General features: G+C 36.0%; 3 protein-coding genes and 1 non-coding gene across 14 annotated transcripts in view; all 4 read left to right on the forward strand.

The window, feature by feature from the left end:
• LOC130973947 (plasma membrane ATPase 4) overlaps positions 1 to 6,972 on the forward strand; it is an 8,616-nt gene extending 1,644 nt beyond the window's left edge. The window contains exons 2-16 of the mRNA XM_057898643.1: positions 1,952 to 2,071; positions 2,173 to 2,409; positions 2,805 to 3,566; positions 3,670 to 3,792; positions 3,881 to 3,985; positions 4,099 to 4,243; positions 4,331 to 4,495; positions 4,606 to 4,844; positions 4,951 to 4,983; positions 5,076 to 5,157; positions 5,258 to 5,418; positions 5,515 to 5,688; positions 5,796 to 5,978; positions 6,151 to 6,332; positions 6,436 to 6,972. Coding sequence (XP_057754626.1) covers positions 1,952 to 2,071; positions 2,173 to 2,409; positions 2,805 to 3,566; positions 3,670 to 3,792; positions 3,881 to 3,985; positions 4,099 to 4,243; positions 4,331 to 4,495; positions 4,606 to 4,844; positions 4,951 to 4,983; positions 5,076 to 5,157; positions 5,258 to 5,418; positions 5,515 to 5,688; positions 5,796 to 5,978; positions 6,151 to 6,332; positions 6,436 to 6,532 — 2,808 coding nt within the window. The 3' untranslated portion in view covers positions 6,533 to 6,972. The remainder of the gene's footprint in view (positions 1 to 1,951; positions 2,072 to 2,172; positions 2,410 to 2,804; positions 3,567 to 3,669; positions 3,793 to 3,880; positions 3,986 to 4,098; positions 4,244 to 4,330; positions 4,496 to 4,605; positions 4,845 to 4,950; positions 4,984 to 5,075; positions 5,158 to 5,257; positions 5,419 to 5,514; positions 5,689 to 5,795; positions 5,979 to 6,150; positions 6,333 to 6,435) is intronic.
• Positions 6,973 to 19,713: 12,741 nt separating this feature from the next.
• Positions 19,714 to 19,817, forward strand: LOC130977200 (small nucleolar RNA R71). The gene has a single exon (XR_009084903.1). It is a non-coding gene; the product is annotated as a small nucleolar RNA R71 (small nucleolar RNA).
• A 9,107-nt stretch (positions 19,818 to 28,924) lies between these two features.
• On the forward strand, positions 28,925 to 36,368 carry LOC130973443 (pentatricopeptide repeat-containing protein At4g17616). 11 transcript variants are annotated; one of them, XM_057897953.1, is made up of 5 exons: positions 28,925 to 29,653; positions 32,075 to 32,165; positions 32,665 to 32,832; positions 34,036 to 34,350; positions 34,438 to 36,368. In XM_057897953.1, the coding sequence occupies exons 3-5, from the start codon at positions 32,719 to 32,721 to the stop codon at positions 36,133 to 36,135; spliced, it is 2,127 nt and encodes a 708-aa protein (XP_057753936.1). In that variant the 5' UTR covers positions 28,925 to 29,653; positions 32,075 to 32,165; positions 32,665 to 32,718; the 3' UTR covers positions 36,136 to 36,368. The 11 variants fall into 11 exon arrangements, with proteins under 11 accessions (XP_057753936.1, XP_057753934.1, XP_057753933.1 ...); XM_057897951.1 differs by adding an exon at positions 31,177 to 31,295 and having other exon boundaries at positions 28,927 to 29,653; positions 34,036 to 36,368; XM_057897950.1 differs by having other exon boundaries at positions 28,927 to 29,653; positions 34,036 to 36,368.
• Positions 36,369 to 36,865: 497 nt separating this feature from the next.
• On the forward strand, positions 36,866 to 39,264 carry LOC130973445 (uncharacterized). The gene is made up of 3 exons (XM_057897962.1): positions 36,866 to 37,138; positions 37,382 to 37,923; positions 38,751 to 39,264. Exons 1-3 carry the CDS (start codon positions 36,955 to 36,957, stop codon positions 39,009 to 39,011), a joined length of 987 nt encoding a protein of 328 aa, XP_057753945.1. The 5' UTR covers positions 36,866 to 36,954; the 3' UTR covers positions 39,012 to 39,264.
• Positions 39,265 to 72,089: the final 32,825 nt, after the last annotated feature.

The following is a 72,089-nucleotide window of genomic DNA, read 5'->3' on the forward strand; positions in this document are numbered from 1 at the left end:
AAAGCAAGGACAATATTCATTTTTGCATAAATTTATAGTTAGACTCTTAAAATAATAAATATGCCAAATACTTAAATTAATTTAAATTCTTTTAGTTTTTCCAATAACAATTTTTAAATTGATAATAGGCACAACCGCACAAGTGGTTTTCAGTTAAATTTTCTATATTAACAGCATGATAATATAATAATAATAATAATAATTAGAAGTATTTGAGTAAATTGAGAGAAGAGCAAAGAGGGGGACCTAAATGGGAAAGTTGGAAGGCGTGAAAGGTGTTGGCAACACATAAGGCGGACCAATCACATGGAGAGAGAGAAGAGAAGGGTGCGGTGTCCCGTCTGACACTCAATAGTTTTGAGGATGTCACGGCTCCAACAGTCAACGCTTTCTCCTTATTGGCGCGCCTGCTGCCCGCCCTCTTAACGCCTTCTTCGTTGCCTCCACCTGTATCGTTTCGGCAGGATACAATTCACTTAATAATTTTATTAAATTATTTAATAATTTTTAATTATTAATTTTATATAAAAAATAATTATACATAAATTTTTACTTTTTTATTAATATAGACTTTAAATTTTTATTTTGATAGAAATTTAATTTTAATATATTATTAATATAAAACAATTATATATATTAATTATATAATATTAATCAACAAAAATAGTTTTTTTATATTAATTGAATAAATAATTATTTAAAATATATTATATTATCAATACATTAAAATTAATCAATAAGTTTACAACTATCTTTTGTTAGATTAGATATTGTAATTAGGAAGTCAAAATATCTAATCACTACATTTAATTTTTGAATAATACTACATATTTAAGTCTTTTTATAAATTAAGTCTAACTAAGTTAAATAATAATACTTAAAATAATATTAGTCATAATTGATTTTCGTTAATATTAGACCAACTTAATTAGACTTAGTTAATAAAATAACCTAAATATGTAATACTATTCTTTAAATTTTTATAACTTTAGTTCTGTGCAATTAGACAACCAATACTATGAGTTCGTTAAAATTATTACAATGAAATTATTTCATTAAAAATATTATTTTTAAATTCCTATATATTTATTGTATTATAACTTTTTTTAATTATTTTTACTTTGTTATTACATAAGAGAATTGTTGAGTAAATAAATAATTTGTTAATGGATAAGTTAAAGTATTTTTGCTATTAGTGTTTTTATTATTAATAATAATAAATAAAAATTCCGAAATGATTTAAATAATTTTTATTTGAGTTTCAATTCTATTCTTTCTAGGTATGCATAAATATTCTATTATTTTTTTTCTGAAAATAAATGTATTAAAGACAACAATTATTTTTCAAAAAATCAATCATCATGAATCATGATTAGGTATATTTTAATGAAAGTATGACTAGGATAGTCCTCCACACACTCGCTACCTTTTCCATCTTCATCTGTCTTTGCTAATGTTAATGCTTTGTACAGTAGTTTGAAATGCAAATAATTATTCAAACAAAGGTTTAAGCTTGAAAGAATCATCCATAAGGTTGATCATTGACAATAATCACATAAAAAACAAGAGTGAATACCCATTCCTGACAATTATTTTGGAAGGATAACAGATGCCCCAAGAAAAAAAAAACATCCAACCAGGTTCCTGATTTTTTTTAGATTGATTAGTCTCTGTAAAAAAAACACATTTTTTTTGGTACAAGGACTAATCAGTTCCATAAAAATAAAGTTCAAGGGTCGGATTAGTATTTTTTTTTTTTGGTTAAGGGTCTCGTTGGGATTTTCTCTAAAAAGAACGAAAAGAAACAAGCAATTACATTCAACAAAAAAGGATCTGAAAGGTTAAACTTATAATAAGTGACTCAATTTGCAGTATTCTTGGTTTCTTTCTGAGGTGATGCGTGGTAAACCTGAAACAGAACAATGAATTTTAACACAACTTTGTTTTATAGGAACGAATTCCAGTTGAAGAAGTGTTCGAGCAATTGAAATGTACCAGGGAAGGTTTGTCCTCTACTGAAGGTGCCAGCAGGCTTCAAATATTTGGACCAAACAAGCTAGAAGAGAAAAAGGTTCATACTTCATATTCTCTAACAACATTAATTATTATTATTATTTACAATACACAAAGATGCTCTGACTATTAACTTTAATAACATTGTTAATATTACAGGAAAGCAAACTTCTCAAGTTTCTTGGGTTTATGTGGAATCCCCTGTCATGGGTTATGGAAGCTGCAGCCATTATGGCCATTGCTCTTGCAAATGGTGATGGCAAGCCCCCGGATTGGCAAGATTTTGTAGGTATTGTTTGCTTGTTGGTCATCAACTCCACCATCAGTTTCATTGAAGAAAACAACGCCGGAAATGCCGCCGCCGCACTTATGGCCGGTCTTGCTCCTAAAACAAAGGTAATGCTGAATGCACCAACAATTTGTGGAATGATAAAATATTTAAGATGGAGACTTATATGCATATGCAGTTATCTTCATGTAAAGTTAATAGTTGATAATCGATAAATAATTTAACATGTTTGACTAAATTGCTATCTAACCATTATCAGCAATCAACTTCACATAAATACAATTGCAGGTGAGTTTTTACCATATATAATATGTGAACTTTATAGTTAAAAATCATTGAAGGATTTTACATGTTTAACTAAATTGTTGTGTAACGATGTTTACAACTTTAAGATAAATACAATTGTGCATGAGTTTTTACCAATTAAATAGGTGGAGATTGATAGTTAAAAATCATGAGATGATTTGACATGTTTGACTAAAATGTGTTTACTGCCTTGTAGGTTCTTAGAGATGGCAAGTGGACTGAAGAAGAGGCTGCAATTTTAGTCCCCGGAGATGTCATAAGCATCAAGCTTGGAGACATTGTACCGGCCGACGCTCGTCTTCTAGAAGGTGATCCGTTAAAGATTGATCAGTCAGCTCTTACCGGAGAGTCCCTTCCGGTGACCAAGAACCCCGGAGATGAAGTCTTTTCTGGCTCAACTTGCAAGCAAGGTGAAATTGAAGCCGTTGTCATTGCAACCGGAGTCCACACATTCTTCGGAAAGGCTGCTCACCTTGTTGACAGCACCAACCAAGTTGGACATTTCCAGAAGGTGCTAACCGCCATTGGAAACTTCTGTATCTGTTCCATTGCGGTTGGTATGCTGGCTGAGATCATTGTCATGTATCCAATTCAGCACCGAAAATACAGAGATGGAATTGACAATCTTTTGGTTCTCTTGATTGGTGGAATCCCCATTGCTATGCCTACTGTGTTGTCTGTGACAATGGCCATTGGATCTCACAGGCTTTCGCAACAAGGCGCCATCACGAAGCGAATGACTGCCATAGAAGAAATGGCTGGAATGGATGTGCTTTGCAGTGACAAGACAGGAACACTCACACTTAACAAGCTTAGTGTTGACAAGAACTTGATTGAGGTCTTTACTAAAGGAGTGGACAAGGATCATGTGATCCTTCTTGCCGCAAGAGCTTCCAGGACTGAAAACCAGGATGCCATTGATGCTGCTATTGTTGGAATGCTTGCAGATCCTAAAGAGGTTTAACTTCTTTCATAAAGCTTAGTGTCCTTAAGTTTTGCCCTTGATTTCATTATTCGAAAATCGAGCGAAAAATTGAACATGTATATGCCTTGTGCTGTAGGCAAGGGCTGGAATCAGAGAGGTTCACTTTTTACCTTTCAATCCTGTTGACAAGAGAACTGCTCTGACTTACATTGATGCTGATGGAAACTGGCACCGTGCAAGCAAAGGCGCTCCGGAGCAGGTAACAATCTTTAGTTTGTTCATGATTTGTGAGAGGTTCTGGCTTGTTCAATTGATGCTGATATGATATTCTTTGTTATGATGAATAGATCATGAACTTGTGTAATCTAAGGGATGATGCTAAGAAGAAGGTTCATGCCATTATTGACAAGTTCGCCGAAAGAGGCCTTCGTTCCCTAGCCGTTTCAAGACAGGTTCTTACAGCAAAGTCTTCATGCTTTAATTTTTCAGCACATATTCCCAAGTTTCTTGTAAATATTAATAATAAAGAGAATCTGAATCTGAAGCATCTTCTCTGCTACTGCAGGAAGTTCCTGAGAAAAGCAAGGACAGCCCTGGAGCTCCATGGCAGTTTGTTGGTTTGTTGTCCCTATTTGATCCACCAAGGCATGACAGTGCCGAAACCATTCGCAGGGCTCTTAATCTCGGTGTAAATGTCAAGATGATTACAGGTAAGCCTTATCCTAATAGGTAGAATCAGCTACAGGAATCGACGCCATATTATGAATTAGTATCTTACCATTTACTCTTCTTTATAGGTGATCAACTCGCCATTGCTAAGGAGACAGGCCGAAGACTTGGAATGGGAACAAATATGTACCCATCTGCTTCCCTTCTTGGCCAAGACAAAGATGCAAGTATCGCTGCACTTCCCGTCGAAGAGTTGATTGAGAAAGCCGATGGATTTGCCGGAGTCTTTCCAGGTTTATACTCATTACTATTTTCTCTATTTTTCTCTCACTCTATATGTTCATTGAAATTGTATAGTATCTAACTCTTGGTTTGTTTTTTCTGCTATTTTTGTTCACTACAGAGCACAAGTATGAGATTGTGAAGAAGTTACAAGAGAGGAAGCACATTTGTGGTATGACTGGAGATGGTGTGAACGATGCTCCTGCCTTGAAGAAGGCCGATATTGGAATCGCTGTCGCTGACGCCACTGATGCTGCAAGAAGTGCTTCTGATATTGTGTTGACTGAACCTGGATTGAGTGTTATAATTAGTGCTGTCTTAACTAGCAGAGCTATTTTCCAGAGAATGAAGAACTACACGGTTGGTTACTTGCTTTCTTCAATTTTTTTATGATGATGCACATATAGTTCCCTTCTAAATTTCATTCTCAATGATGTAACTTAAAACTATTTTCTTTGCGTTTCAGATTTATGCAGTGTCTATCACCATCCGTATTGTGGTAAGTAGACAGTATTTGTGATTATATTTGTAATTCATTAGCAGAGTAAAATGAAAACTGATCATGTTGGATTTTCTATTTTTTGAATGCAGTTTGGCTTCATGTTTATCGCGTTGATCTGGAAATTCGATTTCTCTCCTTTCATGGTTCTAATCATTGCCATTCTTAATGATGGTAAGTAGTTACAGCTCTAAACTTTTTTTTTTCTGAAATACCTTTGAAATTCACCTTTTAAAAATGGTAATCTCACACAAAACTTGTCATAAAATATTAGGGACAATCATGACAATTTCAAAGGACAGGGTTAAGCCATCTCCTTTGCCTGATAGCTGGAAACTGAAGGAAATTTTCGCTACCGGAATAGTTCTTGGAGGTTACTTGGCTCTCATGACTGTTATATTCTTCTGGGCAATGAAAGAAACTACATTCTTCCCTGTAAGAAACATAAACTAACATTCCTGATATTCTTTAATTGTCCTTGTTCTTGTTTTGGATTCAAGATCTGACCCCTATTTGTTATTGACAATGCAGGACAAATTCGGAGTTAGACCTCTGGATAAAAGCCGTGATGAAATGACGGCTGCATTGTACCTACAAGTTAGTATTGTCAGCCAAGCTCTAATATTTGTAACGCGTTCGCGCAGCTGGTCGTACGTGGAACGCCCTGGATTGCTTTTAGTTAGTGCTTTCATTATTGCTCAACTGGTAAGGATGATGCTCCATCTTTTCGTGTCGATTTCTTGTGAAGTGATAAGATGATAACTACTTGTGAGAAAGATGAAGTTGATATTTTTGTGATGATGAATTTGCAGATTGCTACAATTATAGCAGTGTATGCCAACTGGGGCTTTGCAAAGATCAAGGGAATTGGTTGGGGTTGGGCTGGAGTCATCTGGCTCTACAGTCTTGTCTTCTATGTTCCACTTGACTTCATGAAGTTCGCCATTCGCTACATCTTAAGTGGCAAAGCTTGGCTCAATCTCCTCGAAAACAAGGTCCGTGATACATATGCTAATTCTAATTATGCACTAAGGTAATCCAATATTACAGATTCGATTCAAGACAGAAGATACTCTGTCATGATTCAAGTCTATACTGTTGGGATTACCTTATTTTTATTTTAAGAGAATGGATTTGATTGAAGTGTTGTTTCAAAATGCATGACAGACTGCCTTCACCACCAAGAAAGACTATGGCAAGGAAGAGAGGGAAGCTCAATGGGCTCTTGCTCAAAGAACCCTTCATGGACTCCAACCACCGGAGACTTCTAACATCTTCAATGAAAAGAACAGCTACAGAGAATTGTCTGAGATTGCTGAACAAGCTAAGAGAAGAGCTGAAGTTGCAAGGTAACCAATATACAACTACTCATTCTTTTAGGAACATTAATTTGATTATGTTAGTTTAATACATGAAACCAATTTCCCTCTCTTTAACCATCTCTTTTTTCAGGCTTCGTGAGCTTCACACGCTTAAAGGACACGTTGAATCCGTGGTGAAGCTGAAAGGTTTGGACATTGACACAATCCAGCAGCACTACACTGTGTAATAAACGGCAGCATTAGTCGAAACTCGCTGTAGATAGAAACACAAAGAAGGGCCAAGAATTCAAATAATGGCATGTGTGTAAGAAGAAACCAAGGAGGAAGGCCTAACTATTTAAAAACGCTTACTAGGTTTAGGGAGAGAGGAAGCCTCTGATCATATTACATAAATCTGCCTCTCTCTCTGTCTGTTTATCTTTTTTCTTCTTTTTTTTCCCTTCTGTTTTCTAGTGGCGGCGAAAGCGGTGTCTAAGCTTTCATTTTGTTTTGAATCTTAGGGGGAGAATGTTGACATGGTTCTGGGTCTATACTCATCCATCTTGTGTTCTTCATGTTTGTTGTAATGCTACTTCAAAAGTGGCAGTGATCACATAATGAACTTGAATGTTTTTACCTTATTTTTGTGGTGGGAGAATAAGAGCTAATGGAAGTTTTCACGGCATCATCATCATCATTATTCAAATATGAAAATTGCACTTGTTCTAAACCAAATTCTTGAATTGTTTCATTTTACTGACCCACTAGAGAATATCTAGCTCTCAAATATGTTGTAAGAGACTGCATAATTTTTAGGCTCATTTTTTTATATGAATGTTATGTGTGTGCTATGCTTGGATATAGATATGGCGCTGTGTTATAGATTGGGGGTGGTGTTACTTTTTGTAAATTGACAGATTAAACATCGGACCGTCCGATTTTTTTGTTGTTGAAGTTTTAATATAAATCAGATGGTCTGATTTATATGGAGGGAAAAAATTTAAAATTTCTAAAGTACTGTAATTGGTAGGTCTGATTTGAGTGTTTTTAATTTTTTTTTTCGAGCCGCATCAAATCGGACCATCCGATTTGTATAGTTAAAAAAATTTTAAATACTTAAATACAAATCGGACCATGTGATTTGTACTCTTATATATATACTCACCCTACTCCAGATAGCAGAACTCCCTCTTCTTTATTTCAACGTCGCTCACCTCTTCAAAACGATCCCTCTCGTCATACTCTCTTTTCTTGCTTCAAAAAATTACGGTTTGAATATTTTTAATGTGAGTTAAAATATATAAAATGAATGATAGAGTTTTATAGAAAATATATTGTCATGGTCAAATTTTGTTATAAACATAATTTGTATGTGAAAATTAGTTGGATATTGTTATTCCATTCACACTCTCATTTGAAGAACTAAAATGTATGATCTGTGAGAAGATAGATTCTCAAATATCAAGGAAAGTATCGTGTATTTTGTATAAGTATCCTATATCAGTATTTGGTAGATTCGTTCAATTTCAAATTAAATATGTGACTGATAAAGTGAGCATGTGATAGATGTTTTCAATGTGTATTGAAACTTGCTCTTAGATGTCATTCATTGAGTTGTATGTTGAGTTCGAACAATTTGAAGCCGACCGACACATCGAAGGGGAAGATTACAATAGTGATAGCGAGTAAGAGTTTGAAAGCAACTATGAGGTCGTTGATCCAATTAGAGACGAAGATCAAACTGATGACACCATGGAGGCAGATGTCGCGGAGGTGACAAATGTATTAGCAAACCAACATCCGTTTAAGGAGCCGTCTTTCATGCGCGCGTTGGATTTGGAGGCCATGCATGCACCGAAATTTCCTGAATATATAAATGCAGGTATATAATTTGAATATTTGTATGTGAGATTATAATTTTGTTACTATTAATATTGTCGATCGATCAATTACTTATGTGACATATGAAAATATAATTAATTAGTATTTGTTTATGTATTTATTTTGTTAAAATTTAAGTTAATAACCTTACAGGTTTGAATAATTTTTTGGTTAAATTTAAAGTAATTACTTGAGTAGGAATAAATACAATGTACTTATATTAATATTTTAAATATTTATTTATAATGTATAATTTTAATATAACTTTATAAATATTCATTAATGATTTATAATAGATAGGTGGATTTAAATTTTACTTATTTAATATTTATTTATTAAATATTTAATTTATGGTGTTGTTGTAGTAGAATTTTTTGTTGTCGTAGACGATGAATTTACCGTGAGAATGGAATTTAGTTTCAGGAAAATTGTCATTATGGCGATGAAAGTTTATACCATCTACAGAGGTGTAGATTACCGGTTTATAAGTAGGAACCGATGACATTTCATGCCAAATGTACACCTACGACTCAGGCTGTGATTGATTTATCAGAATTAGCATGATCTGCAGGAAGTACTATTAGGTTATAAGGAGGTACAATGGTAGTCACAATTGTACCAGAACCACCATTTCTCAAGATCATTCGAAACTGGATTCCAACACAATTGCAAAAGCAATAAAGTCGTTGGTAGAGGTTGATCCCTCTATAAAGATGAAATCAGTTATTACGGAAGTACAGTCGAAGTTCAATTACACCATCAGTTATTACGAAACATGGTTGGCAAAAGCAAAAGTCAGTGGAAAATATTTTCGGAGATTGAAAAACATCGTACGAAACTTTGCCCATATGGTTTGAGACCATGTGTCACAGGGAGCCATCAGCAGCCATCCATTTTGAAACTATGCCTGCATATCAGAGTAATAACTCGGTAAACAGATATTCGGGTATTACATTGAGTCTTCTGGAGTTATTACCCTTACATTAGAGCAATCAGACATTACAATATAGTTGTCCAGGTGGATGAGATTCACTTGTATAGAAAATATAAGGGTTGTTTATTGGTTGTAGTTTCTAGGATGGTAACAACAATATCGTGCCTATTGCATTTTGCCATTGTGGAGGGAGAGACTTCTGAAGTGTGCCACTTTTTTCTTAGTAACTTGCGACAACATGTGGTGACTCGGGATAGTGTAAAACTTATCTCTAACCGACACGAATCTATCAATTCAGCTATTGCCTATAGTAACGGAGTATAGTCATCTCCTAGAGCTTTCCACATGTTTTGCATCAGGCATATAGGGTCAAACTTCTTGAGGAAGTTCAAGGCACCGTAAATCTTATTGTCAATATATGTAAGTTTGAATATATTGAAGTTAGTTATTATCAGAGTTACCATTGTTATGAATCTCATTTATACTTGGTATTTGTACTTGTTTTTTTATATCGCAAGATATTCGAGGATAGTTCTCGAATACGAGATGCTTTATCAGCGTTTATGAGAAACGGAATGAGGCTTACACTATCTAGTTAAACTGAATCCCACGTGAATAGTATGCATTGACATTCGATGGTGGTTACCAATGGGTCACATGACCACGGATCTAGTGGAGTGCATTAATTCAGTCTTAAAGGGTGCGCGCAATCTCCTTGTCATTGCACTTGTCAAGGCAACACTTTATGGGTTTAATAAGTTGTTCACTTGAAAAATAGTCAAGGCTGAGGCTCGCTCGAAAAAGAGCCGAGGATGAGGCTCGCATTAATGCTGAGCTTGTGACCTCAAAGTTGCATGCAAATCAACGTGCATAAGGAAACATCCAGGTTAATTGTTTTAACAGGCAGAATGAGGTTTTTGAAATGCGTAAGATGCTAAATAGAGTAGAGTAAGCAGTTAACCTACATCGACAACGTTGAAACTGTGGCGAATTTCAGGTGGATCAGATTCCATGTTGACATGTATTTGCAAACCATATTTCATGTTGACGAAGATCAAACTGATGACACCATGGAGGCAGATGTCGCGGAGGTGACAAATGTATTAGCAAACTAACATCCGTTTAAGGAGCCATCTTTCATGTGCGCGTTGGATTTGGAGGCCATGCATGCATCGAAATTTCCTGAATGAATGCAGGTATATAATTTGGATATTTTTATGTGAGATTACAATTTTGTTATTATTAATATTGTCGATCGATCAATTACTTACGTGATATATGAAAATATAATTAATTAGCATTTGTTTATATATTTATTTGGTTAAATTTAAGTTAATAACCTTACAGGTTAGAATAATTTTTTGGTTAAATTTAAAGTAATTACTTGAGTAGGAATAAATACAATGTATATATTTATAGGTTTAATTACTCTATTAGTCCCTATAGTTTCGTGAAATTTTCAATTAGGCTCTTATATTTTTTTTCTTTTTAATTGAGTCCCTACACTAAATTTTTTTTTTCAATTAAATCCTTCTTAGTTGTAATTGGCTTAATTTTATAGGGACCTAACTAAAAAAAAAGAATTGGTATAGGGACCTAAATAAAAGAAAAAAAAAAGTGTAGGGACCCAATTTAAAAAAAATTTGGTTCAAGGACTCAATTATAGAGAAAAAAAGTATAGGGACCTAATTGAAAATTTCGCAAAACTATAGGGACTAACAAAATAATTAAACCATATTTATATTAATATTTTAAATATTTATTTATAATGTATAATTTTAATATAAATTTATAAATATTTATTAATGATTTATAATAGATAGGTGGATTTAAATTTTACTTATTTAATATTTATTATTAAATATTTAATTTATGGTGTCGTTGTAGTAGAATTTCATGTTGTTGTAGACGGTGAATTTACTGTAGGAATGAAATTCAGTTTCAGAAAAATTGTCACTATGGCGATGAAAGATTATACCATCCGCAGAGGTGTAGATTACTTGTTTATGAGTAGGAACCGATGACATTTCATGCCAAATATACACTTACGACTTAGGCTGTAATTGGCTTATCAGAATTAGCATGATCTGCAGGAAGTACTATTAGATTATAAGGAGGTACAATGGTAGTCACACTTGTACTAAAACCACCATTTCTCAAGATCATTCGAAGTTTGATTTCAACACAATTACAAAAGCAATAAAACCGTTGGTAGAGGCTGATCCCTCTCTATAAAGGTAAAATCAGTTATTACAGAAGTACAGTCGAAGTTCAATTACACCATCAGTTATCACGAAGCATGGTTGGCAAAAGCAAAAGTCAGTGAAATTTTTTTTTTGAAGATTGGGAAACATCGTGTGAAATTTTACGCATATGGTTTGAGACCATGTGTCACAGGGAGCCATCAACAGCCATCCATTTTTGAAACTATGCCTGCATATCAGAGTAATAACTTGGTAAACGGATATCTGGGTATTACATTGAGTCTTCTGGAGTTATTACCCTTACATTAGAGCATTCAGACATTACAAATCAGTTGTCCAGGTGGATGGGATCCACTTGTATAGAAAATATAAGAGTTGTTTATTGGTTGTAGTTTCCAGGATGGTAACAACAATATCGTGCCTATTGCATTTGCCATTGTGGAGGGAGAGACTTCTGAAGCGTGACACTTTTTTCTTAGTAACTTGCAACAACATATGGTGACTCGGGATAGTGTGGGACTTATCTCTAACCGACATGAATCTATCAATTCAGCTATTGCTTGTAGTAACGAAGCTTAGTCGTCTCTTAGCGCTTTCCACATGTTTTGCATCAGGCATATAGGGTCAAACTTCTTGAGAAAGTTCAAGGAATCGTACCTGCAAAAGCTTGTCGTCAATATAGGTAAGTTTGAATATATTGAAGTTAGTTATTATCAGAGTTACCATTATTATGAATCTCATTTATACTTGGTATTTGTACTTGTATTTTTTATATCGCAAGATATTCGAGGATAGTTTGCGAATACGAGATGCATTATCAGCATTTATGAGAATGGGGTGAGGCTTACACTATATAGTTAAACCAAATCCCACGTGAAAAGTATGCATTGGCATTCGATGGTGGTTACTGATGGGGTCACATGATCACGAATCTAGTGGAGTGCATCAATTCAATCTTAAAGGGTGCACGCAATCTCCTTATCACTGCACTTGTCAAGGAAACATTTTATAGGCTTAATAAGTTATTCACTTGAAAAAGAGCGAAGGCTGAGGCTCTCTTGGAAAAGAGCCGAGGCTGAGGCTCGCTCAGAAAAGAGCCGAGACTGAGGCTCGCATTAATGCTGGACATATTTTTTCTGAGCTTATGACCTCAAAGTTGCATGCAAATCAACGTGCATAAGGAAACATCCAGGTTAATTGTTTCAACAGGCAGAATGAGGTTTTTGAAGTGCGTGAGATGCCAAATAGAGTGGAGTAAGCAGTTGACCTACATCGACAATGTTAAAACTATGGAAAATTTCAGGTGGATCAAATTCCATGTTGACATGTATTTGCATGTTGTACGAATCAACGGCTAGATTGGCAAGTGTATGTTCATGATGTTTATAAGATGAACCAAGTTCGAAGGATGTACAGAGCTAGGTTTAGGCCACTAGAGAATTCCAATACGCGGCCTTCTTACTATGGACTTCGACTCATACTAAATTCGTTCCTTAAATGAGTTACCAAAGGTCGACCAAAGATGATGCACTGTTTGATTGAGATGGACACTTAAATATTGCGTGGTCCTAGGCAATATAGCCAATGTAGTAGTGAAGACCACAACCAAAGTAGATGTCGTCAATGCGGTGATGCAAGTGCCAGTTCATTTGCTCAATGGAGTTATATGACAGTTGCATTGGGTTATAATTTCTCCAAGTACTCTATGACATTTGCATTTTTATATTTTGTATCCTGGTGGACGAAATTGTGATCCTCAAAGTTGGTCTTTTTGTACTTGTATGAAATTTAAATATTGGCTCTATCAAGAATACCCCAAAGAGATCATGGTATGATGAATTGGGATCTTAATAATCCCTAATAATGGCACGTGTGATCACAACTCCGTTCAACTAACTAGCAAGTGCACTGGGTCATCCAAGTAATACCTTACGCGAGTAAGGGTCGATCCCACGGAGATTATTGGTATGAAGCAAGCTATGGTCACCTTGTAAATCTCAGTTAGGCGGATTAAGTTGATTTATGATAAGTTCAAAAATTAATAATAAACAAAAAATAAAATAGGATAGAAATACTTATGTAAATCAATAGTAGGAATTTCAGATAGGCGTATGGAGATGCTGTGCTCCTCTTGAATTTCTACTTTCTTATTACATTCATCCAGTCCTTCTTACTCCTTTCCCTGGCAAGCTGTATGTAGGGCATCACCGTTGTCAATGGCTACATCCCATCCTCTCAATGAAAATGGTCCTATGCTCTGTCACAGCACGGCTAATCATCTGTCGGTTCTCAATCAGGTTGGAATAGAATCCTTTGATTCTTTTGCGTCTGTCACTAACGCCCAGCCTTCAGGAGTTTGAAGCTCGTCACAGTCATTCAATCCCGGAATCCTACTCGGAATACCACAGACAAGGTTAGACTTTCCGGATTCCCATGAATGCCGCCATCAATTCTAGCTTATACCACGAAGATTCTGTTGGAGAATCTAAGAGATATGCGCCCGGCCTAAGGTAGAACGGAAGTGGTTGTCAGTCACGCGCGTTCATAGGTGAGAATGATGATGAGTGTTACGGATCATCATATTCATCATGTTGAAGTGCAACGAATATCTTAGAATAGAAATAAAAGAGAATTGAATAGAAAATAATAGTAATTGTATTGAAACTTGAGGTACAGCAGAGCTCCACACCCTTAATCTATGGTGTGTAGAAACTCCACCGTTGAAAATACATAAGTGAAAGGTTCAGGCATGGCCGAATGGCCAGCCCCCCCCAAAATGTGATCACTGGCCTTCTAAGATGAAGAATAATACGAAACTGAGACCAAAGATGAAATGTGGTCAAAAGACACTGAATACAATATTAAATGTTCTATTTATACTAAACTAGCTACTAGGGTTTACATGAGTAAGTAATTGATGCATAAATCCACTTCCGGGGCCCACTTGGTGTGTGCTTGGGCTGAGCTTGATCTATCCACGAGATGAGGCTTCTTTTGGAGTTGAACTTCAAGTTGTAACGTGTTTTGGGCGTTCAACTCCGGGTTGTGACGTGTTTCTGGCGTTTTACTCCAGACAGCAGCATGTACTTGGCGTTGAGCGCCACTTTACGTCATCAATTCCCGAATAAAGTATGGACTATTATATATTGCTGAAAAGCTCTGGATGTCTACTTTCCAACGCCATTGAGAGCGCGCTATTTGGAGTTCTGTAGCTCCATAAAATCCATTTCGAGTGCAGGGAGGTCAGAATCCAACAGCATCAGCAGTCGTTTTGTCAGCCTTTTTCAGAGTTTTGCTCAAGTCCCTCAATTTCAGCCAGAAATTACCTGAAATCACAGAAAAACACACAAACTCATAGTAAAGTCCAGAAATGTGAATTTAGCATAAAAACTAATGAAAACATCCCTAAAAGTAGCTTGAACTTACTAAAAACTACCTAAAAACAATGCCAAAAAGCGTATAAATTATCCGCTCATCACAACACCAAACTTAAATTGCTTGTCCCCAAGCAACTGAAAATCAAATAGGATAAAAAGAAGAGAATATACTATAAATTCCAGAATATCAATGAATATTAATTCTAATTAGATGAGCGGGACTTGTAGCTTTTTGCTTTTGAATAGTTTTGGCATCTCACTTTTTCCTTTGAAGTTTAGAATGATTGGCTTCTCTAGGAACTTAGAATTTCGGATAGTGTTATTGATTCTCCTAGTTAAGTATGTTGATTCTTGAACACAGTTACTTTTATGAGTCTTGGCCGTGGCCCTAAGCATTTTGTTTTCCAGTATTACCACCGGATACATAAATGCCACAGACACATGACTGGGTGAACCTTTTCAGATTGTGACTCAGCTTTGCTAGAGTCCCCAGTTAGTGGTGTCCAGAGCTCTTAAGCACACTCTTTTACTTTGGATCACGACTTTAACCACTCAGTCTCAAGCTTTTCACTTGGACCTGCATGCCACAAGCACATGGTTAGGGACAGCTTGAATTAGCCGCTTAGGCCTGGATTTTATTTCCTTGGGCCCTCCTATCCATTAATGCTCAAAGCCTTGGATCCTTTTTACCCTTGCCTTTTGGTTTTAAGGGCTATTGGCTTTTTTTGCTTGCTTTTTCTTTTTCTTTCTAATTTTTTTTCGCCACTTTTTTTTTCTTTTTTTTTTCCGCAAGCTTTTGTTTTTCACTACTTTTTCTTGCTTCAAGAATCAATTCCATGATTTTTCAGATTATCAATAACATTTCTCTTTGTTCATCATTCTTTCAAGAGCCAACAATTTTAACATTCATAAACAAGATCAAAATTATGCACTGTTCAAGCATTCATTCAGAAAACAAAAAGTTTTGTCACCACATCAATATAATTAAACTAAATTCAAGGATAAATTCGAAATTCATGTACTTCTTGTTCTTTTGAATTAAAAACATTTTTCATTTAAGTAAGATGAAGGATTAAAGGAATTATTCATAACTTTAAGACATAGTTACTAAACACTAATGATCTTGAAATAGAGACACAAAACATAAATGAACACAACATAAAAACCGAAAAGCAGAAAGAAATAAGAACAAGGAATGAATCCACCTTAGTGGCGTCTTCTTCTTGAAGGACCAACAATGTCCTTAAGCTCTTCTATGTCCCTTCCTTGCCTTTGTTGCTCCTCCCTCATTGCTCTTTGATCTTCTCTTATTTCATGGAGAATGATGGAGTGCTCATGATGTTCCACCCTTAATTGTTCCACATTGTAGCTCAAATCTTCTAAGGAAGTGTTGAGTTGTTCCCAATAGTTGTTGGGAGGAAAGTGCATCCCTTGAGGCATCTCAGGGATTTCTTGATGATGAGCTTCCTCATGCATCTCTTGAGATCCATGGAGGGTCTCTCTTGCTTGCTCCATCTTCTTCTTGGTGATGGACTTATCCTCTTCAATGGGGATGTCTCCTTCTATGATAACTCTAGCTGAGTAACATAGATGGCAAATAAGGTGAGGAAAAGCTAGCCTTGCCATGGTGGAGGGCTTTTCGGCTATTTTGTAGATTTCATTGGAGATGACTTCATGAACTTTTACTTCCTCTCCAATCATGATGCTATGAATCATGATGGCCCGATCCACAGTAACTTCAGATCGGTTGCTAGTGGGAATGATGGAGCGTTGAATGAACTCCAACCACCCTCTAGCCACAGGCTTGAGGTCCAGTCTTCTTAGTTGAACTGGTTTGCCTTTGGAGTCTCTTTTCCATTGAGCTCTTTCCACACATATGTCCATTAGGACTTGGTTCAACCTTTGATTAAAGTTGATCCTTCTAGTGTAGGGGCGTACATCTCCTTGCATCATGGGCAAGTGGAACGCCAACCTCACATTCTCCGGACTAAAATCTAAGTATTTCCCCCGAACTATTGTGAGATAATTCTTTGGACTCGGGTTCATACTTTGATCATGGTTCCTAGTGATCCATGCGTTGGCATAGAACTCTTGAACCATTAAGATTCCAACTTGTTGCATGGGGTTGGTTAGGACTTCCCAACCTCTTCTTCGGATTTCATGTCGGATCTCCGGATACTCATTTTTCTTGAGCTTGAAAGGGACCTCCGGGATCACCTTCTTCTTTGCCACAACATCATAGAAGTGGTCTTGATGGCTTTTGGAGATGAATCTTTCCATCTCCCATAACTCAGAGGTGGAAGCTTTTGTCTTCCCTTTTCCTTTTCTAGAGGATTCTCCGGCCTTAGGTGCCATTGATGGTAATGGAAAAACAAAAAGCTTATGTTTTTACCACATCAAACTTAAAATATTGCTCGCCCTCGAGCAAGAGAAGAAAGAAGAGAAGAAGAAGAAGAAGAAGAAAATATGGAAGAGAGTGAGAGATGGTGTTTTCGGCCAAGGTGTAGAAGAGGGGGTTTGTGTTGTGTGAAAATGAAGTAGAATGGAAGGGTATATATAGGGAGGGGAGAGGGTGTAGTTTCGGTCATTTAGGGTGGGTTTGGGTGGGAAAGTGTTTTTGAATTTTGAAGGTAGGTGGGGTTTATGGGGAAGAGTGGATGGATGTGAGTGGTGAAGGGGGTAATTGGGAAGAGAGATTGAAGTTGTTGGGAAGTGTGATATGGAGAAGAGTGTTATAGGATTAGGAGGTAAGGTGGGAATATGTTAGGTGGGGATTCTGTGGGGTCCACAGATCCTGAGATGATCCTGTGGGGTCCACAGATCCTGATGTGTCAAGGATTTACATCCCTGCACCAATTAGGCATGTAGAATGCCTTTGCACACCATTCTGGCATTTAAACGCCGAGATAATGCACACTCTGGGCGTTCAACGCCCATGTGTAGCATGTTTCTGGCGTTGAACGCCAGTTTCATGCTTGTTACTGGCGTTCAGCGCCAGCTTTCCTTAAGGCACATTCCTGGCGTTCAAATGCCAGAATGTTGCTTGTTTCTGGCGTTCAACGCCAGATTCATGCTCTGTTCTGGCGTTGAACGCCAGCCAGATGCTCCTTACTGGCGTTGAATGCCAGTCTGTCCTTCCTCCAGGGTGTGATTTTTCTTCTGCTGTTTTTGATTCTGTTTTTAATTTTTATATGTTTTTCGTGACTCCACATGATCATGTACCTAATAATACACAAAATAACAATAAAATAAAAATAAAATTAGATAAATAAAAATTGGGTTGCCTCCCAACAAGCGCTCTTTTAATGTCATTAGCTTGATAGTGGGCTCTCATGGAGCCACAAAGGTGATCATGTCAATGTTGTATAGTCCCAACACCAAACTTAGAGTTTGGATATGGGGTCTTAACACCAAACTTAGAGTTTGGTTGTGGCCTCCCAACACCAAACTTAGAGTTTGATTGTGGGGGCTCTTCTTGACTCTGTACTGAGAGAAGCTCTTCATGCTTACTCTCTATTGTCACAGAGGGATGGCCATGTGCCTTAAACACAAGGTAGTCCTCATTCAATTGAAAGACTAATTCACCTCTGTTAACATCTATCACAGCTCCTGCTGTGGCTAGGAAAGGTCTTCCAAGAATGATGCACTCATCCTCTTCCTTCCTAGTGTCTATGATTATGAAATCAGCAGGGATGTAAAGGCCTTCAACCTTTACTAACACGTCCTCTACTACTCTATAAGCTTGTTTTAATGACTTGTCTGCCAATTGTAATGAGAACAAGGCAGGTTGTACCTCAATGATCCCCAGCTTCTCCATTACAGAGAGTGGCATAAGATTTATCCCTGACCCCAGATCACATAGAGCTTTTTCAAAGGTCATGGTGCCTATGGTACAAGGTATTAAGTACTTGCCAGGATCTTGTCTCTTTTGAGGTAAAATTTGCTGAATCCAGGTATCTAGTTCATTAATGAGCAAGGGAGGTTCACTTTCCCAAGTCTCATTACCAAACAACTTGGCATTCAGCTTCATGATAGCTCCTAAATATTGAGCAACTTGCTCTCCAGTCACATCTTCATCCTCTTCAGAGGAAGAATAGTCTTTAGAGCTCATGAATGGCAGAAGGAGATTTAATGGAATCTCTATGGTCTCTATATGAGCCTCAGATTCCTTTGGATCATTAATAGGAAACTCCTTCTTGCTTGAGAGACGTCCCAGGAGGTCTTCTTCACTAGGATTTTTGTCCTTCTCCTCCCTTGTGCATTCGGCCATATTGATCACATCAATGGCCTTGCACTCGCCTTTTGGATTCTCTTCTGTATTGCTTGGGAGAATATTGGGAGGAGTTTCAATGACTTTCTTACTCAGCTGGCCCACTTGTGCCTCCAGATTTCTGATGGAGGATCTTGTTTCACTCATGAAACTGAAAGTGGCTTTTGATAGATCAGAGACTAAATTTGCTAAATTAGAGGAGCTTTGTTCAGAATTCTCTGTCTGTTGCTGAGAAGATGATGGAAAAGGCTTGTTATTACTGAGCCTATTTCTTCCACCATTATTAAAGCCTTGTTGAGGCTTTTGTTGATCCTTCCATGAGAAGTTTGGGTGATTTCTCCATGATGAGTTATAGGTGTTTCCATAAGGTTCACCCATGTAATTAACCTCTGCCATTGCAGGGTTCTCAGGATCATAAGCTTCTTCAAAAGCTGCCTCTTTAGTACTATTGGATGCATTTTGCCATCCATTCAGACTTTGAGAAATCATGTTGACTTGCTAAGTCAACACTTTGTTCTGAGCCAATATGGCATTCAGAGCATCAATTTCAAGAACTCCCTTCCTCTGAGGCGTCCCATTATTCACGGAATTCCTCTTAGAAGTGTACATGAATTGGTTATTTGCAACCATGTCAATAAGTTCTTGAGCCTCTTCAGGCGTTTTCTTTAGGTGAATAGATCCACCTGCAGAATGGTCCAATGACATCTTAGAAAACTCAGATAGACCATAATAGAATATATCTAATATGGTCCATTCTGAAAACATGTCAGATGGGCACCTTTTGGTCAACTGCTTGTATCTTTCCCAAGCTTCATAGAGGGATTCACCATCTTTTTGTTTGAAGGTCTGAACATCCACTCTAAGCTTGCTCAGCTTTTGAGGAGGAAAGAATTTATCCAAGAAGGTCGTGACCAGCTTATCCCAGGAGTCCAGGCTATCCTTAGGTTGTGAATCCAACCATATTCTAGCTCTGTCTCTTACAGCAAAAGGGAAAAGCATGAGTCTGTAGACTTCAGGATCAACTCCATTCGTCTTAACAGTCTCACAAATCTGCAAGAACTCAGTTAAAAACTGGTAAGGATCTTCAGATGGAAGTCCATAAAACTTGCAGTTCTGTTGCATTAAAGCAACTAGTTGAGGCTTAAGCTCAAAATTATTGGCTCCAATGGCAGGAAAGGAGATGCTTCTTCCATCAAATTTGGACATTGGCTTTGTGAAGTCACCAAGCATTCTCCTTGCATTATTGTTGTTGGGTTCGGCTGCCATCTCCTTCTCTTGTTCTAATATTTCTGAAAGGTTACCTTTAGATTGTTGTAATTTAGCTTCTCTTAGTTTCCTCTTCAAAGTCCTTTCAGGTTCGGGATCAATTTCAACAAGAGTGCTTTTTTTTTCTTGTTCCTGCTCATATGAAAGAGAAAAAAACAGGAAAAGAAGAGGAATCCTCTATGTCACAGTATAGAGATTCCTTATGTTAGTAGAAGAAGAAAGGGGAGAAGAGTGAAGAAGAATGGGTTCGGATTTTCAGATGAAGAGAGGTGAAGAGAAGTGTTAGTAAATAATTAAATAGAATAAGAAAAGAGAGGGAGAATTTCGAAAATAATTTTGAAAAAGGGGTTAGTATTTTCAAAAATTAAATATAAGATATAATTAAAATTAAAATTTAAAACAAAAAAGAATTTTTGAAAAAGGGATGAGATATTTTCGAAAATTAGAGAGGGAAAGGTAGTTAGGTAGTTTTGGAAAAGATAAGAAACAAACAAAAAGTCAAATAGTTAGTTGAAGAAGATATTAAAATCAAATTTGAAAAGATTAGAAGATAAGAAGTTAGATAAGATATTTTGAAATCAAATTTTGAAAAAGATAAAATTATTGAAAAAGATATGATAAAAGATAAAAAGATTTAATTTAAAAATTTAAAATTACTTACTTCACTAACAAGAAACTATAAGATAAGATTCTAGAACTTAAAGATTGAACCTTTCTTAACAAGAAAGTAACAAACTTCAAATTTTTGAATCAATCACATTAATTGTTAGTGAGTTTTCGAAAATTTGATATAAAGATAAGAAAAAGATTTTGAAAATAATTTGAAAAAGAAATTAAAAAGATAAGATTTTTAAAATTGAAATTTTGACTTGACTTGTAAGAAACAACTAATTTTAAAAAATTTTTTTGACTAAGTCAACTCAAATTTTCGAAATTTTGAGAGAAAAAAGGAAAAGATATTTTTTTTATTTTTTGAATTTTTAATGATGAGAGTGAAAAACACAAAAATGACCCAAAACATAAAAAATTTGGATCAAAACACAAGATGCATGCAAGAACACTATGAATGTCAAGATGAACACCAAGAACACTTTGAAGATCATGATGAACATCAAGAACATAATTTTGAAAAAATTTTTTATGCAAAGAAAACATGCAAGACACCAAACTTAGAAATCTTTCATGCATGGACTCTAACAAACGAAAAATGCATATGAAAAACAACAAACAATACAAAACAAGAAAACATCAAGATCAAACAAGAAGACTTACCAAGAACAACTTGAAGATCATGAAGAACACTATGAATGCATAAATTTTTGAAAAATGCAAGAAAAAATTTTTAAAGCATGCAATTGACACCAAACTTAAAAGTTGACTCAAGACTCAAACAAGAAATATAAAATATTTTTGATTTTTATGATTTTATGATTTTTTTGGATTTTTATTAATTTTTTCGAAAATATTTTTGGAAAAAACGAAAAAGAAAAGAAAAATTTTGAAAAGTTTTTGAAAAGAAAATTACTTAATCTGAGCAACAAGATGAACCGTCAGTTGTCATACTCGAACAATCCCCGGCAACGGCGCCAAAAACTTGGTGGACGAAATTGTGATCCTCAAAGTTGGTCTCTTTGTACTTGTATGAAATTTAAATATTGGCTCTATCAAGAATACCCCAAAGAGATCATGGTATGATGAATTGGGATCTTAATAATCCCTGATAATGGCACGTGTGATCACAACTCCGTTCAACTAACCAGCAAGTGCACTGGGTCATCCAAGTAATACCTTACGTGAGTAAGGGTCGATCCCACGGAGATTATTGGTATGAAGCAAGCTATGGTCACCTTGTAAATCTCAGTTAGGCGGATTAAGTTGATTTATGATAAGTTCGAAAATTAATAATAAACAGAAAATAAAATAGGATAGAAATACTTATGTAAATCAATAGTGGGAATTTCAGATAGGCGTATGGAGATGCTGTGCTCCTCTTGAATTTCTACTTTCTTATTACATTCATCCAGTCCTTCTTACTCCTTTCCATGGCAAGCTGTATGTAGGGTGTCACCGTTGTCAATGGCTACATCCCATCCTCTCAGTGAAAATGGTCCTATGCTCTGTCACAGCACGGCTAATCATCTGTCGGTTCTCAATCAGGTTGGAATAGAATCCCTTGATTCTTTTGCGTCTGTCACTAACGCCCAGCCATTAGGAGATTGAAGCTCGTCACAGTCATTCAATCCCGGAATCCTACTCGGAATACCACAGACAAGGTTAGACTTTCCGGATTCCCATGAATGCCGCCATCAATTCTAGCTTATACCACGAAGATTCTGTTGGAGAATCTAAGAGATATGCGCCCGGCCTAAGGTAGAACGGAAGTGGTTGTCAGTCACGCGCGTTCATAGGTGAGAATGATGATGAGTGTCACGGATCATCACATTCATCAAGTTGAAGTGCAACGAATATCTTAGAATAGGAATAAAAGAGAATTGAATAGAAAATAATAGTAATTGTATTGAAACTTGAGGTACAGCAGAGCTTCACACCCTTAATCTATGGTGTGTAGAAACTCCACCGTTGAAAATACATAAGTGAAAGGTTCAGGCATGGCTGAATGGCCAGCCCCCCAAAACGTGATCAATGGCCTCCTAAGATGAAGAATAATACGAAACTGAGACCAAAGATGAAACGTGGTCAAAAGACACTGAATACAATAGTAAAATGTTCTATTTATACTAAACTAGCTACTAGGGTTTACATGAGTAAGTAATTGATGCATAAATCCACTTCTGGGGCCCACTTGGTGTGTGCTTGGGCTGAGCTTAATCTATCCACGAGCTGAGGCTTCTTTTGGAGTTGAACGCCAAGTTGTAACGTGTTTTGGGCGTTCAACTCCGGGTTGTGACGTGTTTCTGGCGTTTTACTCCAGACAGCAGCATGTACTTGGCGTTGAGCGCCACTTTACGTCGTCAATTCCCGAATAAAGTATGGACTATTATATATTGCTGGAAAGCTCTGGATGTCTACTTTCCAACGCCGTTAAGAGCGCGCCATTTGAAGTTCTGTAGCTCCAGAAAATCCATTTCGAGTGCAGGGAGGTCAGAATCCAACAACATCAGCAGTCCTTTTGTCAGCCTTTTTCAGAGTTTTGCTCAAGTCCCTCAATTTCAGCCAGAAATTACCTGAAATCACAAAAAAACACACAAAATCATAGTAAAGTCTAGAAATGTGAATTTAGCATAAAAACTAATGAAAGCATCCCTAAAAGTAGCTTGAACTTACTAAAAACTACCTAAAAATAATGCCAAAAAACGTATAAATTATCCGCTCATCATATCCAAGAACATTAGGACATTTGCATTGGTTTATATTGTATCCAGGTATTCTATGACATTCGCATTAATTCTATATAAAAAAAGTTAACTTAACAACATCCACACCAAATGAATTAACATAATTCACAAAATTTTTGCACTTCTTGGCTACCATATTGAACGTAGACAGGGTGAATCGATTAGTGCTACGATGTGAAGGATCAACTCTAAGATTGTAGCCTCTGTCTCTATCCGTTGGAGTTGATGCATCGCTTGTACATGTACCTGTTTCACCTACATAAACATATAATTACATCATATACATCAACCAAATTACTTGAAACTAAGAAATAACATTGCATCTACCAACTAAAAAAACCAAATAGAATGCTAAGTAATCAACCAACATAATACATTACTGGCACTAGGCCCTGGATTATCACCACGATCGTAATCATTGTTGTGAGATTTCTGATCGGCATCCTCATCCTCATCTTCATCCTTATCCTCATCATCACCATCCGAATGGTCTATTAGGCAGTCACCAGTCTTGTGATCAACCCCGTTAGTGCTTTCTTCAATTAGACCCATTGAAATACAATGGGTTCCTGCTATGTATAATCCCTCGATCTCTGTCACTCCTACTTGAGTTACCAAATAGTTTTCCTCTAAAATTTTCTGAAGGAGTGCGGCATGAATGTCTCAAATCTAAGGAATACCTACCCGACGTCATACCAGGCTGATGGCTAGATTGTGATTGGCCTGGATGTGAATCCATGAACCAATCAGCTGGCTAAATAAAACTTTTTTTTCTGTGTCAAACTATGAAACACTCCAATACTACTGATGTAAGGGTATGACGGGATAAACTGAGTGAGGAATATATGGGATCGACGAATGCTGTGGCTCTTGGATCAGTGTAGCATGTGGTTGTTGTTATGGTTGTGGTGGTGGCGGTGACTGTGGCTGCTGCTCTTGATTCTCATCAACACCAATGGAATTTTTCTATTGGTTCTCTTGGACCATAAGATCCGACAAGTTCAAACGGTTGTCACATTTTGTGCGGTACCAATACATGTAAATATCTAGGGTATGCTGTAGAGGCACGAAAAACTCAGTAAAAACGTGACTATACCTATTCGTCCACTACATCACACAAAATGAATGAGTGGTGGTGGTGGATCAGTCAAGATTCTTTGGACCAATCAAGACTTTCCTGTGTGTTTTGTCTAGACACCGTTCCAGATGAGAGACTCTCTAGACAAAACCAAACTGTCGCCTAAAATTATCGATTGTATGTCATTCAATCCATTCAAATGATATCAATGGCACCGTAGCGCTCCAAACAACTGAGCGCGGATGGATGTTTGCAGGAATTACATCTACCTCAATGGGATCAACACCATAAGCCTCTCACACAAATTGGACATATTAAAAGAAACAGATGATCACACACTAAATAATAATAAGATTCAACCAAAAATAAAAACTAATATAATGAAAACATGCTTGGCCTTCCTGCAGCTCATCTAACGACTTTCTAAAGCGAGTAAGAGAATGAAATCTATAGCGTCAATCATCACGCTCCCAGTTAAGCCACCTAACATTATTTATTTGGTTAACATAATTTTATCCTAAATATTAAAATACAATGTGCAACACTTAGCTAAAGTTATTATTCGATAATTTTACCTGTTTGCAAACAAAAAAACTTGGAAGTCACTGGGAATCGGCGCGAAGAATGGTAAATGGATCCAAGCCCAAGTTAGCAGAACTGTTAGTAGACCATCGATTTTCTTGCACCCAAAATGAGATGCCCTACATAGCGCTTTGTACAAGTGTGTTAGGCATGCCAAACCCCAACTAAATTCTCTTATACTGGCAAAGTCACGAAGCAAAGGCAGAAATTTTCAGTGCATGGCTGCTACAGAGTTGTCTCCAAATAAGATTGTACTAAATAATAGTATGATGTGGCATTTTACATACCTTTGAATGCCATTTTTGTCAGTCAAATCTAAACGATCTTTTAGATTTCAAAGCCACAACAACTTTATGATGAAGCTTCTTCTACAATCTCACTTCTTAGGTGCAACCTCAAATTGGTGCAAACACTCAACCTCTAAAGTATTATGACTACTCATAGTCACTCCTGTCACTCGAAGACCATTTATCAAAAGACCAAGAATAATAGTCACATCTTCCAATTTCATAGCACATTCACCAACCAGAAGGTGAAATGTATGTGTGTTAGGGTACCACCTCTCGATTAGAGCATTTACCATTTTCGATTGACATTGAATTATTCTAATATGAGAAACATAATAAAAACTAGTATGCCGTAAATACTCCTCCACACTAGGATTTTATAGATCTGACAGCTGTAAGTGGTTATACGTTAACACCCATAAACTCTACAAAAATATAATCAAATATTATATCAAATAAAATTATCCATAAACACTGACTAATTATTATATGACAATTTATAACAATAAAACTATATTTTTTATTATCATTAACATAATTTAGTTATGTTTAACAAAGTACCATCACTTATCCGACTAATAAAATAAAATTATAATTAATTATAATTTTAATAATACTAACATTTTATTATATTCTATTCTACTCACACACATACATACATTAACAACACATAATAACATAAGGCTAATACAATTTATATTATTATAATAATAATTAACAACTTAAAATAACTAACTAGTGACATATTAAAAATTTTTGAACAGTTTCTTATTTTTAATAACTCTGATATTAATAATAATAATAAATAATTTATTAAATTTTTTATTATTTTTTATTAAATTATTCATTAAATTATTTCTTAAATAGTTATTTATTTATTTATTAATAAATAATTTATCAAATAATTTATTTAATAATATTTAATAATTTATTAATAATAATTACTAATTTATAAAATTAATACTAAATTTAGTGTTAATTAGTTAATTAATTAACTAGCATGCATACGTACGGCTAATCTACAAATTATTTAACTAACACCGTTAAAAATTTTAAAAAACTTAACTACAATAAATATATTAGTTAAATATTTAACAACAATCAATTAATTATTAAAATTTAAAAAATATTATATTTATTAGATCTATTTTACAGAAATTCCACAATAATAATCTAACTTCTAATAATAATTAATAAAACTTAAATATAATTCTAATAATTATTACTAAATACCTTAAAAATATATTTTCTAATAACCTACCACTGCAATATTATCATTATTACTAACTAAAATATTCACTAACTAAATTCAACAATACATTTAATACATTTTTAATTATGACAACAATTATCATTTAATCAACATTAACAACATTAATATTTCTGTTAAATTAAAAAATTTAAAATAATAACTTACATAATAAAAAATAATTGAAATAATTAATAATGTGAAGTTCAGCATGATCTATATCTTTAACTTTTTTTTTTGTTTTTTTAACATTATGTTGTTTCTATGGAAGATTGAGGGAGGTTGATGAAAAAGAAAATAGAAAAAATGGAGATTAGAATTTCTGGAGTAAAAAGAGACTTGAAGAGAGTGAGTTCGAAGAAAGTGATGTGTGAGAGACAGTGAGCACTGGGGTTAACTGAAGAGGAGGGACTTGTATGCGCGACACGTTGATGGCATCAGACAAATTGAATGGTTCCTCTAAATCGGATTGTCCCATTATTATACCCACAACTCGGACCGTCCAATTATTGTTACGCTGACATCACGATGGTGTAAAGCACCCAGCATTTCAATAACACCGTCTTATATCATTCTAAAGTTCTACCTATTCCTATACATCAAACACATGCAAAAGTCAATTTGTCATAGCCACTAACAACAGTTGCTAAACTCTGATAGGTATTTCTCGTTATAACACCAGCTTCATTATTAATTTCAGCTATCCGTTTGATATGCAAGCTTAGTTTCCTATTTTTTTTCAAAGTGTTTGCCATGCTAGGACTAATAGCATGATTATGCTGGATATTCACAAAGGTTAACACATATTCTAGCTTCTTATCCATTTTTACAATAATCCTAACTTCACAATTTTGTTCAAAAGTTAGATTTGTCTTCTTTAATGGATCAATTTTTGATCTTCGATAACCAGCTCTAGAACATACCAATATTTAGTATATCATCTGCCTATTTTGATCCCACTTAGTAGTTTTTATATTTCATGAAAAATCAACCTTTTTTGCATAATTTGGTATAAAAAGTTTCATAATCTTTTACAAAGAAAAATGCCGTTCCTATGCTTGAAACAACCTAAAACATGGATAATAAAAAATTTAAAATCAAATCAAGAATAAAAAATGGATAATCAAAAAATTAAAATCAAATGCTATGTTGTATATCTCTCTAAACTTAGAACACTTAGCTACATTGACACCATATATTTCAGTTTCATCATAAAATCAAATGCCAAAATTCTTTAAAATAAAAGTCCTAAGACAACACAATGCAAATGTATGCAACAAAATCAATGGCAATGCTACGTATTTAGCTCCACAATCATGAAGATCTCGATTCAGATGCAAATTAAAATAGATAATGGATAATTAGGAATAAAAAAATTAAAATCAAATCAGGAATAAAAAATAAATAATAAAAAAATTAAAATTAAATTTGGAATAAAAAAATTAACATACGAAGTAAATTAAATACAAACCTCATTGAATTAAAAGTTATAATCAAAACCCTAAAATAACAAGAATCAAAAGAATATGGTACTGAGAAGAGTTTTTGTGAACCATGGGATCGAAGCAGAGCAAAGAGAAATGTGGAGAAGAGAAAAAAGTAAGGACTAAGGTGCATGCAGTGACGCAATCGAAGAGAAGAGAAGTGAGGTACATGTAGTGGAACTCCTCTATCGAGAAGAGAAAAAATCGCGATTAAAAGAAGGGATTTTTAGCATGATGAAAAAATTCCTAAGCGCGTTGTATTGTCTTTGAATCCTAGTGTATCTTTATACGTTTATTTTTGTAACCGTATTTTTTATTATATCCTAATGAAAATAGCTAAAATTGTTGACTGAAAAGTGATGTACAAATAGTATTTTTCATATTTTATATATTAGTGCTGCAGTTGTTGCTTTTGTTTCGAATTTATTTTTTAAATGGATGCTATATTGGTGTTTTATACAAATATGAATTAGAAGGATGAAATACTAATATGGATCAAGACATTTTTGTCGAACTACAAAGATATTTTGGTGGGATGAAAACAGATAATTTCACTCGGCCGAAATTCGTGGACAGCTTTAAATATCACTTTATATTTTTCACAATGCTTTTAAAAAGGATATTTCACCCGAATAAAATAATTGCTAATGAAATTTCCAACTTACAAATATTTCTAGTGCACAGGAGCCGAACAATCATTTCTGGAATCGGATTACTATAACTAAATCTACATTTCTTTGGTCCTGGTTCTAACCAGCAAGCCGGCCCAAATTGAGCCAAGATTCATCCTTTCTTTCAACGGCCTCCACCTCCTCCAAATCCCAAATCTGCTCCGACAACTCCACCCCAGTCTATCACTCTGTCAAACACACTTCTTTCTCCAACATCACTCCTAGTCACCTACAATGTTCTGAAAATTGGACCAGATCGGTCGGACCGTCCGGTTCAACCACGAACCGGCAACATTAACGATCCGGTCAGGCCGTTGTTTAGAAAACCGGTGAAAAACGGAAGCTCCTTCGTTTCTTTCTCCCTCTTTCTTTCATTCAGAAAGAAATCACACAAACCCAGCCAAAAAACCCTAGCACTGTGAGCCTACACCACCGCCGCAAGGAGTGGCATACTGCCGCCGTCCGTCTTCAACCCCTGTTCGCTGTCACCGATCGCGGCTGCTTCCTCGAGCTCGGCGTCCGTCGTCTTTGTCTGCTCAGCCGCGCTTCCGTCGCCGTTTGTTTGCCGTTCACGTTCACGTCTTCGTTCAGCTGTCGTCTTCGTTCGCGTTCTTCGCCGTTCACCGTCGAGTTCGCATTCGCGTTTGGAAGCCACGTTGCTCTGCTTCAAACTCTGCGACCAACCCGCGCGCTCCACCTAGCCGTCGAACTGCTCTCTTTTATCGCCGCCGTGAGTTCCCTAAACCCGCCACCAGACAATACACTCACACAACACCAATACATTGCTTCAAACTCTGCAACTTCTGATTTCTATTACAATAAGTAACTATTTGATTTGGTAGTGGTTTGGATTTTTTCAGACTGAATTAAAGTTACAATAGTTATGTTCTCTTCTCTATCACATTGATATTAAGCTTTGAATTCTCTTATTTCGTTTTAATTTTACCGCACTCAACATGTTTGATGAAATCCTTTAGCCATATCTCTGGTTGGTTTTATAATTTCTAGCTTTTAGAAACTTAGTGATTGCATGTGAAATAAGAATAATTGGATCTTAGTAATTAGAAAATTTTAGCTGCACAAATAGCATCTTTGCAGAAAACATATTAGCATGATGATTCCACTTGCATTAGTATTCTTCTGGTAAATTTTTACTGTTATTGTGAACTTGTTAATTTGCTAATTGTTCTTGTGTTGTTGTTCTGTTGTTCTTCTGTTACTTTTTTTTTTTTTTTTTTGTGATTTTCTGTTCTTGATTTAAGCTGTGATTGAAGGATCTTTGATTTGGGTATTCTTCACTTTCCTTTAAGCTTAGCTTTTAATTCTTTGGGCATACACGTATCAAATCATTGTTTTCAGCAATGGTGATTTTTAGATTTTATTTTTAGGTTGCTTTGTTTTAAATGTTCCTATTGTTGTTGTTGTGTTTTTGCTGTGATTTAAATGTTCTTTTGATTTTTTTTTCTGAATGCCCAGTCAGTACTTGGTTGATTGGTTTTGCTTGCTGATTGTATTTGATAATAAATTTTAAATTGATAACTCTATAGTCTGTAGTTAAATTTTATTAAAGTTTCTTGAATTTGCACTGCCTATGTTACTGATTCACTGTTCCTTCATTGCTTTTTTTTTTGTTATTAATCATTGTGATGAGCTTTGGTAAAATTGGGTTGAAATCTGTTAATCTTTCTTCATTTTTCACTGTTCTAACTTCTATAATTATTAAAAAATTTGCAATTGGTGATCTTTTGATTTATTATATTCTTCATGTTTTCATTGTTCTGTTATGTAAAAAAATTCTGTTTTCATTGTTTTGTTCATTGTTTGGTTGCTATTTTATAACAATTATTGATCTCTGCCGACTTGCTATCCCTCCTCCGTGTTGGATTCTTTTTGTTTCAGGCTTTGTTGTGTTTTTGTTTCAGGCTCTGTTGTGTGTTTGTTTCAGGCTCTGTTGTGTGTTTATTGTGCGACACTATCATTTTTTGTTTTACTTTTTGACTTAGCTACATTAAGACAATATTCTCTATCTTTAACTTGTGCATTGTAATTCAATCCAAGCTATTTTTAATGGAAGTATAATTATGTTAATTATCAACAAATTTGCAGCAAGTTATTGCATATTTTGATGATTAATTACATTTAGTTTGTGATATTTTATGTAGGGTTTTAAATTTGAAAGATATTTAGAATATTTATTTATAATTTATTTATTATTTTATTATGGAACGGTTTTTCTGGTTGAACCACGGTTAGACCGGTTGGATCAGTGAACCAGTGACTAGAGCAGTTTGATGACCGGTCCGGTTTTCAGAACCTTGCGTCCTCTCTCTTCTCTGCTGCTGCTGCTATGTGTTCTCTTTCTCGTCGCCTTTGTCAGTTCTCTCCATATCTTGATTTCTTATTCAATACTGATGAGTTGATCTCTTAAGAATATGCATTAGTTCAAGTTTTTATATTTTTATTTTATTAGATTAGTTCTGGTTTTTCCTCTTTATTGGGTGAAAATACAGTGTGTGAGTAAGCTTCATTAAATTCAGGGAGAGCTCTTTAATAGCCGTAATTTGCTTGTGTATGATTAAACCTTGTTACTTTATGAAAAAATGAACCAATTAACATTCTGGACCGTTAATTTGCTTTTGTTTTGCTTGTAATTTGAATTTAATTAAAGACAAATGGAAGGAGATAGGACTTAGTTTGCTTCTGTTTTGCTTGCCATTTAGGTTCACTAATCCATCCTCATCAAACACAATGTAGTGAGTGCCTTGCATATGATTGTTCAAAGTTAAATTGCAATGACCAACACCACCTACTGCTACTATGAATTCAAACCAAGAAAGGAATTAGAGTAATTATAGGCCCATGAAAGCATGGATTAAGGAACTTGGAATTAATGTGAGTTGAATTTTCTGATAAAGAATAATGAGAGTTGAAATTGTTAACAGCAGAGCTACTGTTAGATTAATTACGGGCACATGAAAGCATGGATTAGGGAGCATGGTTGAATTCAAACCATAAAGTCTGGAACTTTTATTTTGCAAACCTCAACATCCTATGGATGAGCTTGAGGTTTTCATGCCTTTTTCATCACTGACAAATATGATGGATCTTATATCATGATGAACTTGATGACTTAACATCTGGTTTTGTGCAGGAAAAATAAAGATTGGTAACTGCATGAGAAAAGACTGGCCAAATGAAATAGTAAGGCATGTTTAAAGTTGACTTTGCGGACAGACCCTAAGGTAAATTATATAATTTCTAATAATATGTGTGTGCTCATTGAATTTGCTGTAGTTGGAACTGTAATAATTGGTTCATATGGAGCTCCCTTGTCTGTCATGGACACATTATAGTTCCCTAAGCTAATCCTTAGCATTCCTTTAAGCCTTTAGATAGTAATGCTATTGGCTTTGGATATTGTTATTACATTTTTTCTGAGTTATCCTTGTTAAAATTTTTGACATAATCATTCAAGTTAGTGGTTCCTTTGACATTCATGGTTTTTTGAAAAATAAACAAATAACAAATAAATAAAGGAAAAGAAGGGAGTGTGCTGCATTGTTGTTTTGGACTATTGTAGTGGGCTTGTTTTGTTTTAGTCATGCTTGCCCAACCCAAGTAAGAAAAAACATATATCAAAGGGTATGCGTGCTCTTGGTTTTAGTTTAAGTCACATATATATCACCAACAACTTGGGGAGAGAGAGTTTGATAATGAGACGAATGTGGGCTTCTGACACAGAGGGAGAGCGAAGGGAGATGGAGAGAGGAGACTGGGGAGAGGAAAGGTGGCTCCATGAAACTTGCGACCACCATGGTTCGTTCATTTAGATTTTTCGGCGACTCACCAACTATGGAAGACAGCAACCTCATGTCCGGTGGCGGCTCAGATGAAGTAGCCATTGGTGAAGTTGTGCCCCCTTCTCTTCCCTTCTCTTTGCTCCTATTATCTTCTTCCACTGTTTTTTCAGTTTTCTTCTTTCTTCTTTATTCTTGCTTTTAAGATGGTGTGATATTGTGCAAGTCACACAGAATTGGTTTTCAGTTCTCTCTTATTGTATTTATTTTCTGTAATGTTTGTGAATTGAAACGTTGCAGAGACGACTGTGTATACCCAATATATGTTGTGACTGTGTAAATGACAATGGAGTGGTTGTGTGTGATAATTGTGATGGTTGGGTAAATGAAAGTGTGTAAATGACAATGAAGTGTTTGCATGTGATAATGGTGATGCTTTGGTACATGTAAAATATTTGATGTAGAAAAAATAGGTAACAGTAAAGGAGGAGTGAATTGGATTCTTTTCCTCAAAAGAAAGTTTTGCTCTTCTGTTGAGTGATCACTGTTTTTTATAGGTAAAGTTTGCATCAATGATGCATATGTAGGGGATAAGATTTTCAACAATAGATTGTCCAAATTTCAAACACACTTCTTCATTCTTTGAATTTACATTTATTCTCTTTGAACTAGGTGCTTTAATTAACTTTTGAAATTTCCATATGTCACCAGCCACGTGGTAAGACTTTGGGGACTTCCACCTTTTATCACATTTGGTGACTTTCCAACGCCAATATTTGAAGCACATGCAGACAAATGAGACCAATTCCTATAGATATAGCTAGCAAACAAAAGCATCAGGAAGAAGGATATAGTGACATGTGCAGCTATATGCTGGATTTATAGGAAATAAAAATAAAAATGTTCAAAAAGAAAAAGAAAAGTGAAACTAGATGGCCCAAACAGCGGGAACTTTTGGGCCCAGATACTATTAGTTTTCTAATCCAACTCTGCTTCCACATGTTCTCTGTCTCACCCCACCGAAGATCTCGTCACTCCTTCATCTCTCAGCCTTGAGCAATTGAGCCTTCAGGCCTTCACCATCGCTGTTGTCGTTAGTTCTGCAGGTGGCATTTGTCCCTCAGCCATCACAGCCTCTCTTTCTTCCTGTATATTTTATTTTATTTTATTTTTGGCAGTATGAGGCTTAGTTGCCTAATTCTAAGTGTGTATAATGAGAATAATGGATTATGTAGTTGTTGCTTCTAAAATTGTTATTTATTTAATTGATAATATCTCTTTTATTTTGTAACTTCTTACTCTCTTGGCACTGCAGTCGTGCAGTCGTGCATGCATCAAGCTCATTAGGTACAGGCATCCTGGAATGGTTCTTCCTTTCACAAGATACATTCCATTGCACAGCTGTTTGGTCAGAAAGGCTTCAACTTTGCAGAGATTTTTTCCTGGGCATTTCAATCCCATTTTGCAAAAAATTTCCACTTCTAGTAGTAGTGACTGTGAAAGATTACCATGGGAACGTTCTACCAAAGCAATTCTACTAGGGAAGCTCAAAACTGCTTTGAGAAACCATCAGATGCATGAAGGATGGGAATCCTTTCAGGATTTTAGGACACTGTATGGGTACCCTGAGGTTCAGTTGCTAAACCAGCTCATTGTTCAGCTGTCTTATTCATCTAATCATTCTTGGACGAGAAAAGCTTTTGATTTGGTTTTGCAGGTGGTTAAAGAGGAGAATAATTCTGGTTTGGTTCATGTTGATACGTTAACCAAACTTGCACTTTCTTTGGCAAGGTTGCAAATGTCAACCTCTGCAGCGGTGATTCTTAGATTGATGCTGGATAAGGGGTGTGTGCCCCCTATGCATTTGTTGTGCTTGGTCTTCTTGCACCTTGTGAAGACAGAGATTGGAGCATATATTGCATGTAACTATTTGTCTCAGGTTTGTGACTTTTACATTTGCTTGAAGGATAAAAAGGCTCAATCTGCGGATGTGGTTAAGCCAGATGCATCAATCTTTTGCCTTGTTCTTGATGCTTGTGTGAGGTTTAATTTACCCTTGAAGGGCTTGTTGCTGATTGAATTAGTGGCACTAACTGGGACAGTGGTTGATGCACACACTGTTGTAATAGTTTCACAGATTCTAGAGATGAATGGTTTAAGAGATGAAATAAGGGAATTAAAAGATCACATTGATAGTGTGTCAGCTGCTTTCATTCGCCTCTATCGACAATTCTATGATAGTTTGTTGAGCTTGCACTTCAAGTTTAATGACATTGATGCTGCTGCTAAGCTTGTTTTTGATATGAATAGTTCACATAATCGTCATGATCATAAAGAAAATAGGAAAGATCTTAAAAACCCTTGCTCTATTGCAATTGGATCGCGTAACCTTAGGACTGGACTAAAGATACATATTGAGCTTGAGCTGCTGCAGAATGATTCTGTCGTTAAACCTGAAGGTAGACAAGACCTGATCTTTTATAGGGGTCAAAAACTTGTTCTCAGCAACAGAGCACTGGCAAAATTCATTACCGGTTACAAGAAAGATGGGAGGATTATTGAACTTTCAAAGCTTTTACTTAGCGTTCAAGAGGAACTATATTCAGTAGCAGGATCTCGTTTGTGTTCTGATGCAATTGGTGCTTGCATTTACTTTGGATGGCTTGAATCTGCTCATGACATTTTGGATGATGCAGAGGCTGCTGGATCTCCATTGGACTGGGATACATATATGTTACTCTTGTCAGCATATCGTAGGCGCAGAATGCAAAGAGTAGCAAATGCACTGCTAAAACAAATGACAAGGGTTCATTTGGATAATGAATTGGCTGATGATACTATCCACGAACACTTTCACTGTGTGGAAACATCAGATTCACTTGGTAAATCGAATTTGGTCGTCACCTTGGTTCAAATATTGAAAGATGAAGATCAGATTATCCCTTTGGTGTATGAGTTTAATTCTTCCATCCACTTCTTTTGCATGGCTAGAATGATGGAAGATGCACTAAAGGTGTATAGAAGAATGGTTGAAATGAACATTCAGCCCACTATTCAGACTTTTGCTTATCTGCTACGTGGATATTCATCTCTTGGTATGTATCGTGAGATCACAATCTTGTGGGGAGAGATTAAGAGATTCATGAAGGGTTGTGGTTTTCCGGCAAATAGAGATTTATACGAGTTACTACTAATAAACTTTCTTCGCGGTGGATACTTTGAGCGAGTGATGGAAGTCATTGGCCATATGAGAGACCAAAACATGTATGCTGATAAGTTGATGTATAAAGTTGAGTTCTTAAGACTTCACAAAAATCTTTATAAGAGTTTAAAAGCATCAGATGCAAGAACAGAAGCACAACTCAAAAGGCTTGAGCATGTTCAGGAGTTTAGGAAATGGGTGGGTATAGTTTGAGTTTTCCAATAAATATCCATCTGTCATGGTGTACTTTTTGTAGTATTATTCATTAATCCTATCAATCATCAAATGGATCCATCATTTGATCTTAGCTCATTAATCATAGATTCATAGCTGCTGTTCTTTGCCGATAAATGCAATTATGTTGCCAGTTGCAACCTTTGTAGATGAAATCATTTTCATGGTTGATGATGTTTATGAACACATGCAATAGAACTTTAGTGATTTAATGCATGTAAATTGATTTAATTATGTAACTACATCATGTGGAGTATCAATGAAAAATTTTCAGTGGTCTTTATTTGCTAACCAGAATCCAAAGCTTCTTTTTTTTTTTTTTGGGTCAAGTGGATTGGACAGCCCAAATTTTAGGCATTACATTCATGCATTATACACTCACACACTGCATGGGTACATACTATTAGCATGGTTTTATATTTCTCCAAGAGGATTTGAATCCGTGCAGCTCTATGTGAAGCAAACAAAGTATCATTTTTTTGGGTCATGAAGACCGAAGTATCTTCAATCCAACCCAACTAAACTACATGAGGAAGCCCATAACATAAAGATAAGAGTGTATAAGACCCAAAAAAAAGGAAAAGAAAATGTATGTGAGAGAATAAGGCCCAAGAAAACGGGCCAAGTTAAGGTGGCCCATGAGCATGAGAAGATGGCAGACACAACAAACATTCAGTTCCATGGCAAAAATAAAACATTGTTTTTCTTTTGTCATCAGCATTCAAGATTCATCCACCGAGCACGTCCAAAAAAAAAAAAAGATTCATCCAGCGAGCAAGGAGACAGAGAGAAACAGAGATGGAAGAGCAGAAAGAGAAGAAGCAGGTGATGAGTTCGGAAGCGATGGAGAAAATATCGGAGAGGCTATCGTGTTTGGAGAACCTGTACTTCCCACGCGCCCTCCAATCCTCCGCCACTCTCCCTTCCCAGCGCAAGCAAATCTTCCGCGACCTTCTCTCCAGAGACGTTCCTCTCTTTTTAGGTATCTAATTCTAAACCCTTACTCTTCTCCATCAACGAAGTTCAGCATCAAAGGTGTTGTAATGTCTTGTTATTTATTTATTTTGATTGGACACTTTCTTGGAACTTTAGGTATATATCGAGAGTGAATATAGAAATGAATTCAAAGTTGATTATGCTTGCTTTTGAGAAACAATGGAGTTAGGGTTTTCTTGTTAACTTATTACTGTATCCTTAGTAAGGTTATAATCTGTTTTTGTACTAGAACGATATGGTTCTGAGCTTATTAGCGATGAGCTGGGACAGTTTGATTCCATGAAAGACGACTATGAGGTTAATTGGCATCTAAAGAGGCTTAGGAGCATAATGAGCCCAACTTCGGAGGAGTTGAGGATGCGGTCAGTGACCGTGAAGAACCGAAGGCGGGCTTACTTGGATAAATTGGTGTATGATGGGCATTACTTCTCCGAAGACGCCATGAGGGAAAGGGAGCCTTACCTGCACCATGAATATGTTGGGAAGTTTCAGGACCAGAGCAGCAGGGGCATGGCTAGGCCCGGGGAGCGCTGGTCTGAGACTTTAATGAGACGATGTGAGGAAGCTGAGCTGGTTGCCAAGATTAGAGGGGAGCAGCAGAGGATGGGTGTGCCCGAAAGGGATTGGGTCGGTAATGAGGGGTTTCAAGAAGAGGAAGAGGAAGAGGAAGAGGAAGAAGAAGAAGAGCAGGAGGAGGAGGAGGAGGAGGAGGAGGAGAAGGAGCGGAATGAAGAAAGGAAAAAGGATGGAAGCAACACGCAGTCTGCTGAGGTACTTTTCTTTAAACTTTCTTAACCTGTTTCAATGCAAGTTTGTTTTGTTTAATTCTATTTTTGGTGTTGTGTCTATCAGTATAATCTTGCAACACCTTGCTTATGATATTGTTAGGTTTTAATTTGTAAGCTTATTATATAGTCTTTATGCTCAGCTTGGTTAAGGAGTTATGTGTTGTATTTGATCTAGAAGCATGAGCATTCTGGTACTTTGGTGACAATGTTTCTTAATGTGTACTTTACTTGTATTTGGATATTCTGCTAAATAACTGTATTTGAATTGGGACACTCATCGTTATTCATGGTCAAGGGTTCAGGACAGTCTTTGTTTGGCTGTTCTCTCTAAATAAGAGAGGGATATGATATGTATTAATGTATGCCTGTGGCAAGCAGCAATCACATATGCATCATATATTTGCATGCCGAGATTCAATTGACCAAGAACAAGAAATTGTGTGGGGCAAAGAAATGGCAAATTAAATGTTATTATGTTAGGATACCATCTAGTTCAACCATGTTCTCCAGCTTCTTCAAGTTGGTTTTCGACCATGTATGTTGATGAATTAGATTCAACAGATGAGTTTGAAGTGATTAGTTACATAATCTTATCCAATTCTTATACGCAATCTCAACTGCACACCACCATTTATAATTGAGTCTATGAACTTTCTACTAAATTTGACTGACTTTGTCTTGCATAATCTACTCTTGTAGCTTACACATGCAAAATCACTGTACGCATGTTAATATCTAAAACTTTGGTTGTAGAAAACTATGTCTATGTTTTTGGACTTAAAACAATTTCATTTGTTTTTGCTCTGGCAGAGACACTTAAATCAACCCGATATAAGTGATGATGGTGGTGCTTCCGATCCAGCCAGAGAGAGTCAGGAATCATCTCTATCTGCAGAAGAGCTGGAAGACCGCATGAACCAATTTACGTACATTATGCAGCAGAAGTTCTTATTAGGGGAAGATCATGAACATCTAGATTACACTAAGATAGATAATGATGAGACCCTTGATGATCACTGGATGAGGGAAGCCAATATTGATGCAGAGGAGAGATACTTTGCTGATGATTAAACACTAAGCATCTTAACTTTGTATCAGGGAATCAGATGTGTAGATATTGCATAATCTTTGGTAGAGATTTTGTTTTCTGGTAAGAACATCTCACCTTGGTGTCTATGTGTATATGAGTATATTTAACTAGATGTGTGTTTTCAATATTATAACTGAGACAGTTCTACACATATCAAAGTTCCTTTGCTATTTTAATGCAAGGATTTTGTAGTTTACTCGTGGAATATGAATCATCTGCAACATGTTTTGGCCATTGTGTTGAATCATCATGGAGTTTTTAAATTATATTTGTTATTTGTCAATCATTAATCACAGTATAAGATATGGAGTTAACAGTGACATCTCTCACTTCATATCAACAATGAATTCTTCGAAAAACATTTTGAATATCGAGCTACATCCGTAACAAACTATTGTGTCTATCCGTAACAAACTATTGTGTCTATTCCAAAACATTATGTATAAGATATTATATATATAACAAATTAATGTGATTTGTAGTTGTGAAAAATGATATTTTAATTTGGTTCAATTACTCTGTTGGTCTTTATAGTTTTACTAAATTTTTGATTAGGTTTCTATATTTTTTTTTTCTTTTCAGTTGGTTTTTTACACTGTTTTTAATTTTGTAACTAAGACATTTTTATATCAACAACGTTAAAATTAACTGAATTTTTCTCTCAAAATGTATGCGGTCAAAAATCTAATAAGGTTTTTAATTATGAATATCGTTAATTTGCAAAACACTAGGAAGGATTTAATTATAAAATTAAAAGCAATATAGGGATCCAATTGAAAGAGAAAAAGTATAAAAATCTAGTTGAAAATTTGATGAAATTATAAAGATCAACTGAGTAATTAAACCTTTTAATTTCAATATAATCTCTCGCATAAGATATGGAGAATAAGGCTAGTTTATACTATAAAAATGAGACTATACTGTAGTAAATTTAAATAATGAATATATAATTTGAAAAAAAAAAGTTTTTTGGCATCATACTCATAAATCTTAATTTCTTTCCAATTCATTGTGTTTATCTTAGGTTAATAATTGTAGAGAATTACATACTTACATTTTTTTCACCTTGGGTAACATTTTCTGTATCTGAATTCTTGAACAAGGTAAAAAAAAAATAGTCGATTTACTCTCTACACTTGGCCATTACATTTCTCCTAAAGATCATATTAAGGCAATCTGTGAGCTTTTCCGGATGAGTTTTGCAAAACTAGAAATTTACACAGTTGGAGAAGTTGAAGCTCTTCTCATACCACATGAGGATATGCTTGAAAAGTTTAAAAACACTTCGCTTGGTGTAGCTCAATATATTATGTCCAGTAGAATTCGATGCAATCTTCTTTTTCAAATCGTGGATTGAATGGTAGAAGAGGTCGTGGAGCAAGATTTGGCCGTGCAGGTCGAAGTTCATGGCAACCGAATTCAAGATAACAGTGGCATTTGTGTAATCGTCTTGGTCATAGATCAAAACTTTCAGGGATCTTCTAGTTCTTCCTATATTGCTTTTTCTCAAACATACAATTCTGCCTCAGCCCAAAATCCACCCACCACCATCTTCATTTTTTCATCAATCCAAGGCGATTGTAATCAATTAATAGTCGTCACACTATTATCATCTACAATTTATATTATGTGAAAAATAACAAATACTCTTCATATTCAAATTGTTATAGTTATATTCATAGAATTATGATCATTATTATAAAGTGTAAATATTAGAAAAATTGTAGCTGGCAAAATAAATATAACCAATGAAACATAGTCACCAAAAAATATATATATAAACAATGAAATATGAATATATTTAAGATAGTGAACTTGAACCTAGCACCATGATAACTAGATAATATTGGTTCAAATGACACACAATTTCTTAGATTTTTCGGAAGTCTGGCTTTATAAGAAATTTAAAGAAATAAAGTCCAAACAATAAGAAATTATTTATTATATTGGTTTATTATTGGTGACAGGGACGAACCTAGGAGGGGGCGAGTAGTGGCTTCCGTCCCCTCAAAATTTTAAGAAACTATACTTATATATGAGATATGTGTTTAAAAAATAAAAATATATAATGTAATTTAATAGTTTTATATGTATTATTTTTTACTATGTAATGGATTTATGCCTTAATTGTTTAATTCTCTAATATTTTTTACTTAACTAATTTAATATCATACTCTCAAGTCTTTGTACCTTTCAAATTAGTTTTTATATAATAATCTCTATATTTATTTTTATATTAATATATTTAATATTTATATTATTATATTAATAATGACTTATGTAGTTATATTTAGTAATTATATTAGGTACTTTAGATATTATTTTCTTATAAAAAATACTCATTTTTTTTAAATTTACGTTGTTAAAAGAAAAAATTTTATAAAGATATCTTTTATCTTGTATTCTATAAGGGTACTGTGTCTTTCAAATAATTAATAATTTATAATTTATTTTCAAATTTTTTAAAAGTTTTGAAAGAATTAATTTTAATTAATAAGATATGTGATAATTTTTAACTAAACACGCTATAAATTATTGGCATTTTATAATTTTATAATGTACTATTGATATTGTTATATTTCTTTTATGTAATTATCATTTTAAAAATAAAATTGTGAAAAAAATTATAATTATAATTATATATATATTTTTTGATAAATCTTTTAAAAAACTAACTCTAATAACTATATGTTAATTATTTTTATGGAATGAAAAAAATTATCTAAAATTCGACTTCTCCATATTAAAATTTTTGGATCCATCCCTGATTGGTGATGAACATATGAGTAGTACAATGAAAATTGAACAGGGTATGATAAGGGTTGTTAACATTGTTGTTAGAGAATTATTAGAATCGATTTAGATAAATTAGTATCGTTTATATTTATATAGCATATCTGTATATTAATTATAGGATTCTATACCTTTATTACTTTGATTCATTTAGCACCTATGAATACCCCTTGTATATTGTACTTTTGATAAGACTGAATATACACAAAACACTTTCTTTAGTTTGGTCTCTTGTTTCTAACATGGTATCAAGAGCTTAGGTTATTTTTTTCAGAAACAATTGGTTTCTACCTCCGTTATCTTGTTTCACCGGCAGTACTTTATCCTCCGTTTTCGACTTCTTCCCGACACATTAGTTCGTCACCGCCGCCAGCTTCGTCTTCTACTCGTTGCAAGCTTTCGAACACCGTCGACCTCGCCGCCTACCGCCGCCGGACGCGCCCTCACGCGGCGTCAAAAGTCCGATCACCGCTTCAGGTTCTCTCTCCCCAGACGCCATCCAGAACCGTTGGATCCACGCCCAGGATCAACGGTCCCAGACAGCGCCACGTGTCGTCGCCAGCACCCACATAGATCCACCCCGCTCGCGTCTGACCTGACCCGGACCGACCCGCATTCTCCGACCCGTTGCCAGCTCCGTGCTCGCGTCAGCCCTGACGCGTCTCCTTCCTCCTGTCGCGTGTTGCCATGTGTCTTGCTCTGCTGACGAAGCAGCTGATGTGGCATCTGACGTGGCTGCTGACGTGTCCGACAGTGGGACCCTCCCTAAGGTTTTTTGGTGAGCTCTTTCCGATTTTGCCATCTGTTTCCTCATTTTCTGCTCCAAAATTATAGTTTTCTCTCCTCTTCTTGATCTCTGTGACTACTATTATTGAAAAGTCAGATGTTTTTGCTGTCACAGACAGAAAGGGTGAATTCTGTTGAAACTGTAACCGTTCTGGGCACCTCTTTTCCGACTGTCCTTCTGTTGAATGTCGCACATGCCACCAGAAACTTCATATTAGCTACCATTGTTCACAGCTGTTCTGCCATTACTGCAAGCTCTTGGGACATTTAATTACTGCCTGCCTTACTCACCCACCACGTCCTGATCCACTCAACCCGTCTCTTGTCTCTCTATCTGATATTGTATCTCTTCTTCAGCATCTTTTCTCTGTTTCTGGTAATACCCCTGCTCCTTTTTTGACCCCTCCAGGTAATTCTAAATGGTAATTTGACTCGGGTTGCTTTAATTACATGTCTCTGTTGCGTAATATTTTCTCGTCCCTGTCTACCACTACAAATGGGCTTTCTGTCAATACTGCAAATGGCTCCCTCTTGCACGTAACACACAAGGATTCTATATCACAGTCAACTCTTCATCTCCCTGATACTTATTATATTCCCAAATTAAAATTTAATCTTATTTCTGTTGGTCAACTTGATATGGGTTTTGAAGTCACTTTTTCTGTTTCTGGTTGTCGTGTACAGGATCCTCGGACGGGACAAATCAACGGGACTGGACGTAAGGTCGGAAGGTTGTCTGAACTCGAGAATCTTCATATTCCTCCTGTACCAAATCTCTGTGCTTCTTCTTCTCCCTCTACCCTTCACTTATGGCATTAACGTCTTCCCCACACCTCCTTAGCAAAACTGCGTCCTCTAGTGTCTCAAGGTGTTTTAGGTCAGGTTCCAAATGAATCTTTTGATTGCATTTCTTGTCAAATTGCCAAACAACCTGCTCTATCTTTTCACAATAATTCATCTCTTGCTTGCTCTCCTTTTGATCTCAATCACTCTGATGTTTGGGGCCCCGCTCCCACTGCCTCTATGGACGGAGCTCGATACTTTGTTATTTTCATTGATGTTTATTCTCGTTTTACTTGGGTTTACTTGATGACTAATCGCCATGAGTTACCTTAGATCTATATCAACTTTGCTACTATGATTAAAACTCAGTTTTCCAAGGTCATTAAGGTTTTTCGACGTGATAATATTATGGAATACCGTGATTCTAAACTCGTAACCTTTCTTGCAGAACATGGTACTTTGAGTTTTCTTGTCCTGGTACATCTCAACAAAATGGTAGACCTGAATGCAAACACCGTCACATTCTTGACTCTGTCCGTGCAATGCTCCTTTCTTCTTCGTGTCCTGAGCGTACTTGGGGTGAAGCTGTTCTTACTGCTATTCATGTTATCAATAGACTCCTTTCTTCTGTTCTTGGTAATGTTACTCCCTTTGAGCGTCTTTATCATACCTCCCCAGATTATAATTCTCTTTGAATTTTCGGTTGTGTATGTTTTGTTCTTCTTCATCCTCATGAACATAGTAAACTTGAACCTCGGGCTCGTATGTGTTGTTTCCTTGGTTATGGCACTGAACACAAGGGTTATCGTTGTTGGGATCCCCTCTCTAAACGTATTCGTATATCTTGTCATGTTATTTTCTGGGAGCATCACATGTTTTCTCGATTCTCATCCTTTGAGTCAATTCCTAATGTTGATCTTTTTTCTAGAGATGTTTCTACAGATTCTATCTCGAGTGACCCTCCACAGCCTCCTGTTCTTTCGTCTTCTCCATCTCCCGATGATTCCAGACCGGACGATGATCCTGCTCCTACCGTCATGCCTCCTCCTCCTGCTTGTTCTTCTAGGGTAAGGAATCCTCCTCCTCATCTTCTTGATTATCATTGTTTTTCTACTATCCTTCATCAAAATGAACCTAAGTCATTCAGAGAAGCCTCCACAAATCCAAATTGGCAACAAGAAATGCAAGAAGAAATACAGGTACTTGAAAAAACACACACTTGGAATTTGGTTTATCCTCCTTCTGATCAGGAAGTTTTGGACAGTAGATGGGTATACAAGATCAAGACTCGCTCTGATGGCTCTATTGACCATTATAAGGCCCGCCTAGTTGCTCAAGGTTGTACGCAAGAATATGGTATTGATTATGAAGAGACTTTTGCTCCTGTCACTCGTCTTACGTTTGTTAGAGCTCTTCTTGCCATTGCCGCAGTTAAAAAATGGTCTCTCAGTCAGATGGATGTGAAGAATGCATTTCTTAATGGGGATTTGAAAAAGAAAATTTATATGAAACCATCTCTGGGATATCCTTGTCCTGCTAGTAAGGTTTGTCTCCTTCACAAGGCACTTTATGGACTTAAGCAAGCTCCTCGTGAATGGTTTGACAAGTTCAGCACTACCATATGCAGTCTTGGTTTTACTTCTAGCCTTTATGAGAATGTCCTCTTTATTCGTAAAAGCGAACGTGAAGTTGTTCTTCTACTTTTGTATGTTGATGACATGATCATTACTGGAGATAATGTTGATGGTATCTCTGATCTCAAGACCTCACTTCACCATACATTTGAGATGAAAGATCTTGGTTCTCTTAGCTATTTTCTTGGTCTCGAGGTCATCTCCACCGATAATGGCATTTATCTATCTCAGGCTAAGTATGCTTCAGATCTTCTTGCTTGCGTTGGGATTACAGATAGTCGCACTGAGTCTACTCCTCTTGAGCCTAATGTTCAATTTACCCCTATGGATGGCACTGTTTTGGATAATCCGACTCTCTATCGACAGTTAGTTGGGCGTCTCGTCTACTTGACTGTCACCCGACTAGACATCGCCTATCCGGTTCATGTACTTAGCCAGTTCTTGTCAGCTCCTCGTATTACTCACTATGCAGCAATTCTTCGCATTCTTCGCTACATCAAAGGCACTCTATTTCATGGCCTTTATTTTTCTGCACATTCCTCTTTGTCTCTTCAGGCTTACTCCGATGCTGATTGGGCTGGTGATCCCACTGATCATCGTTCTACTACTGGTTACTATTTGTTTCTTGGCGACACTCTCATTTCTTGGCACACTAAGAAGCAAACATTCACTGCTCACTTAAGCACAGAAGTTGAATACCGTGCCCTCGCTAACACCACTGCTGAGGTTATCTCGATTTGTTGGCTTCTCGAAGATTTAGGTGCTCCTCAATCGTCTCCTACTGATGTTTTTTGTGATAATCACAATGCTATTCAGATCGCACATAATGATGTGTTTCATGAACGCACCAAACACATTGAAATTGATTGTCACTTTATTCGGCAACGTATCCTTATTAATGCTGTTTGTCTCATTGCTGTTGGAACACTGGATCAGACTGCTGATATCTTCACGAAAGCTCATCACCGGACTCATTTCCGGACTTTGTTATCCAAATTCAAGCTGGTATCCTTAGCTCCCACTTGAGTTTGAGGGAGGATGTTAGAGAATCATTAGAATCAATTTAAGTCAATTATAGGATTCTATGCCTTTATTACTTTGATTCATTTAGCACCTATAAATACCCCTTGTATATTGTACTTTTGATCAGACTGAATATACACAAAATACTTTCTTTAGTTTGGTCTCTTGTTTCTAACAATTATCTTTCCACTTATAACGAGATGCTGGTGAGTTGCCACATGTTGGAACTCTACACCTATGTTCTGCGACGCTGACGAGAGTGCATCTCTTGAGTTGATGAGAGTGTTTATACAAATTTTAATATTTATTTGTGTGTAACTAGCGTTTGTTAATTTTTTTAAAATTGTTTATTGTTATCTATATCATGTGTAATAATCTTAAAATTATATATTATTATTAACTTTAAAAGTATGACATTTTTATGTTTAATAATCTGTAAATTATATATTAATATTCATATTTTTAATTGTAGCAAATTATTATCGAATATGAAAGTTATTATATGTATTAATATTAAATTATTTTATATAGAAAAATATTAGGAGGTCATTAAAATTTATTATTTTGGTCATTATTTAACCATCAATTCAATTCTTTTAGTCTAATTTCTTTGGTTTAGTAATCTAATAACATACTTTATCTCATACTTTTAAACATTAATGACTAATTGATAACCAAAAACAATAAATTCTTATGACCGTATATCATTTTTCTTTTATATATTCATGTTAATAAAATGTATTTGTACTAATATATTTATGCTAAATATATTGTTAAATAAAATATACAACATATATAATTACATAAATAGTTTTGTTATTTAAAAAAAAAAACTCACACACTATGAGATGAAGAGATTAAGAGATTCAATTTTTAAATTTTCTAATAAAGCTGCTAGCATATAACAAGAAGCTTTCTCATTAAATTTAAAAAAATAAAAAATAAATAAAAAACGTATCTCGTTTATAGTAAGAAAGTAAAATCCACTACTTTAAAATACATTACACGTTTCCATATTCGAGAATAACACCAGAAAAATATTTGTATCCAAATTTTTTAGCCCCAAATAATTCGTTGGACTTTTATTATCATAGACAATTTTTTGTATGTTTTGGGAATAAATAAATGTTGCGTTCTGTGGTGGGTGGCCATAGTTTTGCTGTGGTTACAGTGGCTATAAGGAGTCATCCAATTACTTGCTGACACTTTGATATCATGAGGGTTTTTGACATTCAGTTAGTTGTTAATCAAGGGTAAAAAACTAATTAAGATTGAAGGTAAATATTTCGATGGTCGTTAGATACGAAATCAAGTTTTTTTTTTCTAGAAAATAAGAAAAAAAACAAATGTTAGTACAAAATCAATGGACGATGAGGTATAATTGAGTTAGGGTTTTCTGGGTTTGGGAGGACTGCACATTACAATAGGCCTTGGGCATTTAGATTGTATTGTTTGCAGCAAAAGGGAAGAGTAAGAGTGGAAAATCACTGAAAATCAGTCGTGGAGGTTGCACGAAGCTGCCGTAGTGCTAATCATGAGCGGCTACTCGTCGTCAGAGAAGATAATTATCTGATGGACTAGCAGCGACCGACGAAGACAAATTAGACCATATTATACAGGTAAGAGGCAATAATCATTTTTATATTTTTGTTATGTTTTTCTTTACTGCATTTTGTTTCACAAGAAAGATTGTGGAAAGTTGAGGATGGTATGCTAGTATTTGGAAACCAATTAGTAAAATTACGGTGAGTAATATTTGTGTTTGATAATTATAGTCTGTTTAGGTATTAAGTGGTGTGAGATGGATAGCAATTCGAAAGGTAGTTCAGAATTTAAATGGGCTTAACATGTCAAACAAAACTTAATAACCCCAGCCTCTGTTACCACTTGTCTTCTATTCATTGGCTGGTCAACGCGTAGCCACTGTTAGTCACCACAGGCACGCCACTAGATACACCACCTAAACAAATATTCTTGTTTTTACGTTATTTATTTTGTTAGTTTAATATAAATTCTTATTGTATAAAGATTTTTAAGGCTAAAGAATTTTAATATGGATTTTAGAGGTGAGCTTTACCTGGAAATGGAGGTTTTTGGTGTATATACAAGTGTATGGACGTTGCAGACATGCAGGCACAACACGCAGATAACGTGTTGACTCAACACACAACTCACATGGCACAATCTCACACAACGTGCAGGTAACGTGTTGCCACCTGGCGCCCATCCATTCAACACGCGGGTAACGTGTTGCCACGTGGTGCCCATCCATTCAACATTCGCAGAAGTACAGTACGTGCTCTGTCAATGCATATAGGCTGATATTTTAAAGAGGGTGACCAACATTCTCTAAAGGAGTTCGATTGTTGTATTTGGCCGCCTAATATAGTTTGAGGTTATGCTAATCATCGATGAAACTAGTATTCAGCGGATGTTTTATATTCACCAGCAAACTCAGGTGCAACACCCGAGGATTGAGTTATATGTTGATTTTGAGCATATTATTGCAGATGAGGTTCAACATGACACAGATGGCCAAGATGACAAAGCTGAGGTGTACTCGAGAATGAACGATTATAGCGATGAGGAGTTCAAAGCTACGTATGAAGCCGATGATGAGGACGACGGCGGCGATGGGGGAGGTGAGGTAGTGGCGGAAACTTTAGTGGTTCCAGCCGTAGTTAGTCAACCAATGGACGTTCCACTTTTTATGCGTAGCTTGGATCTTGATGCCATGAATACACCGGAGTTTCTCGAATATGCAAACATAGGTACGTGAGCAGTGGGTAGTATGTTTACTTGATTTTGTTTTACCGGAATGATGAACGACAAATTTGTTTTCTTATAGGTGTTGCTGATTCTGAGGATGGGGAGTTTAGAATCGGAATGGAATACGACTCAAGAAAATCAGTCATTATGGCAATTCAGAGTTACACTATCTCCAGAGGATTCGATTACGTTGTTTATGAATCCAATCCACAGACGTTCTATGCAAAGTACAAGAATTATGGACGTGGGTGCAATTGGCTTATCCGAGCCAGCTTGATACAGAAGAAAGCCTATTGGGAGATTCGGATATACAATGGGAGGCATACGTGTTCTATGGGAACGATCTCACAGGATCACTCCAAGTTAGACTTGAACACGATTGCTGAGGCTATGAAACCATTGGTTGAATCCGACCCATCTATAAAGGTCAAATCTATAATTGCAGAAGTCCAGAAAATATTCAACTGCACTATTAGTTACCAGAAGGCTTGGCTGGCAAAGCAGAAGTCGATAGCCAAGGTTTTCGGTGGATGGGAAGAATCTTACCAAGCTTTGCCATTGTGGTTCTTGGCAATGGTTCAGAAGATGCATAGTTCACAAGTCCAAATAGAAACATGACCCCTGTATAACAGGAGTCAAGAGGTGGACGATGTTAGGATACTTCATCGGGTATTCTAGAGTTTCAATCCATGTATAAGAGCTTTCAAATATTACAAGCCGCTGGTTCAGGTTGACGAGACCCACCTATACGGAAAATATAAAAGTTGCCTTTTGGTTGCAGTTGCGCAAGATGGGAATCAAAACATTGTATCGATTGCTTTTGCCATTGTAGAGGGTGAGACTGCTGATGCGTGACACTTTTTTCTCAGTAATTTACGAACACATGTTATAAGAAGAGACGTCGTGGGTATAATCTCCAATCATCATGAGTCAATCTGGGCCGCAGTAAATCGTAGCGGAGGTGATTGGAAACCTCCGAGAGCATGGTAGATGTTTTATATTGGGCACATTAGTAGTAACTTCTTGAGGGAATTCAAAGTTCTGTACTTGCCAAAGCTTATGGTCAACATTGGGTATTCAAGGACAGTGGAGGAGTACAACGTCAACTATAGGAGGTTGCAAGAACGAGGCGAGACATATGTTCGTTGGTGCGACAACATCGAACGTCCCAGTGGGTGTTGGCATTTGACGAGGGACATTGATGGGGTCACATGACGATGAACCTTGTCGAGTGCATTAATTCAGTGTTGAAGGGTGCTCGAAATCTTCCTATCTTGGCACTAGTCCGAGCAACATATTATCGGTTGAATGAGTTGTTTACGTGTAAGAGTACTGAGGCTTACGAGCGCAAGCGTGTTGGATTTACTTTCTTAGAGCTTGCCACTTAGGGGATAGAGGCAAACATGCAGTGTGCAGGTAACATCGTTGTGCACCGGTTTGATAGAAGAAACGAGGTGTTTGAGGTGCGCAAAATGCCTAGTAGAAAAGTGTTAGTTGTTGATATTGTGTGACGGAGGTGTGACTGTAGGCATTTTCAGGTGGAGCGAATTCCACGTCGCCGTATTATTGCGTGCTGTGCTAACCAGCAGCTGGATTGGCAAGTGTATGTCAGCGATGGTGTCGATGAGATAAATCGTCGACTGATGCCCCGTGGGATTGTGAGGACTGCTGTGATGGGATAGTTGGGAAGTAAGCATCATTAAGAACAAGACCACCTGTATCAAGGAATTGACGGATGATATCATAGTCCCTAAATATCTGTGGTGAGAACGGGGAAATACCTGCTAGCTCAAATCCAAGTTTGCTGTGATGGCTGTGCTGGCTGTGCTAGCTATGATGTGATCTGCGATGAGACTGATGTCTATACTGCGTGCTGTGATGGCTGGACTGCCCATGATATGCTCTGTCATGCTGAGATAGCTGTGGGTGATGATAAGGAAACGACTGAAATACGACATAAGGTTGTGCTGGCTGCTAGAGCGGATGCTGGGGTGGATACTGGGGTGGATGCTAAGGAATGACATCTGAAAGCCTCAAGTACATCTCGTATAATCCAATGTACCAACTCCGGTAATCGGCAGCCGGGGTGAAGTCAACAATTGGTTGTAGACCCCGATCTCGCAGATGACTGTTGCGGCGGTTACCCTATTGTTGTATCCATTCGTCATGAATCACATGCCAGTCATGGTACTATACTCCCCGAAGAGTATAGCAATGCGTGTCAACTGGTATGGCTTATGTTTCCAGAGGAGGGAATGTGCATATCCGTACTATCGAACCACTCGGTCCACAGGAATCCATTCGATACACTCGAATGACACCAATGGCCCCACCGTGTCACAGATATCAAGGTGTGCGTGTAGTTCAGCAGGAATGATGATGCCAACATACGGCCTCCAGACAAACTGCAAAATGTTCCAAGGAGCATTAGATTATTAATAATACCGTAAATTATAACATAAAACCTTAAAACCCATACTCACCTTTTCCATAAGTCAATTGCGTGCCTAATGTTCACATGCGTAATAGACATCCATTTTCGGGACCGTGGATGATGACTCCATCTGCAACAGAGAACATTATTCACATAGTTTGAATTACATCTTGCCAGTAAACCATAAATAACATATAAGTCAAATTCCAATAATATAATGACGGTTACCTGGGTGCCACCGGTATCTCAGCCGACGCAAGCTGGTGTCGGGGAATGGGTACCAGCTAGAGGGTAGTACCCAGCAGACAGCAGATGTGACACCTAACATAGCGCATAATAGACTCCCATGTGTTCAAAGGCTATGTGTCTCTAATATGGCGAACCCATGAAAGATTTACGTAGCTCTTGGAGAAATTTCTCACTTGGGGTTCGTTGCCGAATATTGCGAGGCTCTAGGTGATCAAGAAGTCATGACTGCTATCGGTCCAACCAATCACAACCTCTCCATCGATCAGTAGGCCGAATAAGTGTAACACGTCCTTCAGTGTCACTATAACCTCACCCACTGGCATGAAAAACGTGTGTATCTCCGGCCCCCACCTTTCCACAAGAGCAGCTAGCATCGCAGAATGCCTTCTGATCACTCCAACTCTTGAGAGCTGGTAGAATCCGGTGGTTCATAAGGCATCGTCAACCGCCGGATACCACGTCTCTGGCTGGTCAAACTTACGGAGCAGAAGATTCCTATTAGCCTGGTAAAGTTCAACCACAAAAGGAATTAATTTAATAAATAGCAAAAAGAATAAATTAATAACTTCTTTTAACAGCAAATAAAATAAATAATAATTAAACAAATTCGAATATCTTATTATTCACATTTATAACATCATTTTATTAATTAAAACAAAAAATAAATAAAAATAATATTAATTAGAATTCATTAATTAAACATTTATAATCCTAATATGTTGAAACAAAAAATAAAATAAAATATTATACCAAAAATATTTTTTAAAATAAAAATAATATTAAATCAAATTTATTAATTAAACATTTATAAATATTTTTATTATTTTTCAATTTAATCATTAAAATTGACATAACATAACAATAACTACAATATTATATCAAAAAATTTTAAAAAAAATACGTGTCTTATTTATTAATTTAAAAATTAACAAAAATATCATATTCTAATAAAGAATAAAAAGAATAATATTCATTAATATTTAACAATACATTTAGAATAATATTATCCAAATAAATAATAACAAACTATTAAACTTATATTAACCAAATAAATACTAATAAATTAATCAAAATAACAAACTTATATAATTAGGATGTCTCAAATAATTGATAACAGGATCTTCAGGAGACGTATAATTATGTACCATTTTAAATGTTCTAATATCACTCTCAACCTTAAACTAATTCAAAACATACAACCCAATGAATGAAACCACTCAGTCCCAACACTCCATTACCCCACCACTCTCAACAATAGAATGAATGCAAGCCCTAGTCCCACCACTATTTTATACACCTGCGGCACCAACACTCAACCCTCACCATAAATGACTACTATTCTCAGAGCTGGACCTGTCATTTGCAAGGAGACATGGGGCAATATGAATGTTGCGTGCTGCTGCAGCAGCGTTAACACACAGATAACGTGCTGCGTGTATGGACGACACGTGACTCAGTTAGGTTATCACGCAACCTGCATGCTGCTTGGATGGAGACACGTGGCATTCGCGTGTTTGGAGCCACTGATCAATGCACCTTGGCTTGACGAGCTGAGAATGTATGGTTTATGGTAATGGTGAAGGGGAACAAAAATGATATGCAGCCTAGCCCCACTCTTCATCTATTTTTATACACTAGGGGTGTGTCTAAAGCCATAAATGTCACCTGTTCCTAGAGCAAGGGGGCCTCTTGCATGGACACAACAGGATAACTCAAGGACTGCTCCCATAGGAGAACTCAGGACGCTGATCAGGCATAATCACCAAGTGAAGGTAATCACGAAATTGATAATCTAAATTTAATTTCTTATTATGATATTGGGATGCCGCAATTAGTTTTAGCTTATGAGGAAGATGAGTACTTCGGGTTAAAGGTGCCAGGCTTTACTGATGACTTGAATGTGCAAATCCTAATTTCTTAACTTGTAGCGATTAAACTTGAAATTTCTTTTTCCTGCCGTGAGATGGTTTGTACGGGCTACCAACATACCACGTATCATTGGATTGTTTCAAATGTTCAAATAAAATTTTTACAACATGCTTTGTGTCAATAAATCTTCGTGACTCCACCCATCCTTTCTTTTAGAAGTTGTGTCAGGGTGCTATCTCGGATTTATTCCTAAACGACGGTTTAAATCATGCTCTGAATTCCATTCTTAATGCATATGAATCTGTCCCTTCTGAGGCGAGCTTGACCCTGATGCGATATGAATAAATGATCCATGAATTTTGAAAACTTATTGAGGGTGGAGTGCTCTCCTTCGTATCCTTAATAGATTTGATCACCCTGCAACACATCCTTCCGCTTTCTAGTAAACGCCATTGTGTTGGTTGATCACTTTTAAGCTTAAAATCCTTTCGAAATCAACTCAAACTTTGTTAACACCTCGAACAATTCCTTGATATAATCATCATGATGCTAGTTCCTTAAAAGTAAGAATTAAAGACGCGGGAGATGAGGAGTGTAAGTATGCGACATCAAGAGGAGTTTTGGACCCTTAGTTCTTACCGACCGTATTACCCGAGATTAAAAATTGACACGCTAGGATGTACCGTGTATATAGACACCTGAATGGTAAAGAAATCCTTCGAACCTCAAGAAGAAGTTCAGCCTTAATGCTAGTATTCATGATACTTGAACCTTGTGAACCATTCGAAAACACTGTAAAGTATCGTCAAAGGACTCAGGGGGCACGTGGAGTAAACGTCGTTGTGTGGTGATGGACGCTCTCAGCAGAAAGTATCCGAGTATTGTATGGAGGATGATTAAAGAGAAGTAAATGTTAAGTAAGTTTATAGTCTAAAGTGGGGGTGTTGAGGTAATAGCTGGAGGTATTAGATTGAATCGATTGTGAATTTTAAGAAATTGTAAGGCCTTGAGAGTTTGGGAAGTACAGAAAGAGGATAAGAAACTACTAAGAATGTTGAAGTCCGTTGACCAATGGAGTCAAGAAAAGAATAAGAAAGATAGCGGAAGAGTGTGGAGGTTTAAAGAGAGGACGTATGCACCAAATATAAGAAGTTTGAGATGTGAACTACTGTCTGAAGCCCATAAAGGCATACTTTCGAGTTCATCCTGCAGTCACTAAGGTGTACCATGAACTAAAGTATATGTTTTAGGTGGCATAGAGTAAGAGATGATGCAGCATCACTTGTAATCTAGTGTCTGACGTGTTGAAAAGTGAAGATAGAACATTAGAGACTGCACGTTAAGGAGAGAGTAAGGGGGGGCACAGGATGCTAGTCGTTTCTGTATTGAGGTAGACCCGGAGAAATTAAGTGTTTTAGATTTTGGTCTGATAGCCGAAACAATGAAGGAGGACTAAATGAAATTTGAGTTAAGAGTTCTAATTATGCAAAGCTGGTAGAATAATTCTGCTGACCAGAGAGAGAACCTAGAGAGTGAAAAAGGGGGAGAAGTTATGTATTCTTGGAAACTACTTCGACAACTGATAACAGATGAGAAATCAACCTAAAAAAGTTTTGATGAAACACTATTTTATGACTCAATTTGTATCGAATCATGTGGATTTTGTCAACTATCCTCACACTTATTCATGTAAATTGCATGTTTTTAAGTTTCCTGCCGAATTTTGTGCTATGATTGAAAACATGATTCCTAGGCCTTTAAATTACTAATTTCTAATCCTCTCATATTACAATTCGAGTTGTAATGCGTTTGTTGAGTGATTACAGGATTTATAAAGCAGTAATGGCATAGAGGATGAAGAGGAAGCATTCTAAAGTGGAAGGAATACAAGAATTTGAAGATTTGAGAAGGTGGAACCGACGCGCGTGCATGGCTGAAGCGTACGCGTGATCAAGCCATCTTTCAAGTGACGCGTACGCGTGACTGATGCGTACGCGTGGCTAGTGCAGAGCCCACCGACGCGTACACGTGGCTGACGCGTATGCGTGACGAGCGTCATGTGCCTCAGTAAAGGGAATACGCTGATGGCGATTTCTGGGCTGATTTTGGCCCAGTTTCAAGTCCGAAAATGAAGACAATACGCAGGGAATGGAGCTGGGACAGAGACACTTACACTTTAGCTTAGTTTTTGAGTTTTGAATTTTAGTGAGAGAAACTCCTACTTCTCTCTAGGGTTTTGGTATTCTTAGTTTACTTTTAATTGGATCTTGAGAGAAACTACTACTACCTTCATTTCTAGTTATTTTCCTTTTGGGTTTTCTTCTTTAATTCCCTTATTACTCTTTTCAATTTGGTTATCTTGAATTCACATTTGGATCTTGTTACTCTTGGATTTTGTTAATGCATTGAGTTACTTCCATATCCATTGTTATTTCTTGTTTTGTTATTCTTGATTATTGTTAGTAGTAATTTGAATTGAATTATTTTTCTAGTTTTTATCATGTCTTTTATCTTTGCTCACCAAGTGTTTGAAGAAATGTCACCCACTATCATGGAGTAAATTTTCTTTCTTGGTTTGGGTTGAGTAATTGGAGCCACTTAAATTGTTATATTCAAGTGTTGATTGGTAATTGGAGATTGCTAATTAGCTTGAACCTCACCAACTCTAGTTCTTCTTTATGAAGTGACTACGACTTGTGAGCTAAAGTTAATTGTGTTCACTTGATTTTTCTTCAGTTGTTAGAGGATAACTAAGTGAGAGCAATGAGCCTTTACCATAACACTTGGGAAAGACAATGAGGATAGAAATTCTGATTCTCACCCCTTACCAAGACATTTTATATTGATTAATTATCAAATCTTGCTAGTTTTCTATTGCTCTAATTTCTAGTTATTTATTTTTTGTGTTCTTAACTTCGAAAATCTCTAGGAAATCCTAACCAATAATTTTTATCTTGTGTTAACTCCTAGGGAAAACAACCTGGGATTCTACTCCCGGTTATTGATTTTATTTATGACAAACATTTTAACTTTGGTCAGCAGAAATCTTGTCAGTTGAGACTATACTTTGCAACGTTAATTTGGAAAAATTCTTTTTGGTAATTATTGACCGACATTTATCCGCTTGTCAAAAAGTTTAACCCGAGGTACGTTGTGCCAGCTGATGTGTTAGAACAAATTGAACCGGTGGTATATCGAGTGTTTTTATTACCTTATCTTTCAAACATGCACAACGTATTCCTTGCCTCGCAGCTTTGGAAGTGTATTTTCCTATACAACTTATGTCCTAGAACTTGAACCAATTCCATTCAAAAAGTTTCAAGTGACTCCAATTAAGGTTGACAGTGTCAACATTAAGGAACTTCGAAGATAAAAGGTCTCATTAGTAAAGGTGACATGGAAGTCAAGTTGGAATGGAGGAGCATACCGGAGAATTTGAATTAGGATGAGGAAGGACTAACCGTGCTTATTCGTAAGTAGTTGAATCTTGGAGACAAAATTCCAAATTAGGTGGGTAGGATGTAAAACCCGCAAAATTAGTAAATAATTGGGTAATAAATTAATTATTAATCAAGAAAATTAGAAAATGAAAAATTTATAGTTTAATGAGGGAGAGCTAATTAAAATAGGAATTTTGACACTAATTTTAAAGAATTTTACCCAAAATTAGGTCGAACCGGGTGAACCGGGCCTATAATAGGCCCAAGGCCCAACCCAACTTAATGAAACAAAAGAGCTTCGGCTCTCTCTTTTTCCCTCTTGTAAGACCCAGAAATTTCGGAAAATCTTATTTTGAGCTAATTTTAATTTATTTATTCATTAAAAATTTTATTTTCATAAACTATTTTATTAAAAGTAATTAAATCAAGTTCAAATAATTAAAATAGAAATTTTACTTAATATTTCAATTATTGAATAATTTTCTATTTTTAAACTATAAAGTTGAGTAGTTATAAAAGAATAAGAATTTTATATGATTTAGTTTCAATAATTGAGATTTTAGAATTTAATACTTAATTTTATAAACAAAAAATTAATTATATTATTTTTAATTTTAAATTAGAATACTTAATTAAAAGCCAATTAGCAATTTGATAAATAAATAATATTTTTTAAATAATTTTAAAAAATTAAATTAAATTTTACATTTATGCATTATATCCTAATTTTATTAGAAATCATGTGTAGCTTTCGAAATGAACTTCATTAACGGTCTTCTTGCATCATTGACATTATTATTATTATTATTATTATTATTATTATTATTATTATTATTATTATTATTTGTAAATATAGGAGTACTCCATCCAGTCACATACACACACAAACACAAACACACCCACACTTGACACATACACGGAGAGGGATTAAGAAAGAAAAGAAAGAAATGGGAGAAGGGAGCGGGGAGAAAGAAAGAAGGGAGAACGGTGAGAGCTGAGGGAAACGAAAGAGAGAGAGAGAGAGCCGTCGCGCCTACCAACGTCCAACATGCCCTGCCGCCGCCAAGCCACTATCAACACTGCTGTTGAGGGAAAAGAATGATGCGACGCTCATAATCCCCGGTCATGAACTCCAAAAACTTGGTAGTTCAATTCCATGGCATTACACAACTTCGCACAACTAACCAGCAAGTGCACTGGGTCGTCCAAGTAATACCTTACGTGAGTAAGGGTCGATCCCACGGAGATTGTTGCTATGAAGCAAGCTATGGTCACCTTGTAAATCTTAGTCAGGCAGACTCATATGAATATGGTGATGAACAAAAATAACACAAAGGTAAAGATAGAGATACTTATGTAATTCATTGGTAGGAACTTCAGATAAGCGCATGAAGATGCCTTCCCTTCCGTCTCTCTGCTTTCCTACTGTCTTCATCCAATCCTTCTTACTCCTTTCCATGGCAAGCTTATGCAAGGGTTTCACCGTTGTCAGTGGCTACCTCCCATCCTCTCATTGGAAATGTTCAACGCACCCTGTCACGGCACGGCTATCCATCTGTCGGTTCTCAATCAGGCCGGAATAGAATCTAGTGATTCTTTTGCGTCTGTCACTAACGCCCCGCCCTCAGGAGTTTGAAGCACGTCACAGTCATTCAGTCATTGAATCCTACTCAGAATACCACAGACAAGGTTAGACCTTCCGGATTCTCTTGAATGCCGCCATCTGTTCTCGCCTATACCACGAAGACTCTGATCTCACGGAATGGCTGGCTCGTTTGTCAGGCGAGCACTCGGTTGTCAGGCGATCAACCATGCATCGTGTTATCAGGAATCCAAGAGATATTCACTAGAGCTTTGATTGCTTGTAGAACAAGAGTGGTTGTCAGTCACCTTGTTCATGAGTGAGAATGATGATGAGTGTCACGGATCATCACATTCATCAAGTTGAAGAACAAGTGATATCTTGGACAAAGAACAAGCGGAATTGAATAGAAGAACAATAGTAATTACATTAATACTCGAGGTACAGCAGAGCTCCACACCTTAATCTATGGTGTGTAGAAACTCCACCGTTGAAAATACATAAGAACAAGGTCTAGGCATGGCCGTGAGGCCAGCCTCCCAAATGATCTAAGATAGCATAAAACTCAAAGATAGCTACCAAGATTGTCAAATACAATAGTACAAGGTCCTACTTATAGAAAACTAGTAACCTAAGGTGTACAGAGATGAGTAAATGACATAAAAATCCACTTCCGGGCCCACTTGGTGTGTGCTTGGGCTGAGCAATGAAGCAATTTCGTGTAGAGACTCTTCTTGGAGTTAAACGCCAGATTTTATGCCAGTTTGGGCGTTTAACTCCCATTTGGGTGCCAGTTCCAGCGTTTAACGCTGGAATTTCTTGAGGTGACTTTGAACGCCGGTTTGGGCCATCAAATCTTGGGCAAAGTATGGACTATCATATATTGCTGGAAAGCCCAGGATGTCTACTTTCCAACGCCGTTGAGAGCGCGCCAATTGGGCTTCTGTAGCTCCAGAAAATCCACTTCGAGTACAGGGAGGTCAGAATCCAACAGCATCTGCAGTCCTTTTGAGTCTCTGGATCAGATTTTTGCTCAGATCCCTCAATTTCAGCCAGAAAATACCTGAAATCACAGAAAAACACACAAACTCATAGTAAAGTCCAGAAAAGTGAATTTTAACTAAAAACTAATAAAAATATACTAAAAACTAACTAGATCATACTAAAAGCATACTAAAAACAATGCCAAAAAGCGTACAAATTATCCGCTCATCAAGGGGAGGGAGAGAACTCGTGCCGCCTCGCTTGTGGGAGCCCGAGGAGAGACACGATCGAGAAGCCGCATCTTGTAGCCGCCGTCGAAGAAATCACTGCTACCGAACCCCAGCTGTGCCGTCGCCATTGAATGAGGTAGAGAGGAAGAAAGTAACATCGTTGCCGTTGTTGGAAGGGAGGTCGATCATCCTTGCCGCTGGAGCTTGTCGCCGGAAGAGACGAGGTGACGGCGGTGGAAGTTGCCGCCGCTGTTCTGCCTTACTGAATGGCGCTGGAAAATCACTGCTGCAGCCACTAGAGGACTCCCCTGCAGCTGCCAAACCCTATCCCACTCCAGTTTGGGTTCCGACCATGGTTCGTTTTTGCCGGGTTTTGTTCTTCCAAGTGTCAGAGCTGCTGCCATTGCTTTGTCTCCATGTTTCTCGTTTGTTAAGTAAGTATATCTTTTTCGAAACCTTCACCGTTAGTGTATGTCTGCTATGTTATGAATTTGATAAAGATTCTGAGATATTGGTACCGTAAGATCGAGTTCCGGTTGTTGCGTGTCGCGCTTAGAGTTGCGGTTGCTGCTACAGATAGTGGATAAAGCTGAAGTTACGGCTGCTGCTGTCGCTGGCCGAGGAAATTTTTTGACGCGTTTTGGTTTTACGAGTTTCGACTTTGTGGTAGGGCATTTTTATTAAACTCATTTGTATTCTTAAGAATTGTTATAAATCGATATTAATGAAAATAAATGTTTTTGGTGATTATGGAGTCTTATGAGTTGAACTGAGTTGTCTTGAATAAAGGTGATTATTTACTTGACTATGGCTATTTCTGAATATTGAGTTGGCATTGTGATTGTGAATGAAAGATTGATTTGAAAATCTGATTCGTATGTTTTAATCAAAGATGATTTGGGAATTGGAAAATGACTTAATGTTAGAATTAGTTTGATTTTAGAAAATGATTTGAGATTTGTGAATGACTTGGGTTTGACACTGTTAGAAAGAATTTGAGAAAATGTTGGTTGACTTTGTTGGAAATGAATTGAGATTTGGAAAGGATTTTAATATTGAAAATGAGCTTGATTTATTGAAAAATGAATTTAAATTGAAAATGGTTTGAGATATTGAAATTGGTCTGATTTTGGAATTGAGTTGAAAGGAGTTTGAGAAATGGTTTGGTTGGGACCCGAAAGGTGGCAGAATCCAAGTTTTAGAGGAGATGATGCCCAAATTTTTATAAAATTGGAGATTTTGTTTGAAGTGCTTGTTAAAATACTTTGGATATTTTTAAAAGATTTTATAATTTGAAAAGGGTTATGTTTTAAGTTTTACTTTATTTAGAAACGAATGAATTGGGGTTGAGGAAGTGCAGAAATGATGATTTGTAAATGAATGAGACATGTGACCCCGGGTAAGAGGCAGTAGCGTTGTCCACTTGCTCCGGAAAAGAGATGAGGAATAAGAATGATGAAAATTGAGTTTGAATTATGAAATTTAATTTTGATCGAGATATACGTGACTGGTAAGATGCAGTGGTGTTATTCACTTGCTCCGGATAAGAGTTCTAGGCTTCGGGTAAGATGCAAGGCCGACTTTTATTGCCGCTTGCTCCGGGTTGAGAACTGTAACACCACCTGGGTAAGAAGCAAGGTGAAGTTGTCCCCTGCTCCGGGTACGCGGGTAAGATGCAAGGGTTGCGGCGTTGTCCCACTTGCTCTGTGTTTGGTGTTTTTTACAATGGTTAGCTACCAGGACAGGTCGGGTTGGCTGTATAACCAACAGATGAGCTCATTAGCCATAGGACAGGCATGTATCATGTCCATTTGTATGCTTTGTTTGGTTTTGAATTTGTTTTGGTTGGTCTAATTGCTAAACTGTTACTAATTGCTATTTGATCTATTTGCTGTAATTGTTATCTATACTTGTGTTTTTCATGTCTGTTTTATCTGTGTTTATTTCTGATGTGGTACTTTTGAGATTGAGTACTAATGATGAGATGATGATTGTGTTAATTGATTATGTGATGGGTTGAAGGCCATGATTGGTTTCTGATTGAGATATTAGTAAAGTATGAAAAATCAAGCTGGTTCAGCATAGACTTAATGAACCTATTGTTGGAACATGTTACTTATTCATACCGTCTAGAAAACTGATTAAGATTTTCTTATAAGAAAAGAAAGGTTTTAGATTTCTGAAAAATTAAATATTGTTTCTTTAAAAAGGTTTTGAGTGATTAGCCGTTGGTTTTTTAAAAGATTCATAAGACAACGATAATCACAGAGTTTGAAAATAGTTTTCTTATTAAATATCTTCTTATGACAATTCTGAAACTTTGTTGTGAGACCGTGTGGTTAGGTTCTCACCCCCTACAGCTTTACCTTTTCAGGAATCGGATAAAGGAGCATTATGAAGAGTTTTACTGCGTTTTGGTTCATATGATGTTGTATTAGTTAAATAATTTGTCTTCCCTCGTATTTGTTATTATAATTTTGTAAGAGGGATATGAGTTGTATGTTTTATATGTATATTACATTATAAGCTATTATGTAAAGAGTCTTGTTGGTGGACGAAATTGTGATCCTTAATTAGTGGCTTCTTGGCATGTGCCAAGGAGAACTAATTTAACTAACTGATTAGGGAAGCTCACAACTCCGTTCAACTGACCAGCAAGTGTACTGGGTCGTCCAAGTAATACCTTACGTGAGTAAGGGTCGAATCCACAGAGATTATTGGTTTGAAGCAATCAATATTTATTTTATCAGTCTTAGTTAGGATGTCAACAAAGATTAATTTGGATTAAAAGTGAAATTACTGGATTTGATAAAAGAGGGAACAATGTTACTTTGATTTGCAGCACTGGGGAATATGTTGGAGTTTTGGAGATGCTTTGTCCTCTGACTTCAACTCTTCCTTGAAATCCTCTTCTCACACGCAGGTTCCTTCCATGGCAAGCTCTATGTAGGGTGTCACCGTTGTCAGTGGCTACTTCCCATCCTCGCAGTGAAAACTATGCTCACGCACTCTGTCACAGTACGGCTAATCACCGGTTGGTTCCCGCTCCTACTGGAATAGAATCCCTCTTTTGCGTCTGTCACTAACGCCCAGCAGGTTAAAGTTTGAAGCACGTCACAGTCATTCAATCCCGGAATCCTACTCGGAATACCACAGACAAGGTTTAGACTTTCCGGATTCTCATGAATGCCGCCATCAATCCAGCTTATACCACGAAGATTCTGATTAGGGAAGCTAAGAGACATTCATTCAATCTGATGTAGAACGGAGGTGGTTGTCAGGCACACGTTCATGGATTGAGGAAGGTGATGAGTGTCACGGATCATCACCTTCTTCACAATTAAGCGCGAATAAACATCTTAGATAAGAACAAGCGTGTTTGAATGGAAAACAAAGGAATTGTATTAAATCATCGAGACGCTGCAGAGCTCCTCACCCCCAACAATGGAGTTTAGAGACTCATGCCGTCAAAAGTATGTAATTCAGATCTGAAAATGTCATCAGGTACAAGATAAGTCTGTAAAAGTTGTTTAAATAGTAAACTAGTAACCTAGGTTTACAGAAAATGAATAAACTAAGATAATTGGTGCAGAAATCCACTTCTGGGGCCCACTTGGTGTGTGCTGGGGCTGAGATTAAAGCTATCCACGAGTAGAGGCCTTTCTTGGCGTTAAACTCCAGGTTATGACGTGTTTTGGGCGTTCAACTCCGGATCATGACGTTTTTCTGGCGTTTAACTCCAGATAGCAGCGTGTACTTGGCGTTCAACGCCAAGTTACGTCGTCTATCCTTGTGCAAAGTATGGACTATTATATATTGCTGGAAAGCCCTGGATGTCTACTTTCCAACGCCGTTGAGAGCGCGCCAATTGGACTCCTTTAGCTCCAGAAAATCCATTTCGAGTGCAGGGAGGTCAGGATCCAACAGCATCAGCAGTCCTTTTTCAGCCTAAGTCAGATTTTTGCTCAGCTCCCTCAATTTCAGCCAGAAAATACCCGAAATCACAGAAAAATACACACACTCATAGTAAAGTCCAGAAATATGATTTTTGCTTAAAAACTAATAATATTTAACTAAAAACTAATTAAAACATGCTAAAATCTACATGAAATTACCCCCAAAAAGCGTATAAAATATCCGCTCATCACTTGTATATGAATCTATGCTTGTTTGTTTTTTTTTTAAGATAAAGTATTTATTTCCGGTTTTCAAAGAAATTAGCGATACGGTGTCGAGTCAAAGACTCCTATTTTAATGTTAAGTATATAAAGTAGTCATAATACTTCTTGCTATCAGAGTGGCGCAGCCGGGAGCGTGACATTCTGATAGTGAGGGTGTTACATTATGGTATCAGAGCAGTCCTTCCTATAGAGCCCGAGGAATGGACTGATTGTGCTTCATTGCATACTCTGAGTGTTTGTCATGTTATAGGTCTTATTCGGATGACGAGAAATAGAGCTTTATGCACATGACTGTCTATTGATTAATGTTGTTAGCTTATCGTTACATAACAGCTGATGTTAAGTCTGGCCAACTTAATGTTGATGGTTTATGTGTACGGAAAAGTTAACGGGTTATCATAGGCAAAATAGAAGTAATAGGAGCGCATATCACGAGGTTTGGGAAACTTTAGAGGTTACATTTCACAAGTTAATACCATTTTAAAGTGTAATCTTTATTTATGTCACGTGATTTGGTATGCTTTTCCTTTTATCGTTCGCATTAGAATTCTCTGCTTCGAATTTCTTCCTTAAGACATGATTTGATAATCTTTCTGTCATTCTCCATTGTTTATATATATCTTTGGTCGATTGTAAATAATCATCCTTACAATTCCTTATATTTCTCTTTATGAATCTTATACCTTTTGATTCAAGCTTGAATTTTTTTTTTCAGTATAAAGAATGATCTTTAAACTTTTGAAAATATTGTCATTGACCTGAGCTGTCTTTATTTGTGGACTTTGTATTTTAATTCAGATGGAACTTGTTTCCATCAATATATCATCTTTTCTTTTATTCTTTCTATAAAAATTTTCTGATTTAGATTCTTTCTTAAAGTATGATTTGACTCTTTAGTTTCATATTCTACATCATATGCGTATTCTGCTTTAACCATACTCTTAGCTATCTTGTAGATTCTTGACATCACGGATTTCGATTTTGCGTTTCTCTACATGGGAAACATAATCCCTCGATAAGCTCCGAACTCGTTTTGCTACAACATATCTTATGGCATTCTTTCAAAATTTTGTTGGGATCTTTTTGAAGAAGTTTTGATTGATTCGTCCTTTGCTTGATTTTAGGTTTAATTACTCTGCAAGTCCCTATAGTTTCACCGAATTTTCAATTAGGTACCTATACTTTTTTTCTTTTTAATTGAGTCCCTATAGGTTAATTTTTTTAATTTAGTCCCTACTGTCACAAATCTGTTTAAAATAACATAATATTTTTTTAAAAAACCGAATATTCTTATAATTGGATTAAAATAATTAATTAAGATCTCCTCTATTTTTTTTAAAATACCAATAATACCCTTTGCATTTTGTCCCCAAATTAAAAAACCTAACCAACCCTAAGTTAGTTTCTTAAGATCCAAATTGAGTTTCTCCTCCGTCGCACTCTGCTACCGTCTTCCGTGGCGTCGTCCTTGTCCATTGCTGGGTGGTCATCGTCCGTTTACGTCGTCCACGGGTCCACGGTCCACGGGTGCTCTGCTTCGCTCGTCCGCCTTGCCCATTTCATCGCCTCGCCTTGTCTCACCGCGGCTCACCTCGAATCGCAGTTGTTAAACTTCATCTTGCTTTCTGAATTGGCTCTGCAACAACGTGTGGCTACTAAGACAGAAGAAAAAAGATTGGAGTTGCTATTTCTTCAATGGAGTGAGCATCATAAAAGACTAAGCGATTTTATAAAGTTATTTTTTATTTTTAGATATTTTATGACAAATCTTGAAGTAACACTAACCATTAAAGACGTGAAGCTTCTCATGATAAATCTTTTTTGTTACTTCATGCCTTAATATCTGATTTTATATCATGTTATGTGATGCTTTGCGCCCATAATTTGAGCTAGGATTAGTGGATTACTCATTGATTCCTTTATTGGGTCTGGTATGCAAGCTTCAATTAGTTTTTCTTAACCATGTTTGCTGGTTTTATGGAGTAGGAAAGAGGCAAAATCTTTGTAGTAATGAGTAATGTGTGTTACTGCTTGAATTCTTCTCTTCATTTAATGTATTCTTCTTTAATAAAAAGTAAATAAATAAATATGAAAAATAAAAAAGAACTCTTAATACTAGAAGCATCATATATTAGTTTGAGTTATATATTAGTTTTGTTAAGTTTATAATAGTTATTTAAACTCATTGCTGCACTGACTAGTATCCTACATCAATTCTCTGGTATGAGTTTAATAGTGGATCCATTGCACATATTTTGCAGTTTCTTCAAAGCAATGGTGCTGATATTTTGAATTAAAGACAGGATACCAAATATGTAAAATTCTTTATTCTTGCATTGAGTTTAGTTTTAGAGCTTCATAAAGCAAAGGAAAGAGCTGTTGAATATGGTAATAAAGCCAGAACTGATGTAGCAAATGCCTTTTCTGGAATAGTTGATGGTCTTAGTCTAATAGTTGATGGTCTTAGTTTATGTGAAAAATCGGTGACTGTTTTGTACCTGTTGTGCTGAGCATTTTTTGTGACAATTCATATTTCAAAGATATGCTCGCGAAAAGTGAATTAAGGGGAAGAAGAGAAATGATTTATCCTCCTAATGATTCCTTTTAAGCATCTTAACTAAATGATAGAAGAACCTATTGGCTTTTAAAGTTTTCAGAACATTGAAATCATATACTTCTTATTTCATTTAGCTTTAGAAAGGAATTAAAAGTTGGTAACGCAGGAATGGAAAATGTAGGTACATGGATATTTTCTTTTTCCTCACCCACCTTTGTTTTTTATGGTTTACTTATATTTTTCCAATTTCATGGTCCTCCTATTATTCCAAATTATACATCTTGCGACAAAAACCAACTTGTATTGTTGCTTGTTTAGGATTCTTCTTTACAACATCAGGAGGTTTGAGCAGTTTTGAGCATCCACTTAATGAGGTGAAGCCTGTCCCAAGAGTTGACAGTTCTGGTCAAATGTGTGGTGCAAATTTCAAGGTGGACGAGGCTAAAAAGGAATCAACTGGCATGTCAAAGGTTGAGAGTGCTACTAATTGTTCGAATAATATCTAAATATGAATTCTTTTTTAACTAAGGCTTTTATTATATGCTAGACTCGGTTGAATTTTCATGTTCTAGTACTCAAAAATATATTGATGTTAGAGCCAAATCATATAATTATCAAGCCTATACCAAACTTAGCTAGAGATGGTCTTGGAGCTGCATTTCTTTCTTTTATATTAAGCCAAATGTAAAATATTACATGATGATAATGAATAATTGAATAATAGAAACTAAATTTTATATATACTTATTACTACTATTTCTGTTTTATTCTATCTATTCTTTTTTTATGTTGTTAAGATAAGGTATTTTAAAAATAAAAAAGAAAAGAAAAGATATTTTTGGTATAATTTGTATATAAATAAGCAAAAGAATGATAGTGACAAAATAAAAGGGATTATGAGAATATTTTTCATGCCATAGAATCATTGAATAGGGTTATAGGAATATATTTCATTGAATATTTATAGTTTTACTAAATTTTCAATTAGGTCCCTATACTTTTTTTTCTTTTTAATTAGGTCCCTAAGGGTATACAAGTAATGTTAACAGGGACTAAATTGAAAAAAAGAATAATGTATAGGGACCTAATTGAAAAGAAAAAAAATATAGGGACCTAATTGAAAATTCGGTAAAACTATAGGGACCTGCAGAGTAATTAAACCATACTCTTAGCTAAAACCATACATTTAATTCAGTCGGAACTTGTTTAATTCGGTAAAACCATACGTTTAATTCAGTCGGAACTTGTTTCTATCAATATATCATCTTTTCTTTTATTCTTTCTATTAAAATTTTTTGAATTAGATTCTTTCTTAAAGTATGATTTGACTCTTTAGTTTCATATTCTACATCATATGTGTATTCTGCTTTAACCATACTCTTAGCTATCTTGTAGATTCTTGACATCACGGATTTCGATTTTACGTTTCTCTACATGGGAAACATAATCCCTCGATAAACTCCAAGCTCGTTTTGCTACAACATATCTTATGGCATTCTTTCAAAATTTTGTAGGGATCTTTTTGAAGAAGTTTTGATTGATTCATCCTTTGCTTGATTTTATCCACAACCAATTTTTAAAATTTTTTTATGAGAATTGTTTTTCTACTTTGACATGCACTTCCTTACATGAACTTTAAAATTTCTTTATATGGTTTAAACCTATATGTTTGCAATATACGCCTATTCTTTTACTGATTTATAGAAATTTTACTTTTGATTTTTTATTTATATGCAACTGGATGCTTACCAATTTTGTTGCCATTTTTATGCATGTCTTTGTTTGGTTATATACCTAAATGTACTCTGAGATTCTTGAAGGAAGATTTTGTTTTTATTCTAAATGACATTCATTTTACAAACTTCATTTAACTTATTTTAATCTGAATATGTTTCGAAGTAACGCAAATATCTTTACTTTTGTTAATTCCTTTAAATGTTTATTTCATACCTTCTCTTTTTAATGTAATATGATTTTCCTCTTAAGTTATCTATTCCTTGTGGTCTCTTTCTGAATGTTCTTGTTTCAGATTCTTCTCAAAGAAAATTTTGATTCAATTTTTCTCTTATTTGACTGTATCTACAACTATTCCTTTAAATTTTAATAAAATCATTTTTAATTCACCATACGCTTTGAAAGCTCCCTTATGTAGTTCAAAACCTGCCTGTTTGTAATGCATCTCCTCTCCCTTTTTGGGCGAAACTTTATCTCAGGTTTTCTTCTCAAAATGAAACTTAATTTTCTCCCAACCAAATTGTATTTTTTATGCATGTTTTTGTTTGGTTATGCAACTAAATGCTTTTTAAAATATCCGAGAAAAATGTTTTGCTTTCAGCCAAATTAGTTTTTATTTTCAAATGTTGCATAATCTATTTGAACTTGAATTTGTTCTAAAACAACGCAACATTTATATTTTTACTATTATTTTGTAAAATGTGTGTTGCGTACTTTCTTTCGAAATGTTAAATGACTTCCTTAAAGTTTTCATTCTTCATGAACAATGTATTCGAAGGCGTTTCTAATCATACTTTTAAAACTTTGCGAGCATTATCATTAGCTTTAGTTATTTTTCTCCTACGATCTCATACTTCTTTGACTCGATTTAATTTTATTACAAACTGCTGCATTGTTTTCTTCTTAAACTTGTGATTTGATTTTCGTCCCAACATCCTTCATTGCTTGTATATCATTATTTATTTGTGATCTCAATAGTTCTTCAAATCCTTGTGAGTGCTGTCCTTATCACTTGTCCTTCTTTTCTGAGATCTTGTATCCTTCTGAGTGAATTCTAGATTTGTTTTAATATCACGTGCGACCTTTAGGTATAGCAAGCAATATGTTAGTTCTTTACGACAAGTTTCGTGAATGCGGAATGTAAAGCTTGTGAGAGCGCGACGTCACGGGATGTTGTGAAGCATTGTTTCACGCGAAAAAGTTTGGTTGATATTAGACTTGTGACCGGTAGTGAGTTTGCGAAGTGATTGATGAGGTTGAGAATTTTTAGATGTTTTGATCAAAAGAGTATGTGTGTCGGAAGTTTAGTGCGTAAAATTGAAATTCTATAACTTAAAGATTTTTGTTGGTTCTGCAGAATTTGCGTACACGACCACCTACATGCGACGCGACTAATCCTTTTGGGTTTGGCATCTCGCGTACGCGAGCATTGATTTTGAGGGGTTGCGTACACGACCACCTACGTGAAACGCGACCAACCCTTTCAGGTTTGGTATCTCGTGTACGCGAGAAAGGTGCTTGCGTATGAAAGCAAGGTAAACAAGCCCTTGCGTACGCAAGCAAAGTGCTGGCGTGCGCGACGCCCCTATTTTCAGCAACATGAATTTATGTGTTTTAAAACCTAACTTTGAACCTCTAGACCTCTATTTTCACTCTTTTAGCCCTTAAACCTTAGTTGTATGTTGTGTGATGAGAAGAAGGTAGGGAGGAGTAGTAACTTGGAGATGAAGAAAGTTTAAGAGGTGGTGAATTATGAATAAGAAGTGTGTAAATGTGATATGTATATGATGAATCTGGCCTTAGTGAATGATTTTGAATGAGTATGAATGGATATTAATGAATTATTTATAAGGAATTGGAAAATGAAATCGTTTTTAGCTTGACCTGGCAAGGTTTGTGGTGGTGTACCGCCCACATGTTTTTAAAAGAGAATGTTGTGTGGGGTTCGTGGTGGTTTACCGCCCATGTGTGTGTTATTTTTCTAATTGAAGATCTTGCGAGGTTTGTGGTGGTGTACCGCTCGCAATGGTGGGGTTCATGGTAGTGTACAGCCCACCAGATGGGATTCGTGGTGGTGTACCGCCCACCGATTTTCAACAGGACAATATCCGGGTTAGTTACCGAGTGTGTCGGATTCTGGCAAAGTAACCGACACGTGAACTCATGGCCAGTAGGAAAGGCATGCATCATGTGCATTTGAGTGACTTGTTTGGTTTTACATTCTTGGGTTTGTGTAGTTGATATTCATGCTTAACTGCTATATATTATGTTTGCCGTAATTGTAAACTACTTGTGTTTTTCTTGTATGTTTTGTTGTTTGTTTGTGCTTTGGTGTTTCGGAGAATTGGAGGAAAGGCGGTGAATTTAGGGACTTAAGTTAGAAATTGAGATAGAATCTAGAATCCTTAGATAACTCACATTGTTTATGGTTTCACTACAAAAAATGGAACATTTGCAACAAAAATTTTGTAACAAATTTAAAATTGTTACATAATAATGATATTTGTAACAATAATATAATTTGTTACAAAACATTTTGTTATTTTGTAACGATTTGATTTTTTTGTTACAAATTATATTGGCTTTTGTAACGAAACAATATTTTGTTGCAAAATTTTATAATATTTTGTAACAAAAGATGAAGTTGTTGCAAAAGTTCAAAATATTTTGTAACAAAATATCCATTTGTTTCAAAAACTCTAATTATTTTGTAATAAAAAATTAATTTGTCACGAAATTCAAGATTATTTCTAACAAATTATTTGTTTGTCAGAAAATACAAGATTTTTTGTAATTAAAATTTTATTTTAAAATATTTAAATTTTTAAGATAATTTTATTTTGTTTTAAAAATGTAATATTTTAAAATATTATTTATATTAATTAATTACTTTTTATAAAAAATTCAAGATTAAATGATTAATAGTTATGTACAATTTTTATTTTAATCAGTTATTTTATACAAATTGAAATTAAAATTGTGATAGAAAAATAATGAAAGATCATATAATTAAATTTAAAAATAATTGATATTTCGGGTTTTAACCATATTTTATAAAATGTGATTAGTATGTTCATTTTGTAATTTAATTAAAAATAATTACTTGAGCTCATCAATAGATTGATGTATAGAATCTTATGCGTTTTAAAAGTAATCTTTATAATATTATATTTAAATCTCAAATTGTTATTCTATCTCAAATATTTTATAAAATTATTATATTACTCATATAAATTTTACCCTAACTCTAAATTACCAAATAAAAACCTAATTCTAACCTAATTTCACACATCAACATCGTTCATACACTTAGAAAAGAGGAAAACAGAAGGGAAAAGGGGGGGGGAGGAGAAATCAAGAGGGGAAGATGGAGAGCTCGAGAGTCAGGGAGTAAGGGAAGGGGAGGAAGACGCTGCGATGATTAAGGAGGCTTCAACTTCTTCATCCTCATGCATCCGTCGCTGCCACCATCATCAACCGAAGCTATTGTGCATGGAAAGAAGAGGAGACCACACCCAGTCGTCACCACCGCACCGTGTCCTGCTGCTGCCGCCATCGCGCTTGGGTGTTGCCGTCAAGCTCGCAGCTACCGTCCCCATGGAGACTGTCACCATCATCTCTAAAGTCGCGTCGTTGGTTAGGGCAGGCAGAGGGGGAAATACGAACAACCAGAAAGAGGAGAAGAAGAATACTAGTGGGTGTTTTTTTAGCTATCACCGCCGAAGGAAGCTTTGCCATAGTTGTCTCCTCCGTCATTACCACGATCGCCATTCCGATTCACATTCTCAAAACCGTAACCCCTTTCACCCTTATTCTGTTTTAAACTTTGTTTCTCTGCTATGTTCCTGTTTTACTCATGGTAGCATATACCTCTAATTTAGTTCAGTTCCTTTGCTTCACCTGTTTCTCTACTACAATTATTTGGAATACTGGCATTGATTCTATTACGAATATGTTAGAGTTGTTGTTGGTGAGTCCAATGCTACTACTTTAATTCTGGATTGATCTTTT

Source organism: Arachis stenosperma, chromosome 4 (assembly GCF_014773155.1).
Source record: "Arachis stenosperma cultivar V10309 chromosome 4, arast.V10309.gnm1.PFL2, whole genome shotgun sequence".
In the NCBI taxonomy this organism is placed as follows: domain Eukaryota; kingdom Viridiplantae; phylum Streptophyta; class Magnoliopsida; order Fabales; family Fabaceae; genus Arachis; species Arachis stenosperma.

Bases quoted from the DNA above. Each gene is read 5' to 3' on its own strand.
- LOC130973443 (XM_057897951.1), top strand. From the start codon at position 32,719: ATGAAACTTGCGACCACCATGGTTCGTTCATTTAGATTTTTCGGCGAC. The intron at 32,833-34,035 runs GTTGTGCCCCCT...TTGGCACTGCAG, and splicing joins ATGAAGTAGCCATTGGTGAA to TCGTGCAGTCGTGCATGCAT.
- LOC130973445 (XM_057897962.1), top strand. From the start codon at position 36,955: ATGGAAGAGCAGAAAGAGAAGAAGCAGGTGATGAGTTCGGAAGCGATG. The intron at 37,139-37,381 runs GTATCTAATTCT...TTTTTGTACTAG, and splicing joins AGACGTTCCTCTCTTTTTAG to AACGATATGGTTCTGAGCTT. The intron at 37,924-38,750 runs GTACTTTTCTTT...TTGCTCTGGCAG, and splicing joins GCAACACGCAGTCTGCTGAG to AGACACTTAAATCAACCCGA.